The sequence below is a fragment of the Maylandia zebra genome, linkage group LG16 (genome assembly GCF_041146795.1).
Source record: "Maylandia zebra isolate NMK-2024a linkage group LG16, Mzebra_GT3a, whole genome shotgun sequence".
Taxonomy (NCBI): Eukaryota; Metazoa; Chordata; class Actinopteri; order Cichliformes; family Cichlidae; genus Maylandia; species Maylandia zebra.
Window position 1 is genome coordinate 10919646 of NC_135182.1, and position 72089 is coordinate 10991734.

Here is a 72089-nt window from a genome sequence, read left to right on the forward strand (position 1 = left end):
AGCCATTCTTGTATTTTGCTTGTTTACATTATTGTATTTTGCACAACTCTGTTGCTTGTGAAGCTCGCACACAAGAATTTCACTCACATGTGCTGTACCAATGTACCTGCACATGTGATGTGACAATAAAAGTGATTTGATTTGATTTGATTTGATTTGATTTATCTTCTCCTCAGTCTGTATGAACTCTCACATCTTTCACTGACCTCGTGGCATTCACCATCTACATCAACGAAGTGATTAGGAAAACTTCACTGCTTCATCATCTGTATCAAACATTTAGAATGAACAGATGTGTGTGAAGCCAGGACCAACTGATCAGTGACTTTGAAAGAGAGTGGAGTCATTTTTATTTACGTAGAATATTTATAAGTGCTTTCCAAGTGTCCTGGGGGGTGATTGGCAGAACCTCTCAAGCCCCAAGGGTCTTTCTGAGGTTCCTGCTCGAAAATGACGTCTAAAATGAAATGCATTTCTCTGGAATTTTAAACTCTGTGTAAACAATCTTGGTTTTAAAATAAAGCTAACACTTGTGAGATTTTATCAGAGGTGTAATATTACAACAGATGTTACTGTGTCAAAGTAACTGAGGCTGGATTTTATCGGATAAAACCACTTTGAAAATGTGCTTCAGAAAACAATAGGCTCCAGAAAACCAAGAGTCAGCAAATGGACAATATGCATGCAAAGATTGATGCTGCTGAAGTGAAACAGAAATGTTACAGTGGGTTTTATAAACTCATAGTCAGGTATTTTGCCATTGAGCACATTCTGGCACCATCTGCCAGTTCAAATTTCATAGGTATTGAAAAGCAGAAATGATTTAACTTTATTTACATGCCTAAAAATGCTTGTATTTTGAATATTTTTGGAGGAATTACCCAGACACGCACACATCGGCCCTTTTTACGCAAAGTTCCCTTTGTGTAATGGCAATTTGGAAATAGGCCTTTTCCCTTTAAAAAATGAAGGGCTGTAACTTCGGCTTCTATTAGCCGATTTGGAATATTTAACCCCTCTTTTTAATCATTTGAGCCCACAGAATCATAATAAAATCACCATGTTTACATCAGTTCCACCAATAAGAACTTGCAAGGTGACAAACACACCCAAAATTTATGACACTTGCCCTCGTCTAATCAAATGTCTGTAACTGGGCCGATAATTTTTGATGGGTGTGTTCAAGTTAATCTGGAGTTAATCTGAGTGAGAGACTAGCTCTCCACTCCATTACATATTCCATATGCATGGAGTGTGACCCCCCCCCCCCTTGGTTGTAGCGTGCGGATACTTCTTTAAGACACTCTGGCTAGCTTGGCCACGCCCCAAAGCTTATGTATAAATCAGCTGTGCAGATGTGAAACTGGTGACAATTTGATCATAACGCGTCTCCGAGTGGCCTGAAGCTGGAGCGAGAGGCTCTTACTCAGAGAACCAAGGTTACAGTGTAACCGTACATTCTCTATCAGATCAAGACTATCTCTCCACTCCGTTACATATTCCATATGTACGGGGTAACTCTTTAAGACACCCCCGCAAGGAGACAGTGCAACCGAAACCCTAGAGTGAAAGTGTACAGACAAACTATATACAAATGCAAATATATACACGCCACCGCTGTCAAGGCCCCGCCAAATGCAAAGGTGGGCAGAGGCATCAGTCTGCCACACGCAAGACTGACGTGAACGAGTCCCACAAGACGCAAGGACTGCAATTAAGCAGCTGCTCATTGTAGCCTGCAAAATGCTAGGCCGACTGAGGAGACAAAGGTTACTGCTGACGGGCACCCAGCACCTGCTCCACGAAAGAGGGGCTGGCTGCCACGTTCAAGTGGTAAAACCTAGTAAAGGCAGTAGCCAAGGACCATGTTGCCGCCGCACAAATGGCAGAGAGGGAGGGCCCCTTCACAAGGCCAGAGAACTGGCTACCCCATGGATTGAATGGGCCCGCACTCCCGAGGGGAGGGGAACTCCTGCAGAGGCATAAGCCTGCTGGATTGCCTCTACCACCCAGTGGGACAACCAGGATTTGGACTTGCTCAGGATCCTGGCATGGAAGGCAATGAACAGCTAATCCGTTGTCCGAATTGGCCGGGTACGCCTGACATACCGCGGCAAAGATCGGATAGGCCACCAGATGCTAAGCTGACTCTCAGTTCAAGCCCTCAGTGGGAGATTACTGCAGCTCGCCCTACTGGGAGAGGTGGAAGTCGGACAGGGTTTACGGCAAGAAGGCAGGGTTGTCACATTTGCATTTTCCAAATGTTTTCATAGACATTTGCATTTTCCATGCAAATGTCTATGAAAACATTTTTTACCAGACCATGACAAGTCTTAGTCTCGGAGGCAGCTGGTTTGGTCACACAAAAAACAGTCTCAGAGAGGACTGACGTATCTTTGGATTCTGCGGCTGAAAAGCACAATGGGTTCTAGAATAAGGTTCAGAACATGCAGCCTTAAAGTCCTCAGCTATCCCCCGCCAGAAGCAGTCTTTGACACAGAGGAATCAACAGGATAATAGGCACAGCCTCCACACACTCGCAAAGCGCCTAAGCAGGCCTCGTGACATCTCCTGTGTCACGGTCCTGGGTCTGGTGATCTAGTGCTCAGGTTTTTGAGTTAAGTTATAGCTTCTGAATTATGGCTTTCTGTTTGTATTGTAAATATAGTTCACAGTTCTGTTACGGTGCCTTCCCTGTGCTTTTGTATCTCATGTTTCTGTTATGTTTTCATATCTGCTATTCCTGGTCTCGTCTGTGTGTGTCTTCTCATTACTTCCTGTTTTACTTTGACAGTCTGCCCTATGTTAATGTTTCTAGTTTTGCGTCTCACTGGTCCCGTCTGTTAATTAGTGTCAGCTGTTTTCCCCGTCCGGTCCTCATTCCCTCGTTTTCCTCTTCTATTTATTGTCTGTGTTTTCATCTGTTTGGCGTCTCCTCGTGTCCAGAGTATTCTTAGTTTCTAGGTATCTGGTCCCCAGTTTAGGTTTTAATTCAGCATTTGAAGTTTGTTTTGTCACGTTTGTTGTAATAATGGATTGCATTTATATAGCACTTTTCGAGAACCTCAAATAATGTAATGAGTAATGAGGTTTATCCAGCAATAAAGCTGCACCCTAAATTAACTCTCTGTTTCCTTGTCCTGCATTTTGGGTCCTTCATCCTGCCTGCCGCACAGCACAGCCGTGACATCCTGAGCAGCACAGCGATTGTCTCGGGTAAGGGGCCCACAGGCGATCTGCTCCTGGCCGTGCATAGCAGCAAACCCTATGCAGGCAGGGGACCACCGGTGTTGGTGGCCGTGCACCAGGTCTTGGAAATCAGGCAACAGTGGCACCTCCATTCGAGGGCCCTGCAGCTCCATGATATCAAATAGGTCAAACCAATATAGGTCAAACCTAAAGGGAGCCAGCCAGAAGCGGGCCAAGTGGACAGACCCAGCGTCAACATCCTCCTGGTGATATTCACTCTTCACCAGCTCAAGCTCAGACGCGGGGCCAAGGGAGGGGCAAACACCTGTGAGGTAGCCACTCTCCCTGCTTTAGCCTTACGAACGTTAGTGAGTGGGGGGCCGGTGTGCTTAGAGGCAAAAAAACGGCCTCTCTAGTCCATGCTGGCAAAATAAACAGTCTAAGCAGGACTATGGAGCTTCCCTGGCTAATAAGGAATCTTCAGAACCAACGCACAAAATGCATCTATCTTGCCCATCCTCCAACGGCATGGATATGCTGCACTCGACACCATTATGGCCCATTAGGGTGGCCATACTCTGGTGTAACAAGGGGGCAGGGCCAGCCGAATCCAGAAGGAAAAAACAAACAAAAAAAAACACACTCTCCTCCAGCTACCAGATAAGCAACAGCTACAAGCTACAACACTTTTTCCCTCTTGTTATTCTTTATTCGTACTGAACTGTGTGAAGTGCTTTACAGCTAGGAAGCTGGGCTCACTGAGCTACCGAACGGGTCCCTGCTGGCTGCGTAAACTGGCGAAACACAGGCAATGCGCCAGGGGAATACAGCGTGCAGAAGCAACTCTTCCCTGGAGAGAAGGGACCCAATGACTACGTGAACCTGCGAGACCACAGGCAACACGGCAGGTGAACAGCTGGCTGCAGGACCCTAGGTGAGCGCTACGTGTGCAACCCATGAGACCGTGAGACATGGCACCAGCAGCTAGAGCCACACACAAACACTCTCACACAGTACCACACAGAGGCACCACACACAAGCTGTCACACACGCTCACTCTCAAGTGGAGATCAAACGATCACTGGTTTCACGTCTGCACAGCTGATTTATACGTACCTGGAGTGTCTTAAAGTAGTAACTACATGCCATGACCAAGGATCATACCCCGCATTGGAAGTGGTGGAAAAGGTAAGTCTGATTTCACGTTAATTTTTGTCGAGCATCAAACATATTTGTGGTCTTCTTTTGCAGCTGGTTCAGTGAATTTTGGTCGGAGCGTGATGAAACTTCCAGTGTTGGAATCTGTGAGATCTCTGCTTTTAGAAAATGTATTGTTCACTTGGTTAGCCATGGTTCTGTGCACATAAGGCTCGGTTGTTTGTGTTTATGGACATTTTGTGAAGTGACATACCTGCTCTTTTAATTGTTGTTATTTTCACTGTGTTTGGTGGTCGTAGAAATGGTTTATATGAGCTTTTAGCTGAGATTCTGAGGTTTCTGTGGATATTGTACATGCCTCCCATACCGAGGGCGCTGGGGCTCAACACCTCAGGGACCAGGAGGCAAAATATGAACTTTAAAGAGCCATGATATACTGTGGGGCTGATCCACATAAATAATAATAAAACCTTTTTGGCCATTTTTAGACATCCACAGTAGAGAGCAGGCAGAGGGGTGGCTTACAGGACTGATCCAAGGCAAATGTACAACATGCAGATCACTGGCTGAACCAACTGAGCTATAGCAACTCCTTGGAGGGGTAAAAATTTTAAATTAGCCCAGTTTCACAGGTGGCCAACTGAGCTAACACAGGAGTGATACCTTAGGGGGCAATTCTCTCTGTAGTAACTTAATGGCTTCTGATTAACTTTCTTTCTTGTGTTCACTCTGTACTTTGTGGGGGTTTTCCATTTTGTCAATCTTGTCAGTCTTAATTTGAAGATTTACTTACTCTGTGCATCTCCATATATTTATTTATTTTTAATTTCAGTTTTTGTTTCCTCTGGTGCAACCCCCTCTCTCCCTCTTTAAATGGTGAAGAGTGTATATACTCCTCAGCAGGAGTACTTCCTGATCTCCCTACAGAAACTTCTAGTTCTTTGTATTTCCCTTGTTTTCTCCAGTGACCAATTTTGGCTTTCCTGTGCCATAGGCCATCTCTCTTGGATGAAAAACTCAGTTCTGAAATATCTACCAGCTCACTCCCCATTTCCCCCAACCTGACATGTTTTCTGTAATAAAACTCTCATCATTGCCTCTTTCGGAGATTTCCCTATCCCATCAGAACGCTCAGTTACAGACTGCAGATAAGTCAGCTGGCTTTACAGTCCTCTCCCATCTTCATGTGAGGGGATTCTTTTGAGTCCAAAAGGAAAACTTCTTTAGAAAGAGGATGGTCTTGTTTTGAAAGTTTTGAGCTGCACTTTTTCACTTTCAGCAAGATGAGGTCTGGAAAGCAGATGATAGGGTGCAAAGAGAGGAACTGTGCTACTGTATGAGGAAGTCAGGAGTGGCAGAGAAGCATGTTCATATGGTGCAGGACATGTATGAGGACAGTGTTGAAGTGTAGGAGTAACAGATGGTTTTATGGTGGGAGTGAGATTACATCAGAAATTGGCTTCAAGCTCCTTGTTTGCCGTGTGATGAACAGGTTGACTGATGATGTTACGCAGGAGTCTCTGAACTGTGATGTTTGCAGATGACATTGTGATCTGTAGTGTACTGTAGTGAGACCTGCTATGATGCATGGTTTAGAGACGTGGACAGGAATTTAAAAGATCTTCATTGGGAGTGACCAGGCTGGACAGGATTAGAAATGAGGACATCAAAGAGACAGTTCAGCCTGAGAAGTTTGGAGACAAAGTTAAAGACAAGGCTGAGATGTTTGGACATGTGCAGAGGAGGCTTAGTGGATATATTGGACAGAGGATGTTAAATATGGAGCAGCCAGGCAGGAGGAAAAGAGAAAAATCTCAGAGGAGGTTCATGGATGCAACGAAGGAGGCATGCAGAGGATAGGCGTAACAGAAGAGGATGCTAGAGACAAGGTGAGATAGAGGCAGACTATCCACTGTGGCAACACCTAAAGACAGCAGCCGAAAGAAGTAGAAGTTGATGAAAGGTGGTCTGGAGGCAGGCAGGGGTGGAAGATGTATTTCAGGTTCAGGTTCAGAACAAACAACAGGGTTGATCAAAGTCCTTAACAATCAGCAAAAAAACAGCAAGAGATTAAAAGTTAACAAACAAACAACAAACACACCAACAAACATCAAAGGTCACAGACATAAAACAGGCCTGATGATAGTTAAAACTAATTTGATCCAAAAGCCAAAGTAAAAAAAATGAGTTTTAAAATAATGTATAGACTCAGAAGTGCGAATAGAAGCGGGGAGACTATTCCAGAGTCTAGGTGATGCAATTGCAAAGGCCCGATCACCTCTGGACTTCAGCCAGGATCTAAGTTGTTCTAAGAGCATCTGACAAAATGATCTTAGTGCCCTTCTGGGGTTATACAAGCGGAGGAGTTCAGTCAGGTAACTGCTAAATTAGTGCAAATTAGCCAATGCAAATTAGCTAGAACTGGGGTGATATGATCATACTTTCTAGTATCTGTCAGAAAGCGTGCAGCAGCATTTTGAACTAACTGCAAGCGGTAGAGGGAGGATTGTTGGAGGCCCAGGTATAGAGAGTTACAATAGTCCAGTCTAGAGGTGACAAATGCATGAATAAGTTTTTCAAGTACTTTTAAAGGAATATAGGGCTTCGCCTTTGATATTGTGGTATTATAATATTATTTTATGCCATGTTAGACCCCTAATTAAAGATTGTGAATTATTATGTAGTTTTGGTTTGCATTATTCTCCTGAAGGTCGTAGCTTAGGTGCCGTGTGAGAGAAAGCATGTGAATGTTTAGGTTTTTATGATAAGGTGGGGGCCACTAGAGGCTATAAGAGTTTGATCAATGCTCCACCATTTCGAGATCTGATGCTGTCTGCGTACGGTGTCCATCTCCCACGCGTGTGATCATTAAAATCATCGTTTGACTCAACCCGGCCGGACCAGTGTTGTTATTGTGGTTTTTCCTCTTGTATCCATCTCCAATATTTGAATCCGTAACAATATCAAACGCAACTGATAAAAGCTAGTTTTTACCACTGAGGACACTTGCTTCTCCAATTTAAGAGAGCTATCCAAAAACACTCCAAGGTTTCTTACCGTGTGAGAGAGATGGCTGGCAAGAGGACCAAGGGTGTCTGTTAACTGACCCAGAGGGGTATGACTATCAAAGACAATTACTTCAGTTTTATTTTCATTCAAAGTGAGAAAGTTTTGTGATAGCCAAACTTTAACATCATGAAGACAATTGAACAAAGGTTGTAGTGGGTCAGAGACATCCAAGGTCAAGGGGAAGTAAATTTGGATGTCGTCGGCATAGCAGTGGAAGGAGATGTTATATTTGTTGAAAATAGAGCCCAAAGGCAGCATATACAGGGAGAACAAAGTAGGACCAAGAACAGACCCCTGAGGCACACCACAGTGGATAGGGGCAGAAGAAGAAAATTACTGGCCCATAGCAACAGAGAAAGTCCTCTCTGAAAATATGATTTAAACCAAGCTCCAGCCTTGATAATAATATCAAGAATTATTATAGAAGAAGGGAAGAATATCATGCGGGGAGTTCGAAATTCTAAGGTGACCAATTATCTCCTTTAAGGTGGAGAAAGACACTGGCTCAAACTGCTGAAAAACAATCTGAACTTGAGAAGCAGGAACTTGGCCAGCCAATGTCGGCAAATATGGAGCCCTTAGGACTAAGATTTTATCAGTGAAATACCTAGGAAGTTATCACAGAGTGCGGGGGACGCATCTCTATGAGTAATGACATCAGGGTTAATCATAGAGTTTAAAAAGGACTCGAGGCTTGGGACTGTTTTTTGTAATTATACCTGACAGGAAGGCAGACTTGGCAGGAGGGAGGGAGAAGTTCCGAGAAGGAGAAGAACTCACCAGGACGAAGCCAGGTTTCCGCCAGGAAAAAGTAATCCAACTCCGATGAGAGAAAAAGGTTGTTTAAGACAAAAGTTTTATTTGCCAGTGATCTTGTGTTTAGCAGGGCCATCCGGAGAGGGGTCGCATTATTGCTGGCTGGAACATATCTCAGTTGACGAAGGTTGCTGTGGTTCACACCGCCTCTGGAAGACCGTACCCAACTCTGAACAGGTGGAGCCTCAGCCGGCAGGTCCACGGGAGCATGAGCTCCAACATGGCGAATCCAGCGATGACAGAACAATCTGTGGCTTGAGTGATCCCAGTGAGCATGGGAAGGTGGCAGGGTATCCATGAAAGCACTGCGAGTAGCCACATTATGAAAATTTAGAAAAGCCTTGATTAACACGGAGACCGCCTCGTTTACCCCGTCTCCTAGATCGCTTCTTGTGTGGAGGAGAAAAAGGTAAGCGGCGTAGGCAGTTAGAAAAGTCCGGCAGAAGCAGGGGAAAATTTTCTGAATTCCACTTCAGAGCAGGTGTTTGGTGATGCAAAGGCCTAAGATTCAGAAGAGTTTGATATGTGAAACCCGCGTACACATCAAGACAACACAAAAAAAGAACAAATAACAAACAGCAAACAGAAGTTGAAGAGACGCTCCGCCGTGAACACTGGCGCCATCTTGGAAACACTGTGTGTTTCGTAAGTAAACTGTGTATTTGCTTAAGAAGTCCAGTCACTTTTCTTTCCAAGCTCCCTACATTACCATGACCATGACTGAGAACCTTACAGACGATGTACTTGCTTGTTTTACTTAAAGCCAAAAGCCAATTTAGAGATGTTTTCCAATTTGAAGGAAACCCTGCAGGATCACTCTGGTTTGCCTTCTGCCAATCAGCCTCTCTTCTCTGTGCTTTCCATCCCAGTGCTATTCTGTAGTGAGGTGACGTTCTGTATCGAGGCTTCGAAGCTTGTGTCGAGTAATTGAGGGGCGTTTCCGCGATGCGCATATCGAGGCTTGCTTCATTTATGGGAGCTGCCCGGCTGTACCACGTGACTGGTTCATGAAGTGGTTCGAAATTTGCCACGAGCTATGACAGCGATATAAACCCCTCAGACTTCAGTCAAAATGTGGGTGTTTGATGGAGAGTTGCGGTTAGTGAGAGTTTGGAGACAGTTTGGAGGTTTATGAGAGTGAGGAGAGAAAGTCAGGAGAGAATGGAGGCAGCTAAGAAGAGGAGGATGTCCTCCCCTGTGTGGGAACATTTTGATTTTATTCCTCCCAACAAGGTATGTGAATTTCTACAGAAGATGTATTTTCATAATACTGATGGTGCAATAAAACTTATGTTAAGCAGCTTTTACTTTTGTACAAGGTGAAGTGTTTGCTATGTGCCAGGGAGCTGGGATATAACAACAACACCTCATCCATGCTTAGGCACTACAGAGCTTTGCATGAGAATAGGGGGAACACCGATTGTGGAGCAAGACCAGGTGAGCCATCAAATGCAATGATAATATAGCATGCTGTAATGTTACTAAATGATATAACAATATTATACAACTGTAATAAGTTACGTGTGTGATATTTATATTTGTGCTTTGTTTTTGTTGTCTTTCCTCAGGAGAACAATCTCAAATAGATGAAGACCTGGTCAGCATGGTGATTGAGGACTCCCAGCCATTTAGCATTGTGGAGGACAAAGGATTCAAAAGATTTGTTAAATCGTTAAATCCTAGCTATGTTCTCCCCACTAAAAAGGTCATAAAAGCAGTGAAAATTTGGTTTTTACAGAATAAAATGTGAACAGGCAGGACTGAGGCTCAAAGCCTCAGTGTGTAGCTGTCCATACCTCAACGTTACAAAAGCACAACTACTGTCCACACCCCAACCACACCTCACCTCACAGTAAATGATTGTTTCCATTTTAAGCATTTCCAAATGATCATTGTCCATACTGCCAGTGTAAATATACACAGTATACTGCCATCACTACAATATAGATGTTTTACACACTCCTTTTGTTGTTGACATTTACAGGCTGTGTGCAAAAGGCCACACTCTTCAAATTCATGCCAACTAATATTTTTACGTCCAGTAGGTGTCCTGCTAGAGCAAATGAAGCTTCAAGACGCTTTGCGCTGGGGTGAACCAAATGGATGAAAAGCTTCAGTGCTTCATGAAGCTTCATCTGCCCATCACTACTATTCTGTCTCTCAGTCCTTCAGACATGTTTGTGGTGAACCGCTTCCTCACCATTTCCATCTCAACCTGGTCACTCACAAAGCCTCCAATCCAAGTCTCCAGCTGTCAGCTGCGTGCGTCACTACCACCAGCAGTGCCCAGAATCAGGGGCTCTTCTATTACAACCATCCATTGTTGGGACACCACACTGTTGCTATATCTGACTCTAATCGCCAAACTGATTATTTCTCAAACTTCAGTACATGTTATGTTCTTTCTTTCAAGTAATCTTTCCTTAGGGAAATGCAGCTGGAAAGTTTAATTATATTATGCTGTGATTTATTGTGGACTGCAGAGAAAAACAACCACAGCTGTAAAATAACTGTAATGAGCTCAAAAGTATTATATTTTCCTTCCTTGAAATGCAGGGAAAATATAAAGCAGCATAAAAAAAATTACCCACATCCTTCAAATATGTATTTTAAATAACTTGTTAAAGAAGACTTTGACTTAAATGTGAAAACTGTCAAGAACATCTCATCTGCTAACCTTGTGACAGCCACTAGGTCACCTGTGGCCATTTAGGGTTAGGATTTAACAGGTTTCTGCATGTTTTCAACACATGCATGGAAAATATTTTAATATTCAAAATCCAGAATGTAACTGACAGTATTTGAAGTGTAGTCTTCTGAAAAACGGTCTATTTAGCATGAGGACAAAACGTCTTCTTTCTTTTTTTCCCCAACTGTACTAACATGGTTCTACTCACTAGAGGGCAGCAGAAGTCTGGATATTGGGGACTGATCTGCTGTGACTGTACTATGAGCACAGATACACAGGCACTAATAATCTACATACATGTCAACAGCCCACATTTCTGCTGCTCAGTCTTCTATGTGGACCCAACTTTATTATCTTCAGACAGGAATTTCTGTTGTCCTGCTGCAAACAAGTGATTCTTATATGCTGTAGCAAATTCCTTTAGTGGAAACAAGGAGCCATGCCAAAACCACAAAAAATAAAAACAGCCACAGACCATAAACCATACAAAAACTCTTTTGAGAATGAAAGACGGCAATAGACTTAAAGTTTTAGAGAGAGATGCAACAGCACACTGGGCGTACATTCAGCCTGTAATACATTGAATAAATCATTGAGAGGAAGCACAGCTGACAGTGCAGCGTGCGCGTCATACAGTAGATGAGAAGATGGTGTTACCTTTTGTTTTGCCTGTCACAAGCCTCTTGCTAGTTAAACAGTATACTGTAATGTATGAAAAATATGCAGCTTTGCATCAAAAGCTAAATCTCACCTAAGTCTCAGATTGGCTGACAATGACAGTCTTCAGGAGTGGAGGTCAGAGGTCTCTGATATTTTCCCACTTGGTTCACACAGTTTCACTGAAGCACGTGGACAACAACAAAGAAGAGTGCTGACGAGTGAGCTGCTTACTCCCACTCATACGATCTACCACCCACTGAACTGTCTCAGCATCCAGACACAGATCTAAACTAAACTCAGCAGTTTACACAAAACATTTACATTAGAGACAGATTAACGCTCCAAGGAAGGCACACACAACGCACTTGTTCTTTTTTTAGTGTTAAGGGAAAGATACATTTGTGTGTGCAGAAGGAGAAACCTGTGGCATAACTTAGTCTGGGAATCTCTGACAAGGCTAGCTGTTACCAGCATTACTGAGGCATAAAAAAAAAACCCAACTGATTCAAATATCAATGCAATAGCACTTCAGTGTGAACCATTATTGCCAAAACATCGAGCACTCAAACATTATCAAGAGAATAAATCCAGTCTGGACTATACCTGCATGAAACATTTGGGTCATTAGCCCTTAAATGGGCCACTTTTCAAGACACGGCTGCTTAAAGGAATACTAGAATTAACTATTTGTGGAGTTGTGAGGTGCTCATGGTTGTTTAAGGATGCAGTCTAGCTGATGATGCCTCTAGTAAGATTGTGCCCAACGGATTTACTTTACCAAATTGACCATCCCAGGCTTGCCGTAATGGTCCATTTGATTCACCTTTTGTTTATTTTATTTTCACTTGCTGAATATGGGACAGACTTGGTACATTCACTTTGTATGTCCAGCTTTACTCTTTATTGTAAGTGTGGGATTTTATTCCCCCCGTTTTTCTTTTTTAAATGACTAAGCATACAACATGAAACAAAAGCAGTTACACTTTTCCAGCTGCAGCAGATCTCCAAGCTGTAGGTGTCAGTCTGAGAAGGACAGTGAAATGATGCAGGGCGAGCACAAACACAATGTTTTGTGGCAATAAAGCAGAAGGAAGCTTGTTTTTCATACAGGAAAGATGGCAAAAAAGGAAGTGAAATATTCAAATATGACCTCGGTTAGCTGTCCATTATATCAGTGCATTAAAGCCATATTAAAGCAAACGCTTCCATAAAGGCCTGTCAGAAAATGCTGGACGGTTTAAAAACCACATGGATCACAGGACAGAGTTTTTCCTTCCCATTCGAAGAAATCTTAACCACAGGCACGAGTGAGCCGGTCAATGTGTGCTGTGTTATCCTGAACCTTTGCAATGTAAGAAAAAAGCTTTTTGTTTGAGGGTCACTGATGGTGGAACTTTCCCCCTTTTAGAAGAACTCAGACCCCGTATCTGTGGCAAACTGGCCGGACTGGATGGAGCTGAGAAAGACTCACCTACATACAGACAACACTGTATCAACACCGACAACACTACACTGTCCTCTGTATTATCGACAAGGATATCAGCCCTTTGTAAAACTCTGTCCCAGGAGCATGGAGGTAATCGTGAAAATATGAAAAAAAAAAAACCTCAAAAGAAAAAAAGTATTTTCTTTTGTTGCATTTTAAGATTTTTTTCTGGTGTGTGTACATACAGCATATCACAGACACTTCTGGGGACGGGGATAAACTGAGGACAATGCAAAAGCAGTGGAGATTAACAGCTTTGTTAAAGGGGTTCCCCTAAAGTACAAAGTGTCTTCAATCCCTTTGTAAAATTTTTAAACACATTTCACTTTATTGTGAGAGACAAAACTGTCATTTATAAGATCTTTTATAATCATTTATCATTAACATAAAAATAACAAATCAAAAAATACTGACTGTTACATGCGAATGTTCACATCTCTGTATGGATTCTGATGTGTGGACATGTAATTAACTCTGCACAAATGTGTAGTGCAACATTTAGTGACATATTAAACAGAGAGAATGATGTTGTTCATTCTGCTGTTCTTTAAAAATGAAAAAAAAAAAGTTAATTTGAAGCACATGGAATAAACCTAATTACAGAGTCATTATGATAATGTGTGGGAGGAGTTTAACCAAGTGTAAATTACAGCATCAGAGAAGCAGTCCTGTCTGAGCAATTACACATCAAACATGTAAGAGCAGAGTTAGTGGTGCAAACAGATGTTTTACCAAACTTTGAAGTGTGCACACACGCATGTGCGATGTCCTGGAATAGAACTCGGATTCACAACGTTCGTCCTAAAATAGCCTTTGAGAAAATTCAACAATGGACTGAAGCAAACACAAGAGACTGACGGAGTTTTGACAAAAGCAGATTTATTGTTTTGCTGTGTGTGCGTGCAGTGTTACAGGGAGTGCTGCGAGTCCTGTTTTTCCATGTGTAAATGTTCAGGGCTGTACAAAGAGGAGGAGCTGGAAAAGGTAGTGGTGGGAGAACTTCAGTCAGCTGTGCCAAGAAGCACACCCGAGCCAAGTGAAAACTGCAAGGCACTTTTAGCCTCGCATGCCCACATGTAATATTATTAACATTCATCACTCACTCACGCCAACTCCAAGTTCCTGCCACTTACACTTAAGATTGTTACCAAAAAGCTCACAGAGCACCTTCTTCCCCCAGGCTCACCCCTCCCTACACGTCCTGCTTTCCCTCTGACGGTTCAGACAGAGCTTCTTCCTGTGGGAACAACAACTGCTGATTTATGACCCTGGACACTTTGCTTCCACCCACTCCCACAGCTGGCAGGGCGAATACAGAGTCATATTATAAGCCAGTCATATTATGTGCCCAAATAACATTAACACAGCACCGCACATGTCACAGTCACACTGATCTGTGTCTCCACTGCACGTGAACGTAACCGTTGAGAACGTCATTACCACAGTGCTGGCTATTTCACACAGCGCAGACCCCTAACCCTGTGTTTGGGAGCTGGTTTTAGAGAATCAGAGGCTGGTGATGTTTGAGATTTTCCTTACTGTCAATACATTTAAAAAGACACTGTTGATTATGATTAATGTTTTTTTTCTGCATATATACATTTTATTCAACTCAGCGGCATATTCATAGACTGAAAAATTAAACAAAAGTGAAAGGACCAAACTAGATAATGGGTGAAAAATGTATCCTATTTAACTTATCTATTTGGATTTTGTTAAGGCTTTTCAGTAAAATTATCTCACAATATTTCCAAGAAGATTGTGCTTCATATTTGGTGAATGGAATTCTAGCACTTTATTAGTTCTGTCACTTTGTAACAGTGACATCATCATATTGCTTGTTTTGTCTAAACAGTCAAAAAGATAATTGTGTAAGAAACACTTTATCCAAATTATCTGCAGGAGGTTGGATTTGGCGGCATGGCTCTGGTACCTCCCACCCTCTCGTTGTCATACATGGAAAGCCTAAATAGAAGGACGTTGCAGAAGAAAGATACTGAACCAGGTATGTCTGTGAAGGTTCTCAGTCATCCAGGTCAGTGTAGACTAAGGAGCTTGGAAAGAAAAGCGTCTGGACTTCTTTAAGCTGCTTGAAGAGGTTTAACCTCTCATCAGAGTAGCTTCTTCAGTTCTAAGAGTCCCAGATTTAAGCCCTATGGGAGTGTCCCCCCCAAGAGGGACAATGGACCCTCTAATGATCCTCTACATGAGCCAAGGTGTGAAAACGGGTGTAGGTCACAATCAGCCAAGGTTTCGGGTGACCTCACTGTGAGACCTAGCCCCACCCTTTCATGCGATGTCCTGAGGTCAAATGGCCCAGGATGTGTGTGGGCGTTAAGGCGTCTGGGAAGGGATCTCAAAACTGGATTATAGATGGCAGACAGTTGGTGTCGTAAACCACCGCCTCTATTCAAAGATGGCCGCTCACAGTGCACATAGATGGCTTCTTTTACTCCTCTTTCAAACCATCTGTCTTCTCTGTCCAAAATGTGACCGGGTACAAATGACATACATGATAAAGAGGAGCTGAGGTGGGTTGCAAAAACAGCTTTTGCAGTGGCAGCAGCAACTCAGATTGGCCAATAAGATACACAGATGGGTATGAACTGATCTGGACTGGCATTACCGTCAGGCGATAGCTGACTGACCTTGACCTGTGACCTCCCAATACTAAGCTTATTAATTTATTAACACTCATTTATTTTACAACATAAAATAAACTGGGCAGGCTAATGGTGACCAGGGGCCAAATCTGGCCACTCAGCCTCCCCGACACAAGATAAGGTTTAATAGTCGTGTTTAAAAATATTAACACTGGGCTTATATCAATAAACATAACCACATTAAATCCAGTCCTGCCTATATTCAAGGAAGTTAATAAATGAACCCATAATATATACTGTATATAAATATACTAAAGAGCCCATGATTGAATACTTGCTGACCCCTGCTGAATGTGTTTTAACGTATAGAATGTAATGCATGTTATTTATTTAGTTGTACATTTAAAGAAAGCTAAATGTTTGGGAATGGGTTTTTTTAGCAGTGTCTTAGAGGTGGTAAGGAGGCCAGAGCAGCTCTAGAAACAGACCAAAATGTTGCCAGATTTGTTCTTTTCTTGTTACAGAGCAACACCAGACTGAAACGTCAGTGTTCAGATGCTGAAGGGTGAGTTTGTACCCTGCAACTGAGTGCAACTGGAGCACAAACACACACACACACACACACACACACGCACACACACACACACTTAAGACATTAAAAAAAAACTATGTAAATCTTTCCAAGACTTGACTCAATAACTTCTGTGCAAAATGAAGGTAAGAAAAGTTGCTTAGTAAAAGTTAGTAGTACCAAACATTTTAATAGCCCCGGCCCCCTCAGAAATATGTGCTTTTTAAGAATCATGTGAATTGGAATCATCTGCAGTTCAGAGTCGTGCTGGGTGCGCAGTCTGTGCTAAAAATGCATCTTCAACACCTACAAAAATATACAAAGAGAAGCCAATATCTTGCCTGATCTGTACAGAATGAGCAGTGCTTTTATGTGGCTGGAGTTATGGTTTCCATAAGTTGGTCTATGATGAATAACTGCAGATGAGCTCACTTCTAACCCTAATCACTCTGTATCCCGATCACGACGAGGGTGGTGTTAATTTGTTCGGTGAAGCACAGACACAGGTGGTTTGAATCTCCCGGGTGAAAATAAAACAAAAAAAGGCCACAGACTTCTCTTTGAACACACTAAGTCATTTCTCTTCTGCCATCGCCGTGGGTGTGCACTGTGCAGACGGGTGAGTGTGCTCAGTCCACCATCCACCTCAGGCACGTCTCCTTGATCTACTTGTTGGACCGGTCCCGCCGCGCCCTGTACTGAGGGATCAGTGGAGCCCTCCATTGTAGGACTTACTGTACATGCTGAAATCTGTTTCCACAAAATGTGTAGAGATGGGGTGCTTGTACAGAGGGTTAGAGGCCTGAGGGGGAGAGAGATGAGACTTTTAATACCTGAAGGGCCCATTTTACTTGACTGGCTTGGTTTATCTCACCTACATAGAAGGTGCTGAGGTTTTTCAGCCTCAAACTATGAGCCTCAGTTTATTGCTAGTATACATGATGGGGCTGTAATACTCATGAGTTGGGCTCATCCTTACCATTTCATATCGGGCACGCGAGCGGGCGCTCTGGAAGCGGGCAAACTCACGCCGGTCGTGGATAGTGATGACCAGCTTCCAGGCAGCGAGCAGCAACAGTCCTACCAACAAGATGCTCCCAACCACTGCCACCAGCACCATCAGGGCATCTGGTCCCCTGACGCACTCTGAAGCAGGCACAGGAAACAACATTTAACACAAGCTCACTTAACTTAAGTCACAGCTAAGGCGGCACTGAAAACACAGCAAGAGGGCCAGGGTGTCACTCTGCCCACTTAAAAATAGACGTGTGGACTTTCTGGAGCCAGTGTGTAAATGGAGACAGCGAACTCAGGTAACATGAAACAGTTGACATCCCCCACTGCAGTCAGTCTTTTATTTTGAGTAACAGTAATGTTAACAAATGTTTGTATTGAATATGACCGTTTTAATCCACCTGTACAGCCTGAAAATTTCTAGTTGTTTTTGGTCCAATTTGTAAAAACAAATTGGACCAAAAATAATAAATTCGACACCCCTGACTCTGGACATAGAATGACAGTCACTCAGTACTACACTCTTAAGCTTCCTTTGTAGTGACAGGTTCATTGTCTGTAACCACTGAGGGGGAATAATGTGAGGTAAGGTTGGGAGCAATGAACCCAGAATCTTTAAAGATGGTGGTGAAAATCAAGCAGCTGATACCTACGTACAATCCAAAAGCACCTGATCATTACCAGCTGTCAAATTTACCAACAAGTGCTGCTAAAAAACAAAACAAAAAACCCAGGAAAGACAACATTATGTATTGTTGTTTGTAGCACTGACCTGGCTCTTTAAGAGCTGAGAGTATAGATTGTCCGCTGGCGTGCTCAGAATATGTGAACTTCATGACACAATCGTCGTCTGTCTTGTACAAACAAAGCACAGCGCCGGGCTCGTCAGTTTCTAAGCACGACAGAGAGAGATGGGAGGTGGGAGAAAACACAGACACATTTTTCAATAAATGCAAGTTTCTCACTTTCTACTGCTGTTCTAACAAAGCGAGACTTTGATATTATAAAAAACTATTAAGGTTTGGCTTCAGATACTGGAACAAAAGACATCCAAGAGGAATCTCACGCTCAGGGGCAAACGGAACCACTTATGAATGTTTAACACATCGGTCAATGTCTCTGCTGTGAAGTCACAATTTAAAAACAACAACAACAAAAAAGACAGCCTTGACTGAAATGCTGACATTCTGTTTGCCATTGTTTGCATTCGATCATCATTATCTGACCAGATTCAAAACCTCACAAGGGAGGATGAGGTCACTCCGTCCTGGTCCACCCCTCCCATCAGCCCCTGCTCCTCTAGTTCATGCACAAAGTATCTGGAATGTACATGTGGAGACCATTAAGGGCAGTCAGATGGCTGAACTAGTAGAGAATGCTATGAAACACATCAGACCTGGGCCAGGGCCATGCTGGGCCAATATGGAATGCTAATATAATAGTCTCTATGGCTAAACACAGACTCAGGCCATGCAGTGTCACAGTGCCACTTAAAACATTTCACATTTCCCCCGAGTGTCCAGCACCAGGCTGTGAGGAAAAAAAAAGATGCACTGCCAAACATTTTGGATGGTGTCCCCTGGCTTTTTACAATGAACCACGAGACAGGCAGTGCACTGCAGGTTTGGTTTGTTTAGCGGGTGGATTCTCCCTGTAGAGAAGGTAGGTGTCAGCGGAGGATTGGATTCTAAAATAGACTGAACTCTGAACCAAATGAGGGGTTGTAGACGAGATGGTGTAGCTGCCTGCTGTGTGGAGCTGCGACAGGTCCAGACCGCTGTCTTCCACATAATAACATAAACACGAGGCCAAGCCTGACCGCTGAGCACTGGGTGTGCTTTCATTAGCAATCACAGAGGTGTGAAAAAAGAAAGGGTGCAAGCAGCAAAGCCTCAAACAACCACAGAGAGTGGAACAGAGGTGACAGCCATACTAGAAAAGAAACTCAGAGGCTGTAGCACCTGTAGATGCTAACAGGGGATTTATACTTCTGTGTTAAGCTACTGGAACCAGAACGCTCCAAAACCCTGCCACATAATATGATGTAAGCTGACGTGGAAAAGTAACTACACTGTTTTTAAATTTATCAGTAAAAGAATAACGGCTATCGTCCTAGTACAGGAAGAACAATCACAGCCTCGATAAAAGAATTCCCAGTGGTCGGCATATTCCTCGAGGGAGATTGCTGAAACGATCAGAATGCACCTGAGGGAAGTACAAATGTGTCTGTCTCTGAAAATGAAAAAGAGCCAAACCAAAACAACAACAAAGAGTGGGAACCAAACATTTTATTTGTTTCTTATCGAGGCTGCACCACACATGAAACAACACGCACAAGCATGAATGCTGGTAACAAAGTTGGCTACTTTTACAGGTTATTGCATAGAGTCAGAGACTCACAGCACAAATCTAAATCAGCTGTGACATGTCACATGTCCATCCAAAGTACCTGGAACTAAAAACGTTACTTTAGACAATCCCGTAAACACCTGTCAGGACTCGACATGTACTATACTTCATCTGTCCATGCCGAATGCACTCTTGGCTGAAATAAAATACTGTAGGTCCAATCAAACAGTCCAGTCCCCCCATTTGCTAAAATGGTCACTTCTGTTGCCAAAATACAAACTTGAATTTTCCTATAATTTGTTTTTAAAATAGACTGTATATAAAAGATGGCCAACTATTTCACTTTCAGCTAATCAGTTAAGCCGCTTCAAGCTCTGCTGCTTCAGTCGTTTCTGTCTGGTGTATGTATCCTGCTTCTCATGAAAGCTTAAAGGTAGAAGATCACTTCGAGCTGTTCTTCTATGTATTGATATTTAAAATATCGTTTTTCCTGGAATGGAAAAGTCCTTGCGCGTGCATTCAGGCTGTTGAGCATCTGAATGTACTTTATTACATCAGGTGTTAATAGTGCCTCATTAGTGGGAGTCAGACAATTACTTTAGCAAAGTCCCACAGTAACAACAATAAACGGTATGCAGAATGTGAAAAATGAAACTTTTGCAGATGCTACAGATGTGAATACTTTTCTCTGCCAGCAAGTTGGTCTCTGTGTTAGCGTGTGTGTGTGTGTGTGTGTGTGTGTGTGTGTGTGTGTGTGTGTATTTGTGTTTACTCACTGAGAGTCTCCACAGGGATGATGTGATCCTTGCACTGTCGCTGGCAAGTCTCATTGTCCGCAAGCCTTCCAGAATTGAAAAGCCGGCACTCAATGCACTCCCTGAATCAGAGAAGGGCAAAGACACGCTAAACATATGCATACATTTTTATATCTACATTCAGGAGGCAGAGATCACTCAACCCAAAAGCCAATCATATGACATTGTTACTGTGCTGTCGAAAGTGCCCCACTGTGCTCTGCTAAAACACTGGAACTGTCTCTACTACAAACTGTGACTAAACAGCAAGTGAGCCGTGCAGCACACAGAACAAAGAACCTGATGAGTGCATGAACTGTTGCTGGTGCAGGTTACAGGAACCTTTCACAGATGCTTCAAGTTTGTTAAACGCTGCTTTTAAACTTGATTTGGTTCTTAAAAGAAATGGTTTTCTATTCTGAGAGCTCAAAGCGCTTTCTTACTACAAGACACCCATTCACAAAGAGATCGATACAACACTATTCTTATATGCCTCTAAGCATTATGCCCAGCAGGCTCCAGTGGATGGATTAGGCAAAACTTGTTCTATGTATCATGTCAGAAGATGCTTCGACACAGAGGTTGAAAGAAGCAGGGATTGGACCACTGATTGTCCAGCTATAGAAATGTCATCAATTCTCTGGCACAGCAAATGCACAGTGATGCCTTTGACTTCCACTATGGAAGCAAAAATCCTGTTTTTAAATCAGTTCTGACCAGCACTTGCGCTTTTGCACAATAAAAACAACATCAGTTTGTCAACTAAACTTTATCTCTCACAGGAAGCCTGTTGAGAGGAAACTGTAGTTCCATCAAAAGCTTGAGCTGCTACACGGAGTGATCCGAGTTCAAACAGCAGACAAATGGTTTCATGTCTTCAGGTCACAAATGACAAGAGAGTTAGCTTTGAAGGCATGGGAAGAGTTTTCTGATCAGTCTTCAAGTGAGAGAGGTATGTGAGGTCTTGGTTTTAGACTACTTAGAGCTTTTCCTGGAGCTTACAGTTGCAGACAGCCTGAAGGTTTCAATTTTCCACCTTATTTCTCATCTATCAGCGAATATTAGCAACCCAAACAAGCAGGTAAAGCTCCAACTTGGACTGTGTAAACCACAGGTATAAACCGCAGCACGGCACTTACCTCTTTGTGCCGCAGGCATCGGGGCAAGTGGGGCATTTTTCGCAGGTTTCTCCAAAGGCTCCGGGCTCAGTGCACTGACAGCGGCCGCACACACAGCTGCCTCGCCCGCTGCACATCTGCCCGTCATCTGAAATGCAGCCCGATGTCTCCGTCGAGCAGTTGCAGTTGTCGCCAATGTAACCGGCGTGGCATTTACACTCCCCACAGTGACACTCACCATGACCTGCCGTGAGAGGAACACACAGCAGGTCAGCAGAGAAACAATGTTACAGCGAGGCAGCTCGGACACTGTATGTGATAAGAGATATTTTTAGCAGATGCTCTGAGTTTGAAACACCTAGGTCACATTCAATTTTGGGCGTCCATACCACCTGAACGCCCAGCAGGGTGATGACAACACCCCATTGGCCTCTTAGAGCTGTGGGGTAAAAGGTTTTCTGGACATAGATCCCTATAATTAGCAACCCTCATAAAAAGCAAAAATTGGAGTTTTATGCGATTCATTTCATGGCTTTGGAAATATATTGAGATGCTTTTGTTGGCAAACTTGAATATCATTGAAGAGTGGATTACTGGCTAAGTCTAAGAACTGAAGGACTTAGATTTAGCTAGAGGAACAAAAACTACACTAGAAGCCGCTGGCTAAACTTCACGTGTGACATGAGATTGAGCAACATATACAGAGTCTAGCTGACAGTTCATAGAGGTGGTTTTGCTTCTCCTTTGCAACAGTGGGAAACTGAAACATCTGGAGTATTGCAGTGTTGATCATGCTCTTCTCCTACCAGCACTGAGCAAACTGCCCTGTTTGTACTGCACTCATTGACTTATCAACACTGGAATGAGTCCGAGAACGGGCTCTAGCTCTTGCTATAACTCTGATTTGGTTTGGTTGTCTAAGAACAGCCTGTGGTAAAGAGAGAGCAGTCAGAGACAAGAAGACTCCTTGATATAAGGAGGACAGCAGCTGCAATCAAAGAAGCCTTACTGACAAGCTGATTTCACACCCGCTGTTCCAAGACCCTCCACAAAGACCAAATTCATGAATCTGCTCCCAGAGAATGATAAGAAAGAGGAAGGACATACTGTAGGCAAACTATACCAATACAGACTTTATCAACAGAAAAGGAATGGACTGGTTCTTATGTAGCACGTTAATCGAGTAGGCTGGTACATTAAACACTTGACTTTTCCAGTCCTCCTATTTCAAAGCCGTTAAAATGGAAAAAACACTGAAGACAGTTATTTGTGGAGACTAAGAAATAACTGGGTCACTAACAAATGAAATCACTGTAGGAGTGGTTCCTACTTCTGTCAAAGGGGCTCTCCTGGCAGTCAAGAAAGACAATCACAGTATACTGCCAGTCAACATCAGACACTACCAGGAGGAAAAACTGAGCCTCTGATTGCAGCCAGATCCTGAAAGAGGTCACAGAGACTTCTCAAAACCAAGAGGAAACATTTTTTCTAATCATCAAGCAAGTGGTCAGGGTTGTGCAACACACTGTCTGGAATCACAGACATGCAGTAAATTCTTCCTATTCTTGTCTAAACACTTCCTAATTATTCAGTGCATGCTGCAGAACTGTGCATGTTTTTTTCTCTCAAGGTTGAAAACCTGAGACCAGTCAAATGAAATTTGTTTAGAGCACCACTCCTAGCCCTCAGTCACTGGAGGCTACCACGATGAGTGGCATGTGGCTGACTCACAGTACCAACACTGGGAACGTGTCCTTAGATGACTGCGCTGCTTTGTGGGCATTCAGAGGGCACGAACTGGGATCTTTTCCTGACAGTATGGGGAGGATAAAAGAAGTGTAGCTGTGTTCTCATTCAACATGTCCTGGCGAGCTGCTAATAGATCTGCTGTGTGCAAATACTCCTCTAATATTTATGTGAAATATTCATGTCTGTGCTCTTTCCCAGCGCTTATGACTGAGCTTTTGGAATTTCCTGTTGTATACAAATGTTGTTTTCTGCATCACACTGCATGGCTGCAATTTTTTTCTTTAAATAAATAAAGAAAAGAAGAAGATCAGCTATGTGGGGATCTTTTTATAAAAGTCTATGCAACAAGACAAATTCATGCTAGGAGATGTTCATGCTCAACTTAAACAAGCTTAAAATTGGCCAAACTCCAAGTTAAAGATGTCTTTGTTTCGTCATATGTTAGGCACCACTTCTTTTCCTAGATGCTGACAGTCTTTAAACCACTGCACCAATCGTGAAATGAACTGGCGTGCCGACAGAAGAAAATACCAGCGATCAACACTTCACGAGTCTACAACAGCTAACCATCACCATATGCCTTGAACCAGATGTTTGGAGCAAGTGCACATGCTCTTTATCCTGCCATTCCGTCTTGTGATTTAGCTGGTAAGTTGTTTCACTTCTTCTTCTCTGCTGTGAGATTAAGCAGTACTCACAATAAACACAGCTGTAGCGGAGGAGGGAACATGGAAAGTGTTCAGATCCTTCAGAGCTGTGACCTTCCCCTTTAGCTTGCAACTTTTCCATGACGTTTCTCGAGACATTCTGTCAGCCTGGAACAGCAGCCAAGATGAGTTAAAATGAGGAAGAGGAAGGAGTTGTTCTGGAGACATCCAAGACTTTTCATTTCTGACATTAGGCTGCTTTCTGTTTCGTTACCACCATCTCAGGCCGTCAAATACTTATTACTTATACTCCCTCATGTTGCTCGATTCCCATAAGAAGATTAGAGGAAATTCAAAATGGAAAGGAAAAACAAAAAATGGAAAGAATAGTGTTCTAGTCTTCACACTACTGACTATGAATACCAAATGAATGAATGAAGCATGAACGCATACTACATATGTCTATATCTTGCTCACTGTAATGCACTAGCCTAAAATCTACCATACATCTTTATTTTCACAATTTTACCCATCTTTGCAGTCAACTGCTGCAGTAAAATCAGCGAAAGCGTCTGCTTTTCAACATTTCTCAGGTCCAGCTCTAACCAGTGGTTAGTGAAGGCATATTACAAAGGATCTAAGTTTTTTTCTCTTTTTGTAAACTGACAGGAAAGCTGGGGAAGCTGCAGATTGGCACCTGGGCCTTATTTCTGTCTACATCTAGGTGTGTTTTGTCTTCTAACATTCAGTCTCTGACGAATGTGTAGCCCAGCTAGAAAAAAAGAGCAGTGGAAAGTAGTTTTTTTTCATGTATAATGTAAACAATTTAGTCATTTCTTTTTTTCTTTTATGTTTAAAGGAAGATGTGGACCAATAAGATTATCTGTTGTCATTTAACTTGGCCAATCAGCAATGAGCTCCCAGTGACCCTTGCTGTTGACCTTGATCACATGATTTCCTGTGTTGCCATTTTCGTTCCTGTTCATATAATGCCATGTGCCAGAGAAACTAATGTTCCCGAAGTCGAATCGCTAGGAGTTAAAAGCAAGTCTGCTGCAGTTGTTTTTGGTTGTTCAGAGTTTCACCCTGTCAACGGATGACTCGACAGACGGACCCAGTCTGAAGCAAGCCCCATCGAGGAGCAGTGATTCCACAGTTCCAGTTAACTGGATGGCGAGCCAACCCGAAATTGAAAAGGATTTGCCAAGGTTTTATTGAAGCCAAAGTTTCGTTCCCATTGAAGCTTCAGATACCTGCAGGACTACGAACTTTCTTCCTTCATCGGAGTGTGGTAGGACAAACGTTAAACAAACTGAACGGGCCCCAACGATCCATCAGTTACCAGACATTGTCCATTCATACAATTGACTCAGAGAAAGCTGTATGCGCGCACTTTTATTTAGTTTGTTATTTTGGGGGAAATATTTTGTATTTTATTTTATTGTTTTTTCATTACATTGTTGCAGCTGCTGTGTGTCAAATATAATAAATTTGTGAACAGTCTATTGTGGTGTGGTCTCTCCTTATTGGTGTTTATACCTTGGGCTCCTGCCGATCCTAGATCTTCTGCTACTGGCTAGTGGAGTCCGGTCATTCTTAATGATAAGTCGTAAGTCCGGTTACAAATGCATTGGGAGCAACTCAGGCTTCATTATCTTGCCCAATGATACTTTGGTCTCCAAGCTTTGGATTAGTACAGGACGCACTCTACCTCCTGATCCACAGCCATTTAAAAAAAAAAAAAAAAAAAAAGGAATGTGTTGATTTGTGTTCTATTCTGCAAGACTTGAAACTGGTGATTGAGACTATAAACTCATCAGAAAAGTGTTCACTGAGCTCAGAAATCAAGGGCTGTTCTCCAATATTTCCCATGTTTTCCTATATTTCTATACAACAGTGAGTCACCTCCTTCTGGCCTTTTGCTTCAGCCTCACCAAAGCAAACCAACAACGTAAGTTCATCTTTTATGTAAATGCAAAGTGTTTGAGGTCTGAACAGATCCGCATAGCATGGTAATAACACTGCCATCTAGTATTGTATAGATATACTTGCAGAGTGGTGCAGAGACATAAGCTAATGTAGCATGGCCTAAGACTCACTCGAATTTATACAAAAATGCTATTACAGTTCTTAGTAAAATATTAGACAGGTAAGAAAGAAAAAAAAAAGCGCACCTATAATTATTCTTTAGAAATCCTCAAAAACAGGAGTATACGATCATCTCACACCACAATACGCTGCATTACATATTCTCATAACACTGGAGCATATAATATGCAGTATAAACATCAGGGGGATATCTTTGGAAGGATTACAAAGGCTGAAAACAAGCAAATAAAATAAATAATTAGTCCCTTCTGTCAGACTGGTGGCTTTTATAGGCATGACAGGATCAAGAGTAGATCCTAACATTGCATGTAGCCTGTGAGGGCCTGTCCATATTATTTTTGCTGTGAGAGAGAGACATCACATTGTAAACGAGCTTAAATAAATATTTGGAGATTATATAAACGGAAATGAGCTTCTGGGGTATTTTTAGAAGGATAATTCTTCCATCATATCATACAGACAACAGGAGCTTTGGGCTTTAAACGGGAGCTCAACTAATGTTTCTCAATAAAAGCATCACAGACAAATAAGTCCACAGAGTGAATTGTTTGGCCATCTGGAGAACTGTTGTGCATGTCTGTGCAAACCAGAGTGTACAAAGAAGGATTTGACACATCAGCCTCTCCCTCCCTCTGCGTGTTTTGTGGGTGGAAAACAGGAGAGAGAGAGAAAACGATGGACTCGACACAGATGTACAATTCATGAGATGGTTGCAGTTGTAGTTCCAGTTGTTTTTGAACAGCTGGACATTATTTCTAGATCTGTGAGCTGGAATTACTCAATACTCTGACACTTTGAACATTTGGCTCAAAATGAAAGCCTTCAAATGATGCCATAAGCTCTGAAGATGAAACCAAACAGTTTATGACAGCAGCAGCAACATCAAGCAGCAATTAGCTGTCCCATTAAGTGGAAAGCATCAGCTTTACATCGAGCCAAGATTCTTTTTCTAGTCTGGAGGTCAACAAACTGAACTCAGTAACCCTCGGCAGGAATGCAGTGAATGTGTGATATGGTGTGGCAGCCTACAGCAGGAGTGGAGGAAGACTGAAACACTCCCTCTGGTTCCCACTGCAGAGAGAGAAACAGTCACTTCCTGCAGCGGTGGCCAAAGAGGAGCCTGTGTCCCAGAGGCTGTGATGTTTGGAAGGAAAACGAAGCCGGCAACCTCCAACGTCTCCAGTTGCAGTCTGAATCTATATTGTGGTCTTGTGCAAAGGCTTCACCAAATATCGGAAATGTTTGTGGTAGAAAGCTATTTTGCCTTGAAAAAGAAAAGTGGAGGTAAAAAGTGTCCTTCTGGAGAGGCTCCATTTCCTGTGGGATATCCTGCAGTACATAATTGGCATAGTTGAGTTCAAATGTTCTAAATAAAGTTGATACAAAAATATGAATTAAAGTAAAGATAGAACCAAAAAATCCACAGTGTGAAACATCTTTTCAAAGCATGTTATCCATTCATGTGCTATAAATCTGCACAGTACAGGATGTCAAAAAAATAGCCTCCTCTGGCACTATTTCTTGACTTTAAATACAGACGTAGACACTTCCTTTTTGTTAAACAACAAAAACAGAAGAAGCATGCTGCTAAAGAGGATATGTACCAGTGAAGCGCTTATTGTTGTGAGATGAGATACTGTCCAAAAAAGACGAACACAGAAAGCCAAAGGAGACAAAAGCTAGTAAGAAATCTTTGTAAAAACAAAACTCATTCATATCCCAGCAACATCTCCACCAGGTAAAGCTGCCACAACCAGTCAACGGAGGGTAATTTGGGCCCAGTTCCCAGTGTCGGCATGCACTCCGCTCACCGCTGAGTTCAGCGCAGTGTTTTAGGATACTGCAGGGGACAGCGCAGAAGAGTTTTAAAAACTGCATGCTGGAGAGAGGAGAAGGTTAATGTTTCACATACCTATTCGTCATTTTTGGAAAAAAAATGGTGACCCACACACGTCCTTTCCTTCAAAAACATCAGTCAAATTCCAGCATTAGGTTTTCCCCATCTTCCCAAATGACCTTCAAATCACCCACGAGCCCACAATTAGATCTGATGGGTGATGATGAGTACTGCCACGAGCAGGTAGTGCCAGTCATTTTTCTTTAATTTCTCCAATCATGACTCAGCCACTCATTCTTAGGTGGAAACCCTGGCAGCGATTCACGGCTGCTCCGCACAGAACTTCCAGTGCTCCTCACTCAGGATCCCCAAAGCTGGATACCAGAATAGTACTGTCCCCAAAGAGTCATCCACCTACACTATATCTAGTCGTTACCACGCAGGATCCTACCCCTTTATCCCCAACAGCACCTGATAGGTGACTGTCCAAAAAACACCTGATCCTGCTGGGAGGTGTCAGACCTTGAAGGACTGCTCTGCTAGTTATCTGCCAGTATACTGGCATTGGTATTTTTAATGGCCGATCATTGAAAAATAAAAAAAATAAAAAGTAAAGAAGACCCTAAAGAAACACCCTTCAAACATGTGTTGATATTGTATAGTTTGCAGACTGGACGCCACTCGAAAACAACAAAACACACATAAAATAAACTGGATATGTAGGATTTTGAATGACCAAATATCAGTCTGGGTGTAGTCCTGTCTTCCACGTTTGATCTAAAGTATTATTTATTCTAAAACCAGAGGACCCACAAAAGTAGTTCTGGGTCAATTTTTTTCGGCTTACAGTGAATACAAAGTACTAAAAGAAATACAATCTATGCATAACAACATTTAAGTTGATAACTATCTTACATGATGCCTGTGGTGGCACTTCTTTTGTTTGACATCATTTGAAGAAGCAAATGACAGAGTGCTCTGTACACTCATTTCAGAGACGAGACAAATCCATCACAGCAAGGCAGCACCTCCCTGACCCTGGGAAGGAACCTCAAAATATGAGTGTACCACTTTAAATGAGTGCTCTGACAGGAGAACAATATCTCTGTAAACCATTCATCTTAATGACACAGTAGGCTGTAGGATAAGATTACTGTTTAGTCACAGGCTCAGACTGGCCTCGGAATGTGTCTTATTTTAAACAGAAGCTGCTCGTGTTGTGAGTTCAAGGTTTCAATGTGCTGAAAGGAATATTCCCAAGGGTTCTTTGACTGTACTCTAAAACGGGCTTACAAGAACACACGGTTATTGTTTAGAGGATGGGCCTGGTAGACGTTTCTCCCCATTTATGGTTCATTGAAACCAAGCCACATCAATTACACGTCAGCAAATGTCGCCCTGCCAGACACAAAATGGCAGTAGTGATGATTTCATGACAGTAACAAAAACTGTAAAGTATCACCAGCAGACAAATCCTCTAAGAGGGTCCTGCGAAACATCTGGAGTGACTGCAGGGAGTCGGTGAGCAGCAAAAGTGCCGACGAGGCTTCAGTTTGTGTCCCCAGTGAGTAGAAATGAAAACATGTTATCACTTATCACTGCTGTCACGGTTTAAACACCCTCAGTGACATTTTTAATCCTCTGTCATGGCTAGGATCTGGGAGACACACTGTTCTCACAAGATAAGAGGAAAAGATCAAACACACCAAGTTACTTCTGTCTATATGTGGAAATTTGGAGCAGGAGGAATGAAATACTTCCAGAGACCAACAAATATTAAAGGCTGAAACTGTCAGTGGGTTCCATGAATTTAAGTCATATGCAGTGACATGAAAGAACTGTTAAACTCAAGAGTACTTGATGATTTATAAGCCTAAACAGTGACAACCTCAGCCTTGTGCAGTGTGACTGCAGCAGCAAAACACAAGAGCAGGTGGGATATGACGTTATTTTTGTGCCACTATTCTGAGCACACGTAAAAAGAATTTACAGGTGAAACTGTTGTATTTTGAGGAGAAATTTATTTTGAGCGAAGAAAAGCTAAATTTGAGTGAACAAAATTAATTTCTGCGTGCAAAATATGTATTTCAGTGTTTGCTATTATCCATACACACACACACACACACACTAGCAGCCCCTCTCACTCAGTTTTTGCGCTTGCCTGCAATGTGTTGCTCGCGCTCTCAACATTTGTGCCCGTGCGCGTTCTACTCTTTCTGTACACCGTTATATTTGTGCCACAAAACCAGCCAAACACAGACTTGGATGCAAAAAAACCATCTGATTGGCTGTTTTGGTCTTCAATCAGCTCGAAATGACGAAATGCAATATCCCAGAATCCATTTCGTTCAAAACTCAAACGCCTCGTTTGAGTTTTGAACGAAGGAACATAGAGTGGCGGAGTTTGAAATATTACTCTTTATGGGTCACAAAATAAACTTTTAAGATATTTTCATACGAGAATGGTGCTGTGTTAACTTCAAATATCTGCTCGATTTATCAAGACATCACATATTTGCATAAGTGCTCTAACGTTTTCGGAGATGCCTGTTACCCACCAGCTGGTCACTCGGGTTAAACATAATATATAAGGCTGAACTGACGACAAAAAAAAAAAAAAAAAAAAAAAAAATCTGCCGGCTACACCACCAGGTAATACAGGAAAAACCATAAAGCCTTTGAACTAAAATAAATGCTGTTGTCACAGTGATGTACACTGTCTTGTTGTTCTTGACGAAATGGATTCTGGGATATTGCATTTCGTCATTTCGAGCTGATTGAAGACCAAAACAGCCAATCAGATTTTTCTTTTTGCATCCAAGTCTGTGATTGGCTGGTTTTGTGGCACAAACATAACGGTGTACAGAAAGAGTTGAACGCGCACGGGCAGAAATGTTGAGAGCGCGAGCAACACATTGCGAGCAAGCGCAAATGCAAAAACTGAGCGAGATGGGCTGCTACTGTGTGTGGATAATAGCAAACACTGAAATACATTTTTTGCACGCAGCAATGAATTTTGTTCACTCAAATTTAGCTTTTCTTCGCTCAAAATACATTTCTCCTCAAAATGCAACACTTGCACCTGCAATTTTTTTTTTAAGTCCGCTCAAATTTTTTTTTACGTGCGCTCAGAATAGTGGCACAAAAATAACGCCATAGTGGGAGACATGAAACTATCCTGAGAGAACAGGCGTCTTCCCGTGGCAGACCAACGCACAGACCGACCAACTGACAGTCTGACTATCCATCCCTGTTTTTCCCCTTGTCTCTCTCTGCTCTCTTCAATATCACCTCACCTCCAACTGGTTGTGACTGCCTGGGTTTTTCCTTCACACTTTCACTAAGTGCTTCCTCACAAGGGATTGTGCAATTCTTTCTAAAATTATAGGGTGAGTGTTATTCAGAACTGTTGCTGTATAAATAAAATTGAATTGAATTCAAGGAACACTTTGTGTGCATACGGAATAAGGATACAAGTACTGCACTTTATCTGGGCAGCATGTCTGCTGCTGGCTTGTCACAATCACTGTGACAATATACAGTACAGCACACTCCAGGCAGTCACTCGTATTTTTTCTGCCAGGAAATGTTACAGCTGCAGACACGGCCTACAGCACTACTACTCACACCAGAGACTGGTATCAACACTTCCATCCATCTCCTAGAAACACAACAGAATAAGCACACGTCAAACTTTAAGTCAGCAAAATGAGCTTTACAGGTGTCACAGGCCACACTACTGTCAGAGCACAGTTATTCTCTCTCAGATTCAACCATCTGATACATCTTTACTTCAGTATGGGATCCATTTTCTAGTCAATATGCCTTCTATTTAAAAGGCAGTTTAAACAATGTTGCTAGCGTATCTTTGTGTGAGTGTTTGAGTGAGTGGGTCAAACAGCTAAAATATGTATGCTATTAAAATGTGCAGGCCAAGACAAGCTCTCTCATGTATGCTGAGCTAAGCAAAGTTCATCAACAGGAATAAACAGAGTATTTGGTCTCTATGAGATGTGGGGGAGTAAAAACCTTAGGAGACCAAACTTCCTCTTTCGTGAGGCTGTTTTAAGAGTTCCAGTAAAAGAAGAATAAAGGTAACGTAAGACATGCAGCCTGTTGCAGAGCTCGCTAAAACTATCAGAGCATGCAGCAATTACAGGTAGCTGGGATTATTATGTGAATAACAGCACACAGATGACAACAATCATTATCAACCATGAAAACAGTCTTTACTTTTCTTCTCCTCAGACTGCAAGTCATAGAATGACTCTGCATCGATCAACATTACTCACACTAAGACACAACATAGACACGGAAAGAAAAAGACAGACCGGCTTCTTCTTTTTCTTATTATCAGTCACGTATATGTGGCTCCAGTGTAGGAAGATCATGAGAAAAGGTATACACATCTCTCATCACACACACCTAAAAAATGTGATGCTTTTAAACAGTGAATAAAATACTACATGAACTTTAAAAGTTGGGCCGTTATGCATGAGAAAATGCATTATTTAAAAAACAAAAACAAACCAAAAAAACCCCATTAGCACATTTTAAATTTGATGGTAGCAACATGTCATGTTTGCCACTGTGCAGCATTTAAAAACAACAGCACCCAGGCTCTTCAAAAACTATTTCAAGATTTGAATTCAGCTGATCTTTGCACGGTAGAACTTTAAGCTGGATTTGAAGATAACACAGTAAGTGGTGTGAGTCAGTGCACTGACTTCCATGACAGAATCACGGCTGATTTCACGTATAGTGCCGTATGAGGTTCCGGAGCTCAGGGGAGATTGAGCTCTGTCCTCTCTCCAAAATCTCTGAATCTTGATATCTCATGTACTGTTGGTGATGAGATATTCAGAGTTGTATTTTTATATTGAGGAACATTATTTTGAAATTGTTCCACAACTCGTGAATGTATTTTTTGTAGAATCATTGCATTCTGTTTTTATTTACTTTCACTTGGCATACTCTAGCACTGCCTCCAGCCCTGGAGGTCCTCCTGTCATTCATTTGTCGTGTGTGAGAATACATATCAGCAACAGATCACCTTCTAATCAGCATCAGAAGGCTCCAGTTACTGGAATCTGCCGGACACAAATCTGAATTCAGAAGCTGCTCTGTGGTTATTTTCTCCTCCGCCCAGCACTGTGTGGATGGCACAGCATGCACCCAGCAACAACCAAGCTGATTTCTTGTATTCATCCCACACTCAGCTGTTTAGCTTAAGGATATTAACCCAGGGGCTGAAGCAGTGACCTCTAACTGACAAACCACCCAAGAGGCTGAGCTAGCTTTACCCCTGCCAGACTTCAGAGTGAGCCCCAAACACAGCTGGAAAATCTTCCTCTGTGTTTGTGTGTTATTTTCCCACATGATCACTCAAAATGAAAAATAACACAGATCCAGTGCTGTCATACGTAAGAAAATTTTTGCTAGTGACTTTTACTCTGGTTTTATCTGGGTTTTTTTGGACTAGTATTTAACACGTGAAGAGCATATAAATCTGAAAACTGCACTTCAATAAAAGCTTTTTTTTTTTTACCTTTTAGTTATTGCACACAGATCATTTTGGATATCAACACTTGGTTAAAGGACTTAATCTATAAGTCCATCCTGTAGCTGTGTTCTTCCAGCTACAGCCACAGAGTGTGTGATCCTGTGCATCTGTGTTATAGTAGTTCAGAGCAGAAATCTGAGGTCTTCGTCTGCAGCGGTCAAGTTCAGTCAAGTCTCAAAGAAGAGGGAGGAGACGTCCGGTGTTTGTTTTACCTCAGAGTGTGAGAAATGAGAGCAGGTTCCCAGGTGCAGGGTATGTAGCTTTGATCAGTCAGACACAGAACAGTTCACAGAGAATTAACTCAAATGTTGGCATAAATTCAGCGCATGATAAAAATGTTGCTCCTAGTCAATAGTCGAATGGATACTAGCATTCCGCTAACACTCAAACTGACATCAAAGTGTCAGAAATATGTACAGTAGCATTACTTTTAATCATTTCTTTGTAGCCATGAGACTGGTGTTGCTTGTGACCCTTTAACTGGTGGTATGGCTGCTGGCCCAGCTTTAATGAACACCAGGCACACTAATTGCAGCATGTTCAAGTACTGACACATAAAACATTAATGAGAAACACAGCCACTGAATTAAACTGTCTTTGCAGGACAGATATTAGTCATCCTACTGTTATTTTTTCTTCTTCCACGTCCACATTTGCATTCTTATACTCTGCTATAGCTACAGACTAAAACTCTGATTACATGTCCAAAATAATCCTGATTTATCTGGTGGCAGAACTTCAGTTCATCTTTTGTCTGAAACAAAGTGTTTCAATTAGAATCAGCATACTTTATTAATCTCTAAGGAAATTATGTGGGTTACAGTTGCTACAGTATAAATAACAGTAACAGACTAAACTATTTAGCAACACAACATGTTACAAATTTAAGAAATTTAAGAAATAGCACAATTCACTTGTGTCCCTTTAATACCACTGTCACTGCCTATTCAGAAATCAGTTCGTTCTATGCCTTTCACAATAAAAAGGCATATGCACTGCTGTTGAAATGATGTTGAAAATATGCAAAAGGAATTACGAATTGGACTCTAAATAAAATCTTACAAAATAAAAGATAAAAAAGGGAGAAACATATCTAATATATGGCAGAAATTAAATACATGACTGAATGTATCGGTTTTTCCATTTTAGTAACAAATATAAGTTAATTATCCATGAAAAAACTTATTTAAAAGCCTTCATCATCCATTACATTATGAAGAAACAATATGATGAATGAATACAATGTACTACATATAACATTTATATTATGTTGATTGCGTTGTTAAAGTCTCACTAAACTTGTTTTTAGGTATTTAGCATATTTAATTCTAGTGTTCCTTTTCTCTATTCTGTATTTAAGCAGAAACACGTGCACAAACAGAGCGAGTGAGAGAGAACAGAACATTTTCTAATACAAAGCTCAGGTCATCAACTTCACCATTAGCTCAGTTACATTAAAGTAAAAGCACCAACCTCTCTGCAATTTGGAAAAGTCCATCTTTCCCCAGTGATTGTGCTCATTTTTTCCCTTTTCTTTGGCAGTTGGAGACTGACTGCAAGTCGTTGCCCAGAGGCTGAGCATGAAACACCCTCAACAACACTTTGATCACAGGGTGATGGCTCAGGTTATCTGATGGCAAGCTACTGCTCTCAAAACAATAGCTGTCAGACTCAGACCGACTGTAATCACTCTCAGACAGATTGATGGAATTTTGCAAATAACTGCCATCTAATTTATGAATGATGACAGATGGCCAACACATTACAGTCGATCTAAATGATTAGAGAAAATCCAAAATAAATTAATGTGCGTCCAGTTCTTGTGTTTGTCAGGCATTAACGACGTGTGCTGTACAATCTGTACAAAAAAACAGTTCAAAGAAATCATTAAAAGACCAAAATTACCGTGATATCCACGCCCATGATGAGTACACAAACTTCTGATCACAACTGTAGCTGACAGAAGATAAGTCCAATAGTTCGTTTTAGAGCCACAGCTGCATGCTTCTGCTCCACAGATGGTGTTTGAGACAAGCTACTGGTTTTGATGAGCTACTCTGATCCATCACTGATCAGAGGAAAAATATATCATAACAGGATCTGAGGATTTTATCTTTGACACAGCTGACCTGGGACAAGGCTTTTCTTATTACAACAACATGTAATTAGTATCAAATATTTTTGGCCACTGTGCATATTTTAGCAAGGTGTTCCAGGACTGTTAGAGCCGTTTCAACATGTATTTTCTGCAGCTGGGACAACATCAATCACACTTGCAGTCCTATTGTGTCAAACTGGTCTGTTTTCAGCGCAGCACAAAGAAAAGTCAATCTCTTGCTTTTAACCAAACGGCTCTGTGACAAAACAAATAGACCAATTAAGGCTGAAGAGAACTGTTTTCTATATTCAAGCACAGTTCCAGTAATGCTCTGCACGAGAGTGAATAAACACACATGTTTCCGTTTACTCCATAAGGAGACACAGTCCTCCGAGTGAATACACATGGTGTGTATGCACGCTTTTATTTATGAGGTAAAAGATGGCCTGTCCAAGTCTGGAAAAAAGACCCACGCTATTTCTGGCTCCTGCAGCCTGCTGAGATCATTATTTAGAACCAGCTGCAGAGTCGGCAGAGGAGATGTGGGTCAGAGGGGCAGGAGGACGACCAAGTCTTCATGAATCCCTGTTACCTTGGAACAGAGGCGGAGCAGCACAGGCGCTCTAGGATGTATAATGATGTCACTGTGGTTTTGACTGCCTCGTGCCACCACAGCACATACACGCCCACACAACACACAATTACAGCTCAACCAAACAGCCGGTCTGCCCAGCAGGTGTGAACTCCAGCTGGATGTACAGTGCAGCCCGAGTCTGTGTCCTCACGTTCAGCTGTGAGAGGATTAGCAGCAGCTTTCCAAGAGTGACCAAACCACTGATATTAACTGAAAACTTTGTTTCACTGGAAAAAAATGGTGGTTAAAAACAGTCCAGAGCATGATTACCATTGATTGTGTCGACACTGGGTCACCAGGCCATATTTCCTATTACATTCCTAAACAAATCGTTAACAATGTTTTATCATTTCCTGGAGTAAACGTGTTCAGATTTAAACTTGGCTCATCTCAAAATCTCACACATGTCCAGCACTACTGCAGTTTTGATTTTGCAGAGGATGTAATCCAGCTTGACACATTTCTTCTTTAACGAACTGGATTATTTTGTATAAAGATCAAGGAAACATACTGACAGTACAAAGTAACACGGAAGTGCTGACTGCAGGTCTCTGGAGAATCAGCCATCATAATACTAAAGTGGAAGCAGCTCTGTGGGTGTGACTCTTACCCAGGGACGTTTCACTGTCGAGCATGTCTGAGTGAGAGAGAGCTGCCACTTTAACCTGCTGACGAAGCCACTTGACGTGATGTTAGTGGCTTCATCAGCATGGCTGCAATGACAGCAACATTAACACACTTGTCTGGTCAATATTTCAATCCCAACATTCACATGCTGACATAGCCCAACAGCACAACTGTAAAATCAATAATAAGTGATAAAAACTTTACAGCAATATAGTGAATAAGACGCCACAAACACAATCTGGTTGCCTTTGACTGAAGGTAACCAAGAACACAGGCTGACTATAAGATAGACCGGTCGGGATTATAGCCTCCACACTGCAGAGCAGCAATAATCTAATAAACATCGCAAGTTATATCAACTGAAATCAAACCTCTATCACCACATTCTTCAAACTACATGTCAGATTAACTCGCTGATAGCTCCAGCTCTCTCAAATGTGGATCTAATATGCAAATTTTCTTGCAGCCTCACTTGCAGGAATAACTGTTCCAAATAAATATTTTTTTAATCTTGTACCGGGTCTCACTGAAGCCATTCAACTAATCTTCTCCGAAACAAACCGTTTCAGCTCCCTTCACCCTTCACTGGAGCCAGATTTCTTCTGAATGGCTGTCCCTTACAAACAAAGTTTGTACAGCAAGTGGATGGGTCTTCTGTGCTCACGACCAGAGCTGTGTGTCTAAGAAGACCTTGAAGACCTTCCACTTGTCAGTGACATCACACAGAGGCAAAACGTTCTGAAATTGAGTATTTAAAGCAGTCTGAAGCCTGAGCTTTAGACTCACAGAGATTACTTTTAAATAAACTGACTTCATTATTCAAAATGGTCAAAAACTTTGATATGAGCATCCACAGAAAAAATGAGCTATCAGCCTGATTTTCCCAGGTGTCAGACTGAGCAGCTCACTCTCTGTGATGAATCTCAGTGAAACAAGAGCTGAGGGGCTCAAAGCACCCCTTAGCAGTATTCCAGTGGTCACCTAATGGTGTTATATTAACATTGTTATTATTATTGTAATTCTTGTGTCTTACACAAGGTCCACAATAATTAACTGACACATTTAGAGGAGTGCAAGGAGCAAAGCATGGAGGAGGTGTCCTGTTTAGAATCATTAGGACCTCATTACAGTTTAACACAGGGAGAAAGGCAGGAGAGAGGAGGAGAGGGACAGAAGGTAGTGGACTGTTAACATTTAATGACTGCTTATGGACGATCAGTACAAACAAACAGCCATTATGCATCTGTGTATTGAGCGTGTCCAGCCTCGCCACTGACTGAACGAAAGACTTCTGTTTCTACTGACTGTAGACAAATAGAGGCAGGCATTGTGTAACAGGATCGCACCAAAGCCGGCCCCACTGGCACAAAGCGCTCTCTGTGGTTTCACAGGAACAGCCGTTGGCTTGGGGATGAGCCAGTGGGTCTCCTTCAGCCAGGAGGTCTCACATCAGAACTCAAAGTCTTGGACCGAGTGTTTTGGGAACACAACGGCAGATACACCCTGAGCCAAACCTGGATTTTCATACCAAGTCTTGGTTCTCTCTGGGCATCAGATTACAGCTGGGACAGTCAATGAGAGGACAAGAGATCTTTCTTATATAGTCTGAATACTTAGCTAAGATTTGATTGCAACTAAATGATGTCACAGTGCATTGGTTTCTGGATACCACATTTAACTCTTTACCCCTTGGACACCTACCAGAGGACCACTGGTCCTCTTTTCTTATGTGGCTACTACAGGAACTGCTGTTTTGTTGCACGCATTGGTTTCCTTTTTCCACACCAACAGAAAACATGTACTGAATCTTTTCAACAGACATGCCCCCAGAGGCAGACGGCAAAGAAAACAGGAGATGAACATTAGACCCATTACTTTTGCAGCTGCTCCTTTGATCTAGTTTGGTGAGTAAAGAGAGCAGCTCTGCAGGTGACTGTTTGAGTTTACCCAGAAAAGCTGGGTTGGTTTCAATGCAGTCAGGACAAGGTCAAATCACCAAGACACACCCAGAGCAGGCATGGGACGTGACTCACTATTGTTAATGTGGATTACCCAACCCACAACAAGCATCTCAGATCTAAAGAGTCTTGATGTGTTCCTGTTCAGTGCCCTCTGAGGTGTGGTCTCTCGCCAGCTTTAGCTCAAACTACTCCTTCATGACAAGTACAGAAACTCCACAGAATCACATACAAGAATTACCCTAACATCACCCTGCAAGCACGATCCTCGAAGGAATATGTCGGAGGTCTTCCTACCTGAGCAGAGGATGCCTTTGTGTCGAGCACAGGAGAAGTCGTCGCACTCGCAGAAGCTGCCGTAGATCTTTCCGAACTCCGATTCATAGCACAGGCACTGGTTGCAGCTGCACTCGCCTCGTCCACTGCAGATCTGTTTGCCCTCGGATTCCCGGCAGGCGCTGAGAAACATGTTGCTTGTCTCACCCTCCTGGCATTCACAGCGGGCACCCAGGTAGCCGGGCTCACATTGGCAAGTCCCACAGTTATAAGTACCTGCAAGGAAAAGGTTTCTTTAACTTCACTTTTCCTTCATTTCTGTTACACACACACACACAGTTACAGTCATGACTGCTCATATTAAACATAGTCAGATTCAAATAATGAGGTCAGCATATGTACAACCAAAAGCTAAGACGGCTCCACACACTGAGACTCCGAGTTCTTTTCTACTCTTGCTCTGTATAAGGTCAGTGAGAGCAGAAGTTTTTAATGGTGTACCCCATGGTCATCTCAGGCACACGGCTTTGGCTGTGAGAGCAGAAGCGCCACCGACCTGCTGTTGAAATGCACTGTGTGCGAGGAGCTACTGCTAATCAGAGAAAGGTTAAAATTAAAGGAAAGTTTAAAAGCTAAAACAGCTTGTTTCAGAAAAAGAATGAACAGAACAAGATATCTTAGGTATTACTTATATTAGTGAATGCAAAGCTACTAAAAATATGGAGCTGGAAATGAGCTTAAAGGGTCTACTTTTAAGTTATACTGAGGAATTATTTTGTCACATTTGAATGTTCGCTTAGATTTCCATTGATGTTCTTTGTTAGCTTACAGGCATTAGCATAAAGCAAACAATATATCAGAAACAACCAATTGGTCCCTGTGTTTTAACACCTGACATGCCTGACATCTGGGACCATCTTTACTGGTGTAACTGTCATAACAATAACCAGTTACTCCCAAACATGCTAATGACAACTCACAATGTGTATAAACCAGGCTAGCCAAATCTGGTTTGGCCAAGCTAGCCACTGTAACTGTGTTCTCCAAAATCCTCAACTCACCTTCAGTTGCAAAGATTTGAGACTTCAGGAAGAATTGCTGCATCTAATGGGGACCGTAATAATTGTTTTTAAAATTAATAACAAGCTTTTCAAAAAACTGCTTCATTCTCTGGATTTTCATAGCCCAGTTTGATTGGCTAATGACAGAAGTTAGCACATTCAAATAAACTTTATTTGCCTCATGCTTGTGATTGAAATGTTGAACATTTCTCACCTTCTCACCTATTTTTTGTGTTGTTCTGCAGATTATACGGGTTGGAGCAGGCAGTTCTGTAAGATGTATGCCAGATTAAGTTTGAGAGCCATTTGGATGAATGGCTTTAACCTCCTAACAGTGTTTCAGAAAGCAGCGCAGCAGTGGTTTCTCTGCATTTCGTGTTTTTTAATCTAACTAAAGAAAAGGCAGGACTGAATGTAAAAAGGGGTCATGTCATTTTGGACTGATTCCCACATGTTCCTTCAAGCTTTAGTTTCCTGCAGCACGAATATGTTGGCCTGTACACTTTAGTTTACAGTAAACAACACTATCAGTCAAATTTCCAAGTGGAGTAAGGGGAAGAAAAGATGAGCAGTTATTCTTCTTGGAAGTTCGGGAAAAAAAACAAAAAAAACATGAAAACTCTTACATGATCATAAATGAAGATTATAAATGAAGATTTAAAAGTAGTAAATAAATATGAATTGTTAAAGTTATACCTATGGAGCTGCAGATGACGCTATTGTTTTGTGCATTCCGGCTGCAGCCGCAGTCACACTCGTAATCCACGGCCACTTCCAGGCGGTCTTTAAAGCCCACCGGCTTGATTGTGAATCTGCGGTCAGTCCCACGGGGAGGACAGCTCCTCGCCTCCACACTGACGTTGAACGAGACCTTAAAAAACAGAGTGATGTTCTCAGAAAGGAAAGATACCAATACTGACAAACTGACCTCCTGTTCACTCGCTGGAAGTTCATGTCAGGTTCAAATGGTCAAATGTGCTTTTTTTAAAAAGTAGCAGCCTCATGAGGCCTTATTTATCTCTGATATCTCTGCTCAGCTTTTGTTTCCTTACTCCCAAATGACCTGATCCCACCCTGCATCAAACACAGTGAGTTGCCAGCCAGCCAGCACATGACCCCGTGGTGTCACATTTACATCAGTGGGCTTGTTTCACTCCAGAGACTAATTTACATAGCTCAGTTGCAGAGAAACTGGGACAGGAGATCTACACCCATTTGATTGCTCTGAGGAAGGAAGTTATGACAAGAGAAACCAAACCCCAGGCATGCCTTTATCATCAAACATAAGTCTGTTTTTCTGGCACTCTCCTGACAGTCGGCTCAGTGTAAAGTTCAATTTTCTCTGCGATTAAAATTGTCCTGTTGACAAGAGTTTTTTTGGACTTAAATGATCCAGAGACTGTACAAGTGTATGACAGAGTCTCATAAAGAGAAGCACAAAGTGGACAGTGATACGTGTTCCAGTGGTTTGGCTCTGTCCTTGAGTTCTGTGGAGCAGAAATAAAAACAAAAGTTATGAAGTTAAACAGCCAGAGGAGCTTGCAAAGAAAAGAGTCTGGACTTCTTTAAGTTACTTGAAGACGTTTCACCTCTCATCCGAGAAGCTTCTTCAGTTCTAAGGTCAAATGGTGGAGAGTCCCAGATATAAACCTACGTCTTCAAGTAACTTAAAGAAGTCCAGACGCTTTTCTTTGCAAGCTCCTTTGACTACGATGACCTGGATAACTGAGAACCTTCACAGACTTAAACAGCCAGAGTTCAACAGTAATTGGCAGGTGTTCACATCCATATCTGATAAACACACCCTGCTGACTTTTACACTGATAGGCTAAGAGATTAGTGAGTCTGAAGTGCACGCAGCTGGCAAAGAGAGAAGAGGGTTGGAAATTCTTAACTATTTTGTTTTTAAGATGAAAACTGACCAGAGGGGATGCAACATTTTCTGCTTCAAAGCTCTAACTAGAAGCACCTGAAAATTTGATGTCTCGCACAAAGAGAAATGCACCAATCCTTTGCTCTGTCAGGCATGGGGGGGAGCAAAGCGGTTGGGAGACTTAGGGAGGCATTCAAGGCATGCTACACCAGCAAGTGCTGTTTGCTTGCAGCAGCTTTGAGCAAACTGTGGTCAAGTGAGATGATGTCACGCTTGATGTTGCCTCGAAAGAATGATTCCTCTTCCTCAAAAGGGACAAATCTGTATCATGATATTAGTATCATGACTCAATAAGTTGGATCATCTCATCCTGAGACCTATCCTGTTGCATATGTGCTAGAGAAACTGAGACATGATGGTGGTGGTTGTTGGTGTTGTTTTGGTGTGAAGGGATGAGGCTTGGGGGGGGGTACAACCATCTTTAGCAACCACAAATCAAGCAGTCCAGGGCTATGTAAACTTGCAATCAATGTAAAGTTTCTCATCTCGTCTGTATAATAAGCTACAAGCTAATCTTTGGGTTAGCATCTTGCCCAAGGCCTAAAGCTTTAAACATCAACAAATTCCAAATGGATGTGATGAAAAAACAAAACAGACTCTTCATAGAGTTGTTATGAAGGCATAAACCATTTACAGAGGCAACCAATGTATGTGATAACCATACAGTTTTGGTTTTGTTTTGTTTTTTAAATGTACACTTTTTATTATTATTTAGTATTATGTTGCGTTTTAGCGAGCAAATAATTAGTGTAGAAAGAAACAAGTGAAAACAGCTCTTCATATTAGAGGCAGCAAACTAGATTCTGTCCAGAGTTGGCAAACGTTAGTTTTGGTAGTATCATGATGTTGAACGAAAAAGGATGACATTAGTGACATCTGCTACAGATAGCTACATAGCCAGTTCTGTGTGTTCCTTCACTTGTTTATGATGCTTGATAAAAAAGACGATATGACGCAGTACCATTGGGGAATGCACCAGAGGAACGCTTGTCACATTAGTCCAGCATACAGGAAGAGAATACATCACATGTTGCCCAAAAAGCCCCTCTACTCTAACATTAACAAGTTAATGAGGAACACAATTAAATTTACTGTAAATGTGAGTCGCGAGGAGGCCAGTTCACCCAGTCATGTGGCTTGTTAGGAGAACTATGAAGCTGAAATGGAAATGGGCAAAAATGTGAGAGGAAGTCGTAGTAGGGCACTTTAGGAGAGATGGGTGCAGAAAGACCGAGCTCACTGAGAAAACTATGTAGTTGATCGTTTAATCCAATTCAAGGAGAGATGCAGGGAGTCAGAATGGGGAAGTGACAAAATTGTATCCAACAGTTTCACCAAGAATTTCTTCCTGGCAGAAAAACACAGCAGCGTTGCTGTGGATAGCTCTGTTTTGATGATGGAATTCTTATGACTGCCTGAATTCAGTTAAGTGGGATAAAAACAGTGGTTATGGTCAAACAAAACCACACATAACCAGGTTCAAATGCTTCTGCCTCATTTGGAAATAAATCTTTAAAGAACCCGTGGTATGTTAGCACAGACTTTCATTCATATGCATGAGCCCTTTCAGTCCTGCAGTTGTGTGAATGAAACAGTGAAAACCATGCTCCTTTAACTATACTCCAGCTAGCATTTCTCCTGCTGCCAGCTTCGCTCTTTCATGCTGTGCAGTTTCACAGGCCTCCTCATGCCTACTTTTGTGCAAAGTCATTGAGATGCGACGACAAGCTCCGTCACAGACTCACAGGGTCCCAGTGACTGACACCTGGGCACTGCAATGGCCCATTCCCTCAGTAAAGACTGGGAAACGTAGCCCCAAGCAGAATAAGCTGCTACCCTTCATCTCCTTTCACTGCAAAGGACAAAAGACATGAGCAAGCCCCATCACCCAAGAGCTCCCTTACATTCACTGTTTTGAGTTTTTTTTTTCCCTGACACAATGACCCTAAACTGCTCATTCCCATCCCAAAACCTTCCCAGGAAAATAAAGTGGCCAAGAGAAGAGCACAGGGGGTTTTCAGAGAAGCATTCTACCCTGCTGAAGTCTCGCTGTGTGACGCATGTATCAAACTACCCCTCGCTAACATTTTCAAAAGATTCAGATCTCAATTGAGGCCTGTACAGAATACAAAGTGACTGCCACGAAGAGCCCAGTGCAAAACTCAAAACAATTAAGATGTACTGTAACCACCTGTCACCTGAAAAGACCCCCCAACTGCTAAAGGCAAGGCTGTGAAAAACACATAAGTAACACAAAATGTTAAAGTGTAAGTCCATTAAAATTACTCTGTAAGTTGTCACCAAACATACAAAAAAAACTCACCTTGGTTAACTCAGAATAAAAGATGGATGTAAATACTATAATGTCACAAACTGGTTCGTGGACTAACACAATGAAGTATTGAGGTTGGCATAACCAGATAGCTAAGTTTCAGCTAACCCAGAAGGACTGCTCAACAACAACAACAACAATCTTTATTTATAGAGCACATTTAAAAACCAGTGGTATACCAAAGTGCTTAACATAAGAGACAACCTCTCATAGACTATAAAGGTTAAACATACACCAGCTAAAAAAATGCAAAAAATATAGCAATAAATTACTGGAATTTCAAGCCAGGCCTGCTCATGTCTTTTGTCCTTTGCAGTGAAAGGAGATGAAGGGTAGCAGCTTGAAGTGGATCTGACATTGTACTCTGATACTTGGTGAATAAACTCCTGTGCGACGTGAGAACGTAATCAAACTGTTTAACTGAGGGAAAGTATGATTTTTAGGACCCTTGAGCCTAACATTAGCAAGCTTAATGTAAACTTATAACCAGCTGTTATTGTTGTTTAGCTGGTTCTTGTCAGCTGTCCAGAAACCAACAGTTGCATGTTTAATCTGCAGGTAATCATGACATTGTTGGGAATATATGAGCATGTCTGAGGGCACTGAGCGCTCGAGTATAAAAGCTCTATATAAAAACCTTCCCTGCCACTGTATTTAAATATATATAATAATATAAATATATAGGGAAACTGTTTGCAGTTTCCACAAACCAGTGCTCAAAGGCATTGATTTATGAGTATGCATGAGTTTGTTGGAAGATTTAATTACAATCTATTCTTTGTATATTTATCAATATAATATCTTCTTTTTATATTAAATAATCTTAAAATTGCTGAAAGTCTTAACTTTAAGATGAGTTAAGACTGAAAATAAAACTTCTCAATCTTAACAAACTTTTCAGTCTAATACCTGCTACAGGGCATGCTGCAGCAGGTACTACTAGCAGGTAGGAAGAAAATCCAGAAAGTCCAGTTTGAGTAAGGGACTGGTGAGCTGGGTTTTTGTTTCAGTACTACTGTTGGTCTGAACACAGGATAGAGACGGGGATGAACCATAATGTGTTTCCCACAGCTATATCCACTGTGAACTGAATCCAGTCTCAATTCCAACTCACAGGAAGTCACCCCAAGAGGGTCCCACTGTGCGTTTTCTTGTTTGCTTAGGTGTTGACAGGAATTATTAATATCACTTTGGCCAGAATAGAATACGTTTGCCATAACTTGGCATTGCTGTGTACTCAGATTTATTATTATTTCAGCAAGTAACCGTCAACAATCACCTGATATCACTAACTGAACTGCAGTGCACCTGCTGAAGTTTAAACTAAAGGCAGAGGCCGTAGGTGTTAAGACGTCTGCAGTGGAACCTGAGAAGGAACTACCAGGTAGGACGCAAAGAGTGTGCAGATGCTGCCTCTGGCTGAACGCATTCAGGCAGGAACTCAGTGCAAGTATGACCCATCAAGTATTAAATATGATGATTTTAGGGTGACTGGGTCCTCTATTTTGAAAAGAATTCGATTTTTTTAATTGACAAAAAACATAAAAATACAATACTGGCACTTGAAACCTTAACATAACATCCACTATTTTGTTTCAGGCTGAGTACCAAAAACCATTAAGAACCAAAACATGCACACGATCCTAGACAGCCTCCTAGATACTATACCACACACTGGAAATGATATACTTCAACAAACAAACAAACAAACAAACAAACAAACAAACAAACAAACAAATTTGCCAGCAGTGACCTTTTCCAATACATGAACCAAAATGAATGTTTTCCATTCCATCAGAGCTGCATGTTGCTGCACATAATTCGATCCCTGGCAGAAGCAGTCAGGGATTTTTTTTAGGTTGTGTTTAACTTTGTGAACTGTGTCACATTAAGCTGAAGTGTGCTGAAAAGAAGTATACTTTCGTAGATGGCATTTTTAATGTAGTTGTTTGCGGTTTGTCGATTTTATTTTGGAAAATCTTAAATTGGGCTATGACCTACTTTCAACAAAAATAACAGTACTCAGTCATTTTAAGTGGCTCGGGACAGTTAACTACATGCTGTAGCTCAGGAGCGAGAGCAGGTCATCTACTGATCGGAAGGCTGGTGGTTCAATCCCTGGCTCCACCTAGTCTGCATGCCAAATATCCTTGCATCCATTGGAGTATGAGAGTGTGTGAATGGGTTAGTTAGAAAGCACTTTGAAAAAAGAAAAGAAAAGCATAGAAGATAGTGCTTGTGTGAATGTGGCGTGCTGTATAAGAATCAGTCCATTTACCTGTCCATGCAGATAAATACCAGTCAAAACTGAACAAAACAAAAAAAATAAGAAATATAAAGTTTATTAACTTTGACCCTAAAATATGTTTTGCAAGCTTTTTCCCCTCTTGAACCTCCATCTTTGCCGTTGCTGAACTCTCCCATTGATTTCAGTTCAGGACTGACTGATGTGTCTCTCTCTATAATACTCTGACACCAGCAACTTTAAATACTTCGAAAATCATTATTTTTTGTGCAATGTCTTACATTCTCAAACACTGTTTCCATCTATCCTGCCTTTTGCTACAAGCTCCACAGATTAGGAATCACGTTTGTGCACAAATATGGACATTCTTGCAGTTTTTTCATGTGGACGATATTAACCTCCCAAGACCCGAACTCTTTCATGGCATGCATTTTTAATTTCTCTTTGCTATTTGGTCTGACTGGGACCAGATGAATGTAAAAATTATCTTTTTACCTGATTTTGCTCTACAAGGGTCTGATATCTACATATGAGGACATTTGTTTAAAATTTCAATAGAACAGTGGCAGTATAATGTCCTCGTAAGAGATATCAGGCCCTTGTAGAGCAAAATTTTGTATTGTAGTCTAGACAACCCAAAATGTGATGTCCACATATGCTGACGCCAGGTCCTAAGAGGTTAAAGTTCATTTGCCATATGATATGCACAATCAATGTCAATAACATCGCTGTTTAAACTCTCCTCCTCCCTACTTTTGTCATTTGCTTTCAAGTAATTTTGGTGCTGTAAACATCACTTTCCCAGCTGAGATAGTAATCGGCACTTCCCGACTGAACTTCCAGAATAAAACAAAAATGAAAACAGGATGCGAGTCGTGAGTTTGTGCCTGTGCCTAGACTGAAAGATATAGATTAGGTGTGCCATGATATGTACACCCAATCATGTGACCGCAACTTCTAGATGTTTACGCCCAACAGCAGCAGAGATGCTTTAAAAACCAAACAAACAAACAAACAAACAAAAAACAAATTCAGATAGAGCAAAAGCAGCTCAGAGATCTAAATCAAAACCTTCATTTGTTTGACAATCCGCTATATTCAGAGCACCACTCAGTATGTACACTGATCTAAAGACCTGGCTGAATTGTGAAGGGCCGACACAACAGCAAGCAAGTGGTGAAACACTTATCTGCAACTTCACCTTCAAAATAAGACTAAGGGCTTTGCAGTTTTTTTGGTTCCCATAGATGGAAAAAATAAAAAGACTTGAAATGTCTGAATGATTTGCGTTATTGTTGTAACTGTGCAGCTCTGCCCAAGTAACATCTACACATTGGGAAATCTTCAAAAACAGGCATCCAATGGAGAAAAAGCAATCGCTTCTCTCTTTAAACTCTTAAAATCACAGACTGAATTTCATAATCCAAGAGAATAAAAGCGTGTGAGCGAGCACTCAGACGTTTTCTGGGCCAGCAGGACACATGAAACATTTATAACATGAGGTAAGCGTGGAGAAGAACTCACAGTGTCTCCTATCTTCAGGTCAGCACACTTCCTGAGGCCTGGCAGTGGGTTTCCATCCTGACAGGTGGCAGTGAAGGAAAGGCTGAGGTCCTCTGGGTGGTCCCACACTGACAGTTCTACTTTAGAACGGATGTTCTAAGGAGAACACAGCCAGGAGAGTTCAGTCATATGTGGTAATAAACCCAGGGTTTAAAACAGAAACGTTTAAGGTCAAGTAAAATACGCCATCAACAGCAGGACTTTTTGCACTTTTAACAGTAGTTGAGCATCTAAGTGGAAAACCGAGTGAAACAGGAGGAAAGCATTTCTCTGGTTAGACACTGTTTTATAGCCAATCTCACCACAACATCAAGTGCTGTGCATGGATGCAGGTGGCTTGTGTGGGGACAAGAAATACCACAGCTGCCTGCTCAGTTTGCAGTTGTTCATTCAGCGCTGCAATGCAAAAGTGCCAGGAACAAATCAGGAGAGTTCTTTGGTGCACATGGATAAGCATGACTTCATTCGACCCTTCGCTTTCTCTCTTTCTCGCACACTTGCACTTTCATCACCCTTAACACAATCACAGCATGAAGCAGCTTTGTCCCTCAGTCAGACCTGAGGAGGAACCTCACGGTGCTTGGAAAAGCCCGTCCATCCATCAAACCTCAGAGGTGGATATAACGTGGCAGCTGGAATGTTAACAGGCCCCGAGTTAAAAGCGCTTCATTCAGCATTGCTTCTACACACTGAGCATGTCAAGTGTGCATTTGACACAACTTTCTGCCACTCAGAATGCACCGACTCAGCCAAGAGAAAAGAAAAATCTGTCTCGCCCACACATAAAAATATTTAGGGAAAGCTTCCCAGCATGAGGTGCAGTTTCCTGGTTTCAGAAAGCTGTTTGTTTAATAAGAAGCAATCAGATGGCTGTGGCTCCAGTTTAGCAGCGAGGCACAGGGAGACATGATTGGCTTTAAATAAAAAGGCCACGGAGGAAGCACGATGTGCATTTCTGTATCAGTGTAGCCCTCGCTGCCATCACAACTCCACAACGCAGTTTTTATCCAGATTCGTACGTCAGCCAAACCAAGTTTAAACTAAGTAATAGAATGATGTTATATGAATCTCGTTTTTGTTTTTTGTGGTTTTCTTTTTACTGGTCAGATCAAATTTGGCCCATGAATTAGAACAATTCTGAGAAGCCTGCATTAAGATAACTCTACCTGCGACTGAAGAGAACAAAATGATTTTTTGTACCACACTGTTAGCATGGCTTTTAATGTTGTAAACTGGGCCAATTTAAAATGGGAGTCTATGGAAACTGTCTTGGTTTGTGAGCCTGCCTCGAGTGGCTGCTAAAGGAACTACAACTTTCTGCAATTTAGGTTGGTTTCACTCGTCTGCCTCAGAGGTCGCTGCTTACTCGACACTTGATGTAGATCTAAGGCTGACTAACTTTCATTAGAGGAGAGGGGAGACTGAACTGTCACGTAATTCACAAAAAATAATTCAAAGACTAGAGGAAAGTATTAAACATATAAGCAGAGATGGGCAGCAAAGGATCATCCAACTACTTTTTTCAAGTAACGAGTAAAGTAAGGGATTACTATTGCAAAAAAAGTAATTGGATTACTGTTACTTTTCCGAAACACACTGCGTTACTAAACCGTGATTTTGTTCGTGAGTGTCTAATGACAATGACGCAAGTGCGTGTGATGTCCATGGTAACAGATGTGTGCAGATCAACAATGGATAAGATGGAGTGGGGGAGAGAGTACGACCATGCAGCGTTTAAAGCATGGAAGTACCATAAATCTCGGAATACAGAGCACACCTGATTAAAAGCCGCATGCTCTAATTTTAGAAAGAAAATCAATTTTGTACTTGTACAGGCCGCACCGGATTTTAAGCCGTATGCGTTTCACTTGTAATATGAGATATTTACACAGAAACATTACACGTGAGGATTTTTAACGTTTAATTTAATCCGTAAGGTAACATAAACATGGTAACATAAACGTTATGGTAACATACAAAAATACATACTGCAAAAGCTTTTTCCCCCTCGAACAGCGCCTGTAACACGGCTACCTTTAAGTATACGTACGTATCGGTAACACACAAATTACGTTGCTTATGGTTTTTTTACGGTATGGTTTATGGTTTCTCACTCCCACCAGCGGGAAAGCAGATGCTCAGCTGCACAGATTTGCATTACTCACATTGTAGGCTGCGATAATCAGCTGGATGACATTCTTGGAATCCTGATCAAGGATTTCTACTGTGGTCCCTGGGATGAGTGCAGTAAAATTCTTTGGGGAAAAAAAAACAGGAGGCACCACTGATGGTTTAAGATTTTAAATACTGTTAGAATGTGTGATCTTTAGCTTGTATAGACAAACATTCAGAGTACCTTGTAGATCACGTACAGCCTTTTTGTCACAGCAAAGTTGAGGAAGATGTTGTTTTCTGCCAGTTTCTCCCCGAGAAGCGCCAGAGAAGGATAGTCCTGGAATAAGAGAGAAGGATTTGGAGTGTGCAAGGCAACTCTATATGTACAGAGTATAGTTCACCATGAAACAGCATCAAAAAGTCTTAAGGGGTCAATAAACCAGAGCTACAAATAAATGATTTCCACTTTAAATGGAAGCGAGTGCCTTTCACATGATTTTGATCCATGTTTACATCATTAGTCTTCTGGCATCTACAGAAATCCTTAATGAACTTGTGTCTGAAAGCCTGTCTTTGTGCAGTTTTACCGAATATAAGAAACGAATCCACTGATGTCAGAAGGATAACGCATCTCATACCAATACTGCTCTTCATCAGCTGTTATTTGAACAAGGATGCTTAAAATCCAACAAACAAAAACAACAACAACAACACACATCTCTGCATGCTCCTGTAAAACCTTCCAGGTTTGTTTGTGTATTTGGACCATTCACGGGCTCTTGTCATTAATAAGCATTTTATTGTGATTACCTGCTTACCTGAGAACTTAGTGAATTACTTATTTACTGAATTAGTTAGAAAAAAAAGAAGTACTCAAATCTAGTAATGTAGTGTGGCTAAAAGCTGGGTGGAGACAGAAGGCCATGAAAAGGGAAGCAAACTATCCTAAAAGCCTTGAAAGTATGCAGGATGTTCATCATGTCATATTTTTTTTGCCTTTCAGTGACCAAATGCTGCAAATTCCAGCATCTGTTCACGGGTGGGCTTTGCAGTGAAAAGCACCTGACGTTTACTGAACACCAGCAATATGAACCACAGTACAGAAAATTCCTGAACCCTGAATACTACTTTGTATTTTCAGTCTTCTTACCATCTTTGTGGAAGCGCTGTACTCGTTGTTGTCATTGAGGTGACACTGTCCATCGTGGGGATGGACAAGTCCACCGAGCCTGCCGTCCAGAGCGAGGTGAGGTACATCGTCTGTGGCGAACACCAGCAGGTGAAGGGCCTCTTTCCTCCAGCCTATTTTTTCCTGTAAATGGGAGGAGTAAGTTAATGGAGCTAATTCTAGCTACAAAAAACAAATACCAGCATCCAAATCGCCAACATCATTAGAACCAAGCAGCAGCTTCCAAGGCTGAAAAAGAAACCAACCCAGAAATGTTGAAAAGTGCCGTTCCACTAATGGGACTGAGTCCAATGATCCCCACAGACCCCCACGTTAAAATGTGCATCTTTACAGAGAGGTACAACATGGTTTTAGCTTTTGTGGCTATTTTCCTACTTAATAATAACTGCTTTTTGAGACTACACAGCCCTGAGGAGGCTTCAGCAGACAGTGTTTTTCCTATTTCTTAAAAACATGATTTTCAGATAGTGCTCATTTGCTCTAGATTGTTTTGACCTTCAGTCAGCTTCTTTTGCTTCTTTTTTTTTTTTTAAAGGACACATTGCAAAACATGCCGAGATATACCAAGCTGCCAATTGCAGCCATAATATGGTCATTATGCCTCTAAGCTACAGCTGAAAAGGGCCTCCCTTGAGTTAGATGCCTTTTTATGCTTCAGTGATTCTTATTTAAGTGTTGGTGCAGAGAAATTAGAAAAACGTCAGAGGAGTTTTGAGCTGGATGTCAGTTTTCACTCCGCATCTTCCAACTCCATTGTCACGAAGAACAAGTGACCCACGTCTGAATCACATGATGCTGACTCTTTGATAGACTGGTAAAGCTTAGCAATGATACACAGCTCATGTGCTCCCAAGTCCACTACTGTACAACAAGCCAGACTTTTCTCTGCTTTTATCAACAGGAAACAACAGGCGGGGGCACCGAGAACGCTGACAGAGTGCTGACTGATGCGTGACAACAGCTTTTCAGCCAATGACAAAAGAGGGCTCGGCATTTTTTTGCCCTGTGCAGTGCACAATAGAACCGTGGATGCACCTATCAGAGGCCTCTCTGAAGATGAACCACAGCTGTGTCATAAGACTGATATCTACATCTAGGTGTGTGATGGGTGGCCTTTCCTGTTATTGTGGATGTACTGTAGAAGAGGAAGCATTTATGCTGCTTGTAAATAAAAACCTAAATAAAAAACTGCCTCAGTGAGTGAGACTGATAAATGACCAGTAGTGGCCTAAAACAGTGCAAATTAAGTAAATTACAACAGAGGAGCCAACTGGAAGGAGTCATGGTCCTCCTTTAGAAGTAATTAAACTGGAAGAGGAACACGGGGATATGACTGGGCCCGCAAGATACTCATCCTCATGTTTAACCAGCTGCACCAGACTGTACTTCCTGTCATCTCCACCCCCGATGTTTTTAATTAACAAGCACATAGGCAGGATGCCTGTCACAGGGGCTGCTCTCACAGGAGCTGTCCCTCAGACCTGTTACCAACTGTGAACAAATAAATCTTCAAAGGGTGCAATAGAAGACTACACAAACATACTTTATGAAACTTTTTTCTATGTATTGAACACTGAGCTGGTTGTAGTGCAACTCCGCAACATTTGACCTCCCTGACTCTCAGTAGCATCTAAACGCCTGTGGACTAATGTGTGAAGGACAACTTTTTCTTCCCCTCAGAATACAAACAATGTGATGTTTATGCTAACTCACAAGTGCATAGCCTACATGTGTTTCTTTCACTGCCAAAGTCAACAATTGCAAGACTAGCTACAGTAAAACAGAAACTGAGTTCACTAATATCACTAACATCAGGATTGACTCCCAGCCAAGCTCAGAGACTTCTCTGCGCGGAGAGAGCCCACACAGGCATGCTCTCCCCATGCCTGTGTGGGCTCTCTCCAGGTACATCAGCTTCACACAGAACAAAGACACGGTTGGATTTTGCTACTAAAAAAGGGCCCCATTCACAAACAGTACACATGCAATCTTAGCGTAAACAGTTCACACATGTGGGGTTCATTAATTATTTCATATTCTACAAACAACCTCTGAGCACATGTACAAAAGAAATGATGAAGTCCTGGATAAATCTCCTAATACTGCTCAATAATAATAATAATAATAATAATAATCCTCTCTTCCTTCAGGTTATTGCATACAGTTTACACCATAAGCCAAATGAATACAAGCAAATCATTTAACTGCATGTAAAGGAAAGCTTACGTGTAAGCTAGGCCAATAATAAAAGTATGAAGTCATAAATGAACAGAAGGGGTGGGCGAATGGAAACATCTACAAGAAAAAAAAGATCATCACCTTACAAACAGCAGCCTGAAGGATGGCGTCAAAGCCGCCCTCCGGTGCGTCTCTATTGCGAGATACCATCTGCTTCTGCACCTCCTCGTTAAAACGGTCCACTTTGTCAGTCAGCGAGAGGATGTGGCGGAAACCAAAGCTGGGGACACAGTTGGGAAACAGCTTGTACCTGTGCAGGGTGACAGACACACTGCATGTTAAGATTTTATTTACATTTTTGGAAATTAAAAAACACAATAAGTGTCTTTAAAGGCATAAATCCTGGCTCTGACGGTTTGTTTGTGTTGAAGAGAAGCTTAAATGTTAAATATGGCGTATCTTATGATTCACTTCATATACAGTACTTGTAGACTCTTTCTAATGTAGTGAATGGGATAGCTATGAAAGAAGGGAGATCTTTTAGCAGGAATCGCTTTAGTTTTTCCCTAAAGTGCCTTATTGTTTTGTGACTGATGCACAAACACACACTCACAAAAATATCTAAACATGGCACACACACACAGCCCAGGCCATAACCTAAATGGGAAGTGATGCGCACAGAGTTAGCCGCACCTCCAGGGCAAACATTGTGTACCACAGCTTTCTCTACTCTTTCACTTCTGCTCCCTTTCAGTTTGCCTGCATCACCAGCCCCAGGGGACCGTGGGAGTACTAGGGCCATTTTTAAGAACTACATTATTCCATCTGCCTTCTAAATATGAAGAGTACAGGATTCAGAAAGGTGCAAAAACAGAGTGTGGCCACAGAGTAAATCTCTTTCACCTACAGCTATAGAGCTCGATTCCTTTTGCCACCACTTACCCATTGCATGGGTTCTCCTGGTACTTTGGTGCCATGTAGGAGAACGGGGACATGTTTTTGTCCACAAATGAGCCGAAGCCTAGCCTGAAATTGCTGGTGAGCTTGCCCATCTCGTGGGCTAGCTTAGTGCCCAGGTTGCGAATGGTGTCCAGATCATCTTTCATTGAAAGAGAGAGGTCCATCAGGTAGTAGAGATCCACCGGGTAGTCCTCCACCTGCCGCACCTGCAGGCTGAACCACGTCTGGTCTCCTGCATGAAAAACATCAGTGAGCTTTGCATTATTTATAAGAGATGCTTTTATTACTTTTTTTTTTTTTTAATGTTCCAAGGTTATCTCGTATCCTAAATATGAAATGTTTATGATTCTTACCGGGTCGCAGGCTGAGAGAGATCTTCTGTGGCATAATCTGGACCACATCATACTGGGTTGACCCAGACCCTTTTGAACTTAGGGGTATGTTCTGCAGGACGTTGATGCTGCTGGTTGGGTATTCAATGAAGTGTTCGTCACAGCCTCTCTTCAACAGGTTTTGACTAAAGTCACACCGTGATGTGAGACTGCGCCCCCTTCCAAAATCCTGCATATAGAAAGCAACAAATCTCAGATTCCTGATTACTCATACTGCTTCCAAAAGGTCAAAAAAAAAAAAAAAAGTGCTGAATGCATCCCACACTTCACTGGACCTGTACAAGTAAATGTACATGATGAAAATAATCGATCAACTAAGCCATACCTCTTGTGCGCACCAGGCGCAACTGGGGTGAATCAGGAGGCATTCTTCACAGGAAGTAGCACTGCCACTCATGCACATGTTGAGACCTGAGGGGGGACAGGAACAGAGCAGAGGCTAGATTTCTACTTTCATCCCTATCACGGTTGCACTTCTATTTCAAATTCATGACCAAGGAAACAGACCCTCAACAGATGCTCATTTCCATCTTTTCCGTATTTATTAGAATAACTCTGAGTACAGAATTTGGAGGCTGATGCAAACATTGATTTTTGGGGATGTAACAAAAAAAAAAAAAATGAACTGATATGAAAATCTCAGCCAATATTCTTAACATGCTGCTTGTTCATATGAAATCATGGAGGCTCTGATTTAGCAGCTGAACATCAGTTGGAGTGATCATGGCCTTTGTGAGCTCTTAATTAAATTTATCAATAGTTTCAAACATTTGTCTGACTGACTGTGTGGCCATTTAAAGGTAAGCGTGACATAAGGTTGATTTCCTTGGCACTGAATGGGGAATAAATAACAAAAAATCTTATCTTGCTCCAATCTTATTTCCACAATAGCTTTGCATGATTCACAGTTAAAAATAATCCTTATCTATCCGAGGGCCTGTAGTCCTTTCATTTATCACTGTCAGAGGCTTCGAAGTGTTTTTTCGAGGAGCTCCAGCTCCGCGTGTGTGATCCAAACACAACCCAACGGCCGCTGCAAAAACAGGCAGTGATTTGTGCTGAGAAGAAGACAGTCCTGCGTCCTACCTCTGGCACTGGGCAGCACTGTTTGCAGAAGCACGCAGCACAGAGCCGCCTGCAACATCCACGTCCCGAGGCTCCACATGGTGTCCCTGTGGGTGTTTTTAAAGGCTTAGGGAAACACCGGCTTCGTATCTCTTCAGGAACCGATGGCACCGTGTTACTCTCCCATCAGCGCGCTCACCAGAATAAGTCCAGCTGATCCGTGCAAATCAAAACAGTGTGGCGTGTTTAGACCATTTCACATCCACAGACACGCGGGTTTGGGGCTCATCACAGTGAATGATCCGTGTGAGGTGAGGGACAGCAGTTCCATTGTCTTCAAGTGTGAGAGTCAGCGCTCTGCACCGTCCTGTTGATCTGCTCTCTTAACTCAGGCTTCGGTGTCTGACGCCTCTGCAGCCTTCCACGTCTACTCTACCCTCAGCTGACAACTGCTCTCACACTTCAGCTTCATAGCACCTCTCGTTTCAAATCCACTCAAAGATCGCTAAAAGAGGAAAAAATCCCGTCCCAAATTACATGAACAAAAACTGCGCTCAACTGTGATTTTCCTTTCCAGATTTGAGCGTTGCTTTCTCGGTTTGCTTCCAGCTGGAATCTCCGCCCACTTGCTTTAACCCGTTCACTGCCTTATGGAGTTGTCTGCACCACATTATGTCGACCACGTGGGGACATCTAGCGGTGAATGCACAGAAAGCCTCAGCTGGGAGGCATGGACAAGGAAAGGCTGCTCTTGTCATAATCCTCCTCTCACGTATGTGAGAATGCTGTTTGTAGATTACAGCTCAGCATTCAATACCATCGTTCCCTCGAAGTTGGACAGGAAACTGCAGGATCTAGGACTGAGCAGCTCCCTCTGCAGCTGGATCCTTAGCTTCCTGTCTGACAGACGCCAAATGGTCAGACTGGGCAGCATCACCTCATCCCCCATCACACTGAACACTGGTGCTCCACAGGGGTGTGTACTGAGCCCTCTCCTATACTCACTCTACACCTACGACTGCACAGCCACTAACAGCTCCAACATCATTGTGAAGTTTGCGGACGACACTACAGTGGTGGGTCTTATCACCAATGGTGATGAGACGGCTTACAGGGAGGAGGTCAGCGCCCTGACCCACTGGTGTCAAGACAACCATCTCACCCTCAACGTCGCAAAGACAAAGGAGTTGATAGTGGACTTCCGGAGGTGCAGAGAAGTACACACCCCCATCACCATCAACGGCGCTGCTGTGGAGAGAGTGAGCAGCTTCCGGTTCCTTGGTGTACATCTGGCTGAGGATCTTACGTGGTCAGTACACACAAACAAAACAGTGAAGAAGGCGCAGCAGCGCCTCTTCTTTCTCAGGAGACTGAAAAGATTCGGCATGAGCCCCCGCATCCTCAGGACCTTCTATCACTGTGCCATTGAGAGCATCCTCACTGGATGCATCACCACCTGGTATGGCAACAGCACCGCCTACAACTGCAAAGCTCTCCAGCGAGTAGTGCGGTGCTCTGAACGGATAATTGGAGGTGAGCTTCCCTCCCTCCAAGACATCTACAGGAAGCGGTGCCTGAGGAAAGCGGGGAGGATCATCAAGGACTCCAGTCACCCCAGCCATAAACTGTTCAGACTGCTTCCATCAGGAAGGAGGTTCTGCAGCATCCGGTCCCGTACCAGCAGGCTGAGAGACAGCTTTTTCCATCAGGCCATCAGACTGCTGAACACGTCATAGACACCTCAGCTTCACTGCTGGAACTTCAACATTATGCACTCCATACTGTATATAAATGCCACTTGTTTTGCACATATTCAACTCTGTATATTTTATATATTTTATTATTATTATTATTTTTTTTACTATTTAATTTGTAAAAATGTGTATATACACACACACACACACACACACACACACACGTAGGAAAATATTTAGTATACACATCCAGAAATGCATACACTATTATATATTGTACATATATTTATTAGTTTCAGGTTGGCCATTCTTGTATTTTGCTCGTTTGTGTTGTTGTGTTTGCACATCTCTGTTGCTTGTGGGGCTCGCACACAAGAATTTCACTCGCATGTGCTGTGCCAGTGTGCCTGCGCATGTGATGTGACAATAAAAGTGATTTGATTGATTTGATTCTTCCAGGGGTTCCCAAAGTGTGGGGCGCGCTCCCTAGGCGAGCGCAGAGCAATTAATGAATTAAAAACAAACAAACAAACAAAACGCTTGGACACTGCTACCATAAAGGACAGGTTTTTGATGGGGCTCCCACACAAACTCAAAGCAGAAGATAAAGCATCGTCAAATATGTTTCCAAACCAACTTCCTTCCAAGCCAAATACTAGAAAATATGGTGAAGCATATCTTTCCTTTGGCTTCACCTGCACAAGTGCCAAGGTAGGTCTCCCCGGCAGAATTGGTTTTCCCCTGTGTCGGGAGCACGCGCTGGGCTGTCCAAATCCTGACAAACAGTATCCCACATTCTGGATTTTTTGGTCACAAACACTTTTTAGTTCTTGACTAACTACTCCTGACATTTTCAAGATGTTAGCTCTTTATGCCGTAAGGTTACAGCGGGATACAAATAATATCAGGCTGATCCTGCCACAATTTGTTCCCCCGGTTCAAATCACGGACAAACAGTATCCCACAATTCTTTATGTTTTTAAACCCATTTTTCACAGAGAGGCATTTTTTGAAAAATGTATCGATAGCAATGTTGAATATTATTACACAGGAAAAAAACAACTACACGTAAAATAATTGCACCGTGACGCCTCTGCCTTTTTAAATAGAGGGACATTAATGTAGTATGTAAGCGTGTAAACCTGCAGTTAGAGACAAAATACTGTTAATCTGAATATCTGCCATTCTGCAATTCATCTCATGTAAACAATAACGTGGCGCACAGCGTGACATGGCACATACCTTTCACGTTGAGTGACCAACTCTGTATTCCTGGTCCACACGTTAACGCAAAAAAGGAGTTTTAAAAAATGTCCGTTTTCGGTGATTCGAAAAGCCGTTTACATGTGGACAAAAGGTCCAAACACATAGAAACAGCTGCGTCCGTCAGATACACACCAAAGCACATTTTTTGGTAGCGCATGCAAGCGGGCCATTGTTATTACCAAACTGATTTTATGTGGTACACGGCGCTCAAAAATCTGTCAAAAAATGTTTTAGTATGACTTTGCTAAGCTATGAAGCTGCACCGCTTGATGGATTGTCGGAGCATTACAGCTAGGGATGGGTACCAACGGTACCTGTCATAAACTGTAGTAACCAGACCGAAAAGCAGCGCACATTTGCTTTTTTTTTTTCCTGAGCTGTGATACACTTTAGATTCTAGCCAATCATTTTACGTTTCCGAGGATAGTAGGCGGGGCCAGGTACTTGCGTTCTTTTAGAGCAGAGCTACAGATTAAAAACTCCCAAGCCGAAGCGGTCAAAAGTCTGGCTGTACTTCGCAGCAAAATATGCAAACTCAGCAGCAACAAGTGCTTTAAGCTGATACTGTGATACTGTCAAAGGAGGTAACACCTCAAATCCGATGAAACACCTGGCAACGCATAGCGTTTTTTTTTTTTTTAAAAGCCGAGAAATGTGCCATATTTGATAGCTTGCTGTGAGACCTCACACCGAGCACATCTACTGCGGGTGTGGTGCCTGTTATCGGACCCGGAGTTAGCAACATCCCCCAAAAACCCGAAGAATAGAGTCCTGGCCCCTAGCCCTGCCAGTGTAGCAGAAATGATGAGGATGATGATGGCAGCAGCAGCCGTTCTTCTCTGCGTGAGTAGCTTAATGTTGTTCGTGTGTAATTTCCGTTGAGTAGGCTAACCACGTTATTACATTAATGCATGTAAGGTGAACTAGCAAACATCATCATAGCTACATGATGCTGTCTTCTTGATTGATGGCAGATACTCCCTTCACCCTGGCCAAAAAGGCTAAAATGACCAAAGAAAAAGTGGGAAACAGTTAAACATGAGAGGTTTTTGGACAAAGTTTGTGTTTTTTCCATTGTTTAAGCACTGCTTCCAGCCAAGAGTGATACCATATATGCCCCATAGCTGCAGAAAAGGCTAACATTGTTATCTTTTTACAAAAAACCAGCTGAACATGAGAGGTTTTTGGACCAATTTTGTGTTCTCCATTCTTTAAGCACCGGTTTGAGCACCGTTTAAGCACCGGCACCGTTTCAAAAGTACCGGTTTGGCACCGGTATCGGATAAAACCTAAACGATACCCATCCCTAATTACAGCTACTGTAGTCAGGAGCCTCGCGGAGTGATATATACTGTGCTTCAACATAATACTACCGCATTGTGTGTATAACCTCTTTTTAAGTTCTGTGGATATTATACATGGTTATGCTCAGGATATGTCGGCCAATATCCACTGGAAATTCCAAACTGTCATCAAGGAATTTGCATTTGCACTGTTAGATTGTTATATAACTTTAATGCACATAAAAAAACAGCAGCTTGTTTGAGTGAAAATAGATTGATGGATTTTTTTCCCCCACTAATAAAGTTGTGGAGTTGTAAAGTATTTTGTCTCCCGTCAATTATATCGTTATCGCACATTTTCAAATATATATCGTGATAAATATTTTTGGCCATATTGCCCTGCCCTACCAATAAGTATAAAATCCAGAAAGCAACCCAACATGGGGCAGTTGATTTACAAACACAGGTCTAACTTAAGTTTCACTTTTTTGTTAGAAAAAAATCAGATTGGTACATGCTTGAATTCACACAAATTTACACTGTCATGAACAAAAATGAAAACCTTATTTTTCACGATTTGTTGGGATTATATTTTGGACTCTGAGGTGCAAAATATAATTGGCCATTTTTGACTACTTTTGATTTTACATTTGTATTTCACCTTCAAATGGTTTTATTTGATTTGATTTTTTACCTTGCCTTGCTTTTTATCATTCTTTTCAGCACAACCTCATGTGTCTGAATCTACAGTAATTTTTTCATTGACATTCTGTATTAACACAACTGATCTGAAATCACACAAAAAACATGAAATCCTAGTACCGTAGTATTTTTTTTTTTTTACTGTGAAACCCACAGACATATTTAGTAAATTACTTTCAGAACTTGAAATGGAAATATAAATAGTAATTTTTGTAAAGTTATGCATACATTTTGTAAACAAAGTTATATGCAACTATTTATCTAGTAATTCAGCCCACGCATCTCATGGGTTTTTTTTTTTGTTGTTGTTGTTGTTTTTTTTAAATTTTGTACAACAACTGAAAAATACTACTATAACTATAACAATCAGGTGTCACAATAAGATGTCCCACAAATTATTTGTGCCAATAAAAACACAATACAGAAGAGACCACCACAGGGATAAACCCTGCAGGCCTGACAACAGGAGGTGTATCACTCTTCTGGTTTTCCACCTGGAGACAGCGTTTACATTGCAATCTGCCTTTGTGACATTCATTAGTGCCCTCACTGCTACGCAAAACAAAAAAACAACGACTACACAAGACAACACAGTGCACTAACTATACGCTAAACGTCACAAATCTCTCACATCTCAAAACTTGCTGTCTCTCTCTTTCTAGTGATGTGTCGGTCGCGAGTGAACGACGCAAGCCTGCTCCTTATTGGGAGCCATGGGTTTTTTTTGTTTTGTTTTTTCCTTTCTCTCAGTATGGAAGAAATATAGTATCATCAGAATTCAAGTATTTTTAGACATTGAATTTATGACACTGAATTTTTATCCTCCAAATTTCCCTGCAAAAATATTCACCTGCAAAAATTCACCTGCAAAAAATTCACCTGCAAAAATTCACCTGAAAAAAATTCACCTGAAAAAAATTCACCTGAAAAAAATTCACCTGCAAAAATTCACCTGCAAAAATTCAACTGCAAAAGTGATGAACTTTAATGACCCAAGCCAGAGCAATCAGCACCAGATCGAGTCGAGTGGCTCTCAGCCAATTAAATTACGCTGTTTGATCACATGACACCGTTAGCCAGCAGTGTGTCTCCTAAAAGAGAACTGTTTAAAGGTGAGTGATTAAGTTTTTCTCCTAAATAGAGATCATTACAGAACGCCTAGTCCTACTTAAAATCCCATTTATTATTATTATTATTTTTTATCATCTACTCGAACTAAGGAAAACGTTTGACTAACTCAAAGACAATTTCCACGCCTCCCCTGCCTGACTGCAGAGGCAGTTTTGAATTTAGGAGCGCCAAGATGGCAGCGGCAAACCCTGGCGGCTCTCCGGTGAGTATATATATTTTTTTATCTTCAAGTTTGTCTTTTGAAACCTTAATTTTATTTAAATCCGTTGCTCACGTATAAAGTACACAGACGGGGTCTTTGCTCAACTCGTCTGAGGTGTGTCTCACTAAGCGCTACATGCTAGCATCCTGCTAACCGAGCTACCCTTTACATGCTGTGCTTTAGAAAATAGGATACTCGTTAAAAAAATACTCCGCAGATATTGATAGATAGACGAACACTGCAAATATAATGTTGGAAACGAGAACGGCCTTTGGTGAAGGGGTAAAATACACCATGAATAAAGCCATAGAGTGAATGGCTGCCATGGTTGCAGAACAGCCTGATTTAATGACAAGAATGGGGAAGAGTGAGGTGAAGTGAACCACAGCCACAAAACACGGTCAGACAAGGCGGCAAAAGGGCAGTGATCTGTCCGTCAGTATGAAGTTGGTGTGTGCTTTGGTGAACAAAAACTCCAGACTGGTAGCAGGAAGATGGGAGACTCGTGTTTCACTGGAATAGTGGTGAATTAAAACATCCTTTGTTGGGGACATTTCGGTGTAAATGCATCCATACAGGCAAGACAGAGGCAGACTAGACAGTGAAGAAAACAAGGCAAACATTAGAAATATAAAAACGGAAATATAGGATGAGTCGGGGATGAGTTCCTGCCCCAAGTGGAGGAGTTCAAGTATCTCGGGGTCTTGTTCGCGAGTGATGGGAGAAGGGAGCCGGAGATCGACAGACGGATTGGGGCTGCAGCTGCAGTAATGCGGACGCTGCACCGGTCCGTCGTGGTGAAGAGGGAGCTGAGTGTAAAAGCGAAGCTCTCAATTTACCGGTCGATCTACGTCCCTACCCTCACCTATGGCCACGAGCTGTGGGTAGTGACCGAAAGAACGAGATCGGTTCGGGCATCTGACAAGGATGCCCCCCTGGGCGCCTCCTGGGTGAGGTGTTCCAGGCATGTCCCACCGGGAGGGTCGCGGGGGCAGCAGCCTAAGCAAAGAGGCCCAGACCTCCCTCTCCCCAGCCACCTCCTCCAGCTTATCCGGGGGAATACCAAGGCGTTCCCAGGCCAGCCGAGAGATATAATCTCTCCAGCGTGTCCTGGGTCTGCCCCGGGGTCTCCTCCCGGTGGGACATGCCTGGAACACCTCACCCAGGAGGCGCCCAGGGGGCATCCTTGTCAGATGCCCGAACCACCTCAGCTGGCTCCTTTCGATGTGGAGCAGCAGCTGCTCTACTCTGAGCCCCTCCCGGATGGCCGACCTTCTCACCCTATCTCTAAGGGAGAGGCCAGCCACCCTTCGGAGGAAGCTCATTTCTGCCGCTTGTATCCGCGATCTCGTTCTTTCGGTCACTACCCACAGCTCGTGGCCATAGGTGAGGGTAGGGACGTAGATCGACCGGTAAATTGAGAGCTTCGCTTTTACACTCAGCTCCCTCTTCACCACGACGGACCGGTGCAGCGTCTGCATTACTGCAGCTGCAGCCCCAATCCGTCTGTCGATCTCCGGCTCCCTTCTCCCATCACTCGCGAACAAGACCCCGAGATACTTGAACTCCTCCACTTGGGGCAGGAACTCATCCCCGACTCATCCTATATTTCTGTTTTTATATTTCTAATGTTTGCCTTGTTTTCTTCACTGTCTAGTCTGCCTCTGTCTTGCCTGTATGGATGCATTTACACCGAAATGTCCCCAACAAAGGATGTTTTAATTCACCACTATTCCAGTGAAACACGAGTCTCCCATCTTCCTGCTACCAGTCTGGAGTTTTTGTTCACCAAAGCACACACCAACTTCATACTGACGGACAGATCACTGCCCTTTTGCCGCCTTGTCTGACCGTGTTTTGTGGCTGTGGTTCACTTCACCTCACTCTTCCCCATTCTTGTCATTAAATCAGGCTGTTCTGCAACCATGGCAGCCATTCACTCTATGGCTTTATTCATGGTGTATTTTACCCCTTCACCAAAGGTGAGACACGCCTCAGACGAGTTGAGCAAAGACCCCATCTGTGTACTTTATACGTGAGCAACGGATTTAACTTGAAGATAAAAAAATATATATACTCACCGGAGAGCCGCCAGGGTTTGCCGCTGCCATCTTGGCGCTCCTAAATTCAAAACTGCCTCTGCAGTCAGGCAGGGGAGGCGTGGAAATTGTCTTTGAGTTAGTCAAACGTTTTCCTTAGTTCGAGTAGATGATAAAAAAAATAATAATAATAAATGGGATTTTAAGTAGGACTAGGCGTTCTGTAATGATCTCTATTTAGGAGAAAAACTTAATCACTCACCTTCATCCTGCAGCATCTGGACTCCCCAGGAACCTACGCCAGGATCCTGTTTGTGGACTTCAGCTCTGCCTTCAACACCATCCTTCCAGACCATCTCCGAGACAAGCTTTCCCAGATGAATGTGCCTGATCCCATCTGCCGGTGGATCACTGACTTCCTGACGGACAGGAAGCAGCATGTGAGGCTGGGAAAGAATGTCTCGGACTCCCGGACCATCAGCACCGGCTCCCCTCAGGGCTGTGTTCTTTCTCCTCTACCCGCCACTAACACATGACCCTACGCTGTGTCACTGCATCATTCTATGTTTGGCACTGATCACCACCTGCACTCATGTATATATCTTTCTACGTAGCACTCTTAATTCTTATTCTCATGTATATATCTCATGTATATCTCATGCACATATCTTTCCACGTAGCACTTTTAATTCTTATCCCTACTTTTATTTTTTCATGTCTATTTAAGTGCTATTTATGACAGCATGTTTGCACTGAAGCACCGCAGCAATTTCCTAATGTTGTAAACCTGCTCAACATTTGGCAATAAACCCCATTCTGATTCTGATTCTTTAAACAGCTCTCTTTTAGGAGACACACTGCTGGCTAACGGTGTCATGTGATCAAACAGCGTAATTTAATTGGCTGAGAGCCACTCGACTCGATCTGGTGCTGATTGCTCTGGCTTGGGTCATTAAAGTTCATCACTTTTGCAGTTGAATTTTTGCAGGTGAATTTTTTCAGGTGAATTTTTTGCAGGTGAATATTTTTGCAGGGAAATTTGGAGGATAAAAATTCAGTGTCATAAATTCAATGTCTAAAAATACTTGAATTCTGATGATACTATATTTCTTCCATATCTCAGTCGCACTTTTTTCCCGCTTCACTCCGCACGCCAGCCTTGTGCTTTGCGCTGGGAAGGGGGGGAGGGGCGGTAGTTACACTCGCAGTAGCACAGGAACATTTTTTTTTTTTTACCATGACGATAATATTTAGAAAAAGATCATAGCTCAGATATATATATATTTTTAATCATAACTGTGGACTTAGTGGTCTGTCATTAACATTTTTAAATTTGTGTATACTTTGAACTCCGAACTTTCAACACAAGCTGCAGCTTATGTCAGCTTAAATCACTCGTGATTTGGAGGTGCTGCGTGTCCGTGTACCCCAGAAGGTTAAAAACAGACACCTTCATTCCATTTCCAGAGCGTAACAACCAACCACCTGTGTGAAATGCCCAAGGTTTTGATTCAAAATGTGCTCTGACACAATCATAAGCATCGGTTGCTACTGGAAAAAAGAAAGCGGTCAGCGCTATGGGCGGAACCATTTGTTAATAGTGGAGGGGGGGGGGGGGGGGGGTAACACTATGTAATATATTCAGTTTTAGAATTTATATTCACTGTTAACTTTAGCTAGGTCTTGAGGTTTGCAGTTCACTTGGCTGTCAAGGCAGCTGTTATCAGCTGATAAAAGACCTGGAGTGGAAATTTACGGGTCAACACCAGAAGACAGTCTTAGAAAAAGAACTTCCAGAATTAAAAAGCTGTTTGTTTTTTTTAGGACGGTCACCTTTTCCATTTGTTAAAAATAAATCAAATTTAAAGTTTGCATTTATATATATATGTTCTAGACAGTCTTTCAGTTCTGGTGACAGCGGACATTAAAGCTAGTTTAGATACTACTTCAGAATAAGTGCCTTAGTTACAGCCCTTCACATCTACTAAGACGACTGCACAGTGTTGAGCCTCGACATTAGGACTCTGCTAATACTTGGTTAAAGAAAGGCAAAACAAAGAGGATAAGACATTTTTCAAAGGATGCTTTTTTTTTTTTAATGACAGAAAACAAACGAATTCACGTGCCAGATAACAGAAGTAGCAGCCTGAACATGCCTCTAACTTTAAGGCAGCAACATTGAGAGATTCATAAATTCTCTTCGATCAAAAATTATATTCTTTATAGCAGGCTGATTAATAGCTTTTCCCTCTTCTTAAAAATAATATGATGGAATGAACAATCAAAGGTTCTGTCACATAACAAATCAGAGCTGTTGGTTTCTTTATTATGACTGCTTAGCAGTCTGCGGCCTGGTCAGAAGTTCAGATATCATCTCCCTGATGGTCCTGAGGGGCATGCCACAGAGGACGCCCTGATGCTTTGCCCTCAGCTCAAGCATAGCATCCACAATCCTCTGCCTCCCCACCTCTGGGTGGAGCTGTGTCAGCTCTGCTATCAGAGTATCAAAGCTGCTCATGGTGCCATAGTGTTGTGGCACAAAGGTTCCCTTTGCTGTAGGGGAGATGCACACCACCTTCCTGTTCCTGATGCTGGGCTTAACAGGAGGCGGGGTTATCAGCTGGAGAGAACAGAGGAGCACACATTTCCATATTAATGCACTCAAAAAACAAAAACAAACAAAACAAACAAGCATAGATCCAGTCCCGATCAAAGGTTTAAGACTTGAAAAATGGCAAACAAGCCAGCTGACAGAAAATGACAATGAATAGACATTTTTGCACAGATTTAGCCTTGCACAGGGTATGTGGTCCCAAACTTTTGCTCAGCTTTAAAACAGCCCGTTTCAGTTTAAGTGTTGTTTTCAATGAATTGCATGCTTTCAAAAAAAAAAAAAAAAAAAAGCTCTTCTTGTTGCATGCTGAAGCTCTACTTGGAACCTTGTTAAGATCCAACCATGCAAAATCAGATTTTTTCCCCCCCATTTTTCAAGTGGTCTTAAACTTTTGATCGGGACTGTATGTTCTGCTTCTAACAAAGATCTGAATGCACACTTAAAGTTTGATTGTTTTAGAATGCCTAATGCTCGTCTGCTCACCTCAGTGCTGCTGGAGTCAGTCTTGGAGGTTTGTGGTTTGGCAGCGTCCTGTGAGGAATCAGGTTCAGAGGCCGAGTTCTGGCTGTTGTTCGTGGGTCTGCTGATGTGCTCCAAATGTAAAACGCGACCTTGCATTCTGCATCCATTTAGCTCTTTCACTGCAGTCTCAGCAGACTGGGGGCCACTTAACATAACTATGGCAAATCTTCAGAACATAGCGAGTTGTTAAACTGGCATGCGTGTGCTGATTTGTGAAGCATTAGAATTCGCTGCTACAACCACACATAAGTAAACCTTCTAGAATTGTGTAGAAATGTAACATTTTACAGTTTTGTATAAAATTACAGCCCAGGACTTAATTCTAATCTCAGTGTCATTTAATGTTGGATAAACACTAGCATGACATTGCTACTGGACTTTTACATTACAAGCAATACATTAACATCTGCTTTTGACCAGGTAGATGATTTACTGTATCACTTTGCACACCACTGTGACTCCAGCGATTACATGGAGCAGGGTGAGTACTGCCAGTCTAACAAGAATAGAAATCCCACATGGCAAAACATAATTCCCTAAAGAAAACTGGTGGCCCAAGAGTAAACAGACCTGCTGCAGGTGGAGTGGACACAAGGGTAAAGTAATGTGTTGACAGCAGTACACAAAAAATATGACAGGATAATATCACAGATCACCTGGAATCAGCCAAACACATGCAGGTTTACTTTGATGCAGTTAAAGCATTCATACTCAGGATTGGAGTCACGATTTAAAGCCAAAAACACAGGGAAACTGGGCCCATAATAATGTTTTCCTTAAGGAAAGAATTGATATAAAGACCTGAATGTGTGACTACTTAATAAAACAAGCATAAGCCTGAATAGTGGGGAAAAAAGGACCTCACCTCAAATCCTTTAAAGCAGAAATGCTCACTTCAGTGGGATGGTATTTCTCAAAGAACAGCATCATGTCACTCTGACAGGGACAAAGTTTCAATTAAAGTCTACACTGCCCTCTGCTGGCAATCACACTGCAGTACAATGGTTTTACATAAAAGGATCATTAAACAATTTAACTTGTCAATTAAAATTTCCAATGCGAAAAAAAACAATGAATTTTAAATGACTACTCAAACAACATTGATGAGTAAATGTTCACCTCCGTCACATTGCTGGGCAGCTTGGAAACACACAGTACGGAGCTCATGGCCTCCTGACTGGCTGATTCTGGAATGAAAACAACTTAACTGCAGCTACTTAGAATTTTAATTCTCCAAACGTTCAGCCCTAATGCACTGTTTGCTCTCTCACCATCAGACACATGTGCCGTCACCGGTGTGGGGTCCTGTCTCACAGCAGTAGCTACATCATCTTCTGGAAGCTCCAGCTCTTCCTCAGCATCATACCATTTCTCACCTGTGTTCACCTCTTGACCCGCAGACCCTGTCCACAAAAAGAATTCCTCAGATAACCAGTATTCATAAATTGGTTACAGACGCTTCTGCGCATTATGGTTCGAACCTCCATCTTGAGGGATGAGGGTAGGAGCTCTCCTTGTACTGTCATTTTTATTTTTGAGCCGTTTTTCCTTTTCCTGACCAACCTGAGAAAAGAGGGGGAAAAGTTGACTTGTTCATGGTAATGAGGCCCAAATACAGGAAATAAAAAAACAAAAAAACAAAAACCCACACACACACAAAAACAAAACACCAAGCTGAAAAAAAGGACGTGAAAAACAACAATGTGAAGAACCTTTCCGCCTTGAGCATCAGGACGTCCACCATCTCCACTTGGTGCATCCAGCTTCTCCTGGGAGCTGCTTTGGATTAGAAAACATTTGTCATTATTTGGGGGGGGGGGGGGGGGGGGGGGGGGGGGGGGGGGGGAGTCTCATCTACTCATTAGCTGAAGCAAAATAACATACAACTACACCGCGTTCCAATTATGCAAATGATATTTTCCCCTTATTTTTTGTAAATAGTCGATTCAAATGACAGTCAGCATAATTTTCGAGTCAACCATTAGAGTACAACTCAAATGTTACTCAACAAAACTGCCAATGAAAAAGTGTTTTTCAAAAATAATAAACTTAAAATGCACTGTTCCAAATTATTACGCACAGAGTTTCAAAACATTTTATAGATAGTAGAGAATTGAAAATGGTCATTTGTTGAATTTGCAGCATTAGTAGATCAATTTTACTGAAATCAAAAACATCTTAACAGGTCAAAGCTACATATTAACATAGGACCCCTTATTTGATAGCAGTTTTACAATTCTTGCATCCATGGAACTTGTGAGTTTTTGGAAAGTTTCTTCTTGAATGTCTTTGCAGGATGTCAGAATAGCCTCCCAGAGCTGCTGTTTGGATGTGAACTGCCTCCCACCCTCTTATTTTTTGGTTTGAGGATGCTCCAAAGGTTCTCAATAGGATTGAGGTCAGGGAGGAATGGGGACCACACCATGAGTTTCTCTCCTTTTATGCCGATAGCAGCCAATGATGCAGAGGTGTTCGCTGTAGCATAAGATGGTGCATTGTCTTGCATGAAGATGGTTTTGTTGCAGAAGGCACAGTTCTTCTCTTTCTACCATGGAAGAAAGTGGTCAGTCAGAAACTCCACATACTTTGCAGAGGTCATTTTCACACCTTCAGGGACCCAAAAGAGGCCAACGAGCTTTCTCCCCGTGATTCCAGCTCAAAACATGACTCCACCACGTCCTTGCTGACGTTGCAGCCCTGTTGAGACATGGTGGCTGTCCACCATCCACCACTGCATCCATCTGGACCATCCAGGGTTGCATTGCACTCATCAGTGAACAGGACTGTTTGAAAATTAGTCTTCATGTAGTTCTGGGCCCACTGCAGCCGTTTCTGCTTGTGAGCATTGGTTAGGGGTGGCCAAATATAAGGTTTATGCACAACTGCAAGTCTCTGGAGGATCCTACACCTTGATGTTCGCAGGACTCCAGAGGCACCAGCAGCTTCAAATATGTGTTTGCTGCTTTGTTAGCAGCTGCTCTCTTAGTTTGATGCATTTGTCTGGCAGAAACAGTCCTCATTGTGCCTTTATCTGCACGAACCCACTCAGCCACAAATTTCTTACATTATGGTGATCATGCTTAAGTTTTCGTGAAATATCTAAGGTTTTCATTACGTGTCCAAGGCATTCAACCATTTCATGCTTTTCAGCAGCAGAGAGATCATTTTTCCTTCCTATATTGCTTGAAAATGGTGGTCTGCTTAATAATGTGGAACATCCTTCTTTAGTAGTTTTCCTTTAATTGGGCTCACCAGGCAAACTAATGATCACAGGTGTCCAAGATTGAGTTTAGTCATCCAAAGAGCCCTGAGACACAATTTCATCCATGGGTTTAATTGAAAAACGATCATTATGACACTTAAACACAATTCGCATAATAATTTGGAACGCGGTGTAAGTGCGTGTACCTGTTTAGACCTCTTTGTGGGGGCCCAAAATTGACATGTTACTATACTTGTGGGAAGCCACGGTCACTTTATGAAGACAAAAGTGCCCGTCCCCACAAGTTTGAAGGCATTTTTGAGACTCAAAATGCCGTTTTAGTGTCAGGGTTACAATTAAAAAATGAATGCCAAACCATAACCTATGTTTAGGGTAAGCAGCTAGGGAAAGCATTCTGTCAATTAGATGTCCTCACTAAGATAGCAAAATGATAGCGTGTGTGCGCGTGCACATGTGTTTTAATGTACCAAGATGAGATTTCTCCCAAAACTTCACGAATGATCTAGACAGGAAGACAGAAAAAGAAGTTATTTCCAAATAAAGTCCAATTCATCACCCAGCCCCACCACAGAGCTGGCAGATGTTTACTAGGGGTGCAACAATACATGTATCGATATTGAACCGTTCGATACAGTGCTTTCGGTTCTGTACGCATATGTATCGAACAATACAACATGTTTAATTTATTTTATCAACTTTTCTTCTGACGATGTCGTCTGTGTTGAGCGCTCAGTGGATCTGCGTTCGACTACTCTGCCTAGGCTGCACTGTCGAGTGCAGATCCACTAGCACAGCGCAAGCTAGCAAGACAGAAGCTAAGCTTGTTGCAACATGGCAAATGCCTCAACGCTACCCGAAACTGAACCTCCCCCACCCTCATTCAGATCTGGCCTTTGGAACCATCTTGGTTTTCATGTGACGTATGACCCTGATGGTAAGCGTGTCATGGACTAAAGTAAAACAGTATGTCGGATGTGCCACGCAATGCTCAATTGGTGGGAACTAGTGTGTTAGCGCAGTTTGCTCGTTAACGTGTTGACGTCGTCCAGCCCCATGCACGGGGCGATCGGCGGTAGCTCGTTAACAGAGATTTGCCGCGTTATGGTGTTAATGTCATTTCAACGAGATTAACTCCGACAGCACTAGTGGGAACACAACGAATATGACTGCACATTTACGCCGACATCATCCTAGTGCAAAGACAAGTGGAAGCAGACAAAAACAACAAGCACGCATACTACAAATTTTACGAGTCATTTACACAGCCGTTAGCACAGGATTCTCCTTATGGGGACCTGATATGTTTAATATGCTGCTGAGAATATAGCCCAGAAGAAGCGTATAGAATAGCTTTTATTTTGGAAAG

General features: G+C 42.2%; 2 protein-coding genes across 6 annotated transcripts in view; both read right to left on the reverse strand.

Annotated features, from left to right (window-relative positions):
• Positions 1–13926: 13926 nt before the first annotated feature.
• On the reverse strand, positions 13927–56662 carry itgb5 (integrin, beta 5). Its single transcript, XM_004569805.4, has 16 exons — positions 56069–56662; positions 55308–55393; positions 54944–55151; positions 54573–54822; positions 53772–53940; positions 51414–51575; positions 50505–50600; positions 50314–50403; positions 48110–48244; positions 40772–40946; positions 39036–39290; positions 21538–21760; positions 20381–20481; positions 18028–18147; positions 17221–17387; positions 13927–17043 (listed from the first exon to the last, which is right to left on the reverse strand). Exons 1-16 carry the CDS (start codon positions 56145–56147, stop codon positions 16948–16950), a joined length of 2412 nt encoding a protein of 803 aa, XP_004569862.1. The 5' UTR covers positions 56148–56662; the 3' UTR covers positions 13927–16947.
• A 9778-nt stretch (positions 56663–66440) lies between these two features.
• rbm44 (RNA binding motif protein 44) overlaps positions 66441–72089 on the reverse strand; it is a 19442-nt gene continuing 13793 nt past the window's right edge. For 4 of the 5 annotated variants that reach the window (XM_024805454.2, XM_024805455.2, XM_024805453.2 and 1 more), the window contains 8 exons: positions 71191–71225; positions 69213–69279; positions 68982–69063; positions 68772–68903; positions 68620–68687; positions 68366–68436; positions 67462–67666; positions 66441–66984 (listed from right to left, as the gene is read on the reverse strand). In XM_024805454.2, coding sequence (XP_024661222.2) covers positions 66691–66984; positions 67462–67666; positions 68366–68436; positions 68620–68687; positions 68772–68903; positions 68982–69063; positions 69213–69279; positions 71191–71225 — 954 coding nt within the window. In that variant the 3' untranslated portion in view covers positions 66441–66690. The remainder of the gene's footprint in view (positions 66985–67461; positions 67667–68365; positions 68437–68619; positions 68688–68771; positions 68904–68981; positions 69064–69212; positions 69280–71190; positions 71226–72089) is intronic. The other variant, XM_076874875.1, reaches the window with a different exon arrangement.

Coding starts and splice junctions, on each gene's coding strand:
- itgb5 (XM_004569805.4), bottom strand. CDS start 56,147: ATGTGGAGCCTCGGGACGTGGATGTTGCAGGCGGCTCTGTGCTGCGTG. Junction 55,394..56,068: donor AGTGCTGCCCAGTGCCAGAG/GTAGGACGCAGG, acceptor GTCCCCCCTCAG/GTCTCAACATGTGCATGAGT. Junction 55,152..55,307: donor GCGCCTGGTGCGCACAAGAG/GTATGGCTTAGT, acceptor TTCTATATGCAG/GATTTTGGAAGGGGGCGCAG.